Source organism: Sinohyriopsis cumingii, chromosome 2 (genome assembly GCF_028554795.1).
Source record: "Sinohyriopsis cumingii isolate HCF-2022 chromosome 2, ASM2855479v2, whole genome shotgun sequence".
NCBI classification, from domain to species: domain Eukaryota; kingdom Metazoa; phylum Mollusca; class Bivalvia; order Unionida; family Unionidae; genus Sinohyriopsis; species Sinohyriopsis cumingii.
Window position 1 is genome coordinate 107,458,222 of NC_142962.1, and position 72,089 is coordinate 107,530,310.

General features: G+C 36.0%; 1 protein-coding gene across 1 annotated transcript; it reads left to right on the forward strand.

Moving 5' to 3' along the window:
• The first annotated feature begins 2,220 nt into the window (after positions 1 to 2,220).
• Positions 2,221 to 58,607, forward strand: LOC149805583 (uncharacterized). The gene is made up of 20 exons (XM_089934398.1): positions 2,221 to 2,361; positions 3,701 to 3,830; positions 4,225 to 4,310; positions 18,325 to 18,465; positions 20,163 to 20,266; positions 20,757 to 20,842; positions 23,418 to 23,537; positions 24,591 to 24,673; positions 25,355 to 25,402; positions 25,937 to 26,074; positions 26,578 to 26,711; positions 27,459 to 27,546; positions 29,639 to 29,729; positions 36,054 to 36,142; positions 41,853 to 41,909; positions 45,407 to 47,333; positions 47,762 to 48,718; positions 51,869 to 51,960; positions 53,473 to 53,562; positions 54,173 to 58,607. Exons 1-20 carry the CDS (start codon positions 2,221 to 2,223, stop codon positions 54,530 to 54,532), a joined length of 4,962 nt encoding a protein of 1,653 aa, XP_089790524.1. The 3' UTR covers positions 54,533 to 58,607.
• Positions 58,608 to 72,089: the final 13,482 nt, after the last annotated feature.

A 72,089-nucleotide genomic window follows, 5' to 3' on the forward strand; every position in this document is an offset into this window, starting at 1 on the left:
TTTTAGAATACGAAATTGTAGATGGAGCTAAGAGACCGTTCAGTTGGAAAAAGACAAGTGCTTATATTTTTCATATATGTTGTTAAAATATAGAAAATACGTAAATATTGTTGACCAATCTTGGAAGGCATCTGCATTATACTTTCAAATAGGAATATCACAGCTAGACATACTGCTGTTTTTCGTTATTGATACATACACAAACGTTTACGAAATACAGCGTGAGTCTCCTAATGTATACATTTGCTAGTCTTCATGCTCTTGTTTGTTTTATTGCATGTTGTCTATGCACCTAATTTGTGAATAAAATGCTGCTTTTACTTCTAGTAACCATTGAATTTTAAACTACGTTGATAACTGTGTTTCGAAAATTAAGCTGGTTGTATGTAGGTGCGTTTTTGTTGTTGTTGTTGTCGTAGGTTTTAACGCCATTTTTCAGCACACGATAGGCTGTACATGGCGGCCAGTATTAATGGTGGAGGAAGAACCCGGGAAAAACCCCGGAAAGAACCACCGACCCACGAGAAGCTACTAGCAAACTTTCTCACATACCCACATTGGCCGAATCCGTGACTCGAATCCACGCAGACAGAGGTGAGATGGCAGTGATCCGTAACGGAGAGCGCTTTAGTCTACCCGGGGCCCCTCGTATGTAGGGGCGTAATGCTGTGGGAACGGTGTTCCTTACTTTTTGCGCGTTACGATTTTTGCAATCGCCATTGTGCCGCCCCCCCCCCCCCCCCCCGTCTGAGTAACCTGCATACCCCGACTTATTTACTGCGTTCTCTCACTTCTTTCTTTAACACTACACCACTGGCTGTATGTTAATCAAATAATTAAAACCATAATTATTTTAATTTTTACAGAACATCAACAATCTGACTTCTGTGTATCTTATTTATGTTTTAAAACCTATCACTGACACACTCTTAATGAACAAACCATCGCTGAAAAGCAATTTTAATACTTAATATACAGACCATCCACGAAATGCAATTATTATTACCTTAAGCTCGAACAAATACTGCTACGAATTCAACAGATATTCCTTGGAACTGTTTAACTTGTTATATATGTAATACTAAATACCGTTCTGTTTTAAAAACTGTTTTTACATATTATTCAGAGTATTCTATATTAAAGTCAAATATATTATCTTTATTTGTAGTGCTTACTCTTACTGTATTGCCCGACGTGTATGGGTGTGAGTGAAATGTCATTTAATGTGTGTGTGTGTGTGTGAGTGAATCTCTACTCACTTACCTGATTGTTCTGGTTATTCTGGATCTATCATAATCTAATTTTCACCTTTGAATAACCAATTTATATTGTGTGTTTTGTTAAACAGAAAATAATGGACAGATGTTAACGTTTCAATGAAAATTTGTTGTATTTTTTTAAAATCGGATTTAGTGAAAGCAATGTTTTGCTATAACTAGTCATTCCACAAATTAATAGGTAATGGATTTCTTTAAACGAAAGATACATTCTGTCGACAACGATATTTTATCTTCTGTCGATTAGAAAACGGATACCTTGCCACACACTGACTAATTTAACACAGCTAACATACAGTCTGGTATCGTGCTCTCAAATCAAGACAGATTTTACTAGGCGTCTTCAGTAAAATATTTGAATGTTTACAATGGAACAATATATTTAATAATCTCTCTCTCTCTCTCTCTCTCTCTCTCTCTCTCTCCAGTTTTTTATTACGCACAGGAGCCAATTTGTAAATAAAATACGAATTCCTACATTTAAACAATAGAATCACGAGTTATTTAAAGTACAAGACATGGATGCTTAAGTTGGCGTGTGTCATTTTTGTGTAAGCATTCAGAATAATTATTGGTTTTAAGGGCAGTTTCATCACGCTCTTGGCTATAGAAATTTATTTTGGATACTAAAACATGAAAAATATTTAAGTAATGTTTGCTTCGCAAAGTTTGGACAACATGCGGTTGACATAAGTATGAGAAAGTGAAACTTGTGAAATCCGTGAAGGATAATGTCACACACACACACGCAGTGACCAAACTTTAAGAATCATGTGACATCGACAATACATGTGTAGAGGTCACATTATTTTCGGCGTGACGTGATTGCTTTGATGTAATTGTTTCCATGACGTCACGTCATAGCTACCATCAAGAACACGCATACAGAAGATGCATTTACATTACATTTCATCGGAAATAGTCTTTATAAAGTTTTAATAAAATGGCCTTTCTTGGAAGGCTCAGATATACAGTGGCATCTGTCTCCCACTGCTGCTTTGAGGAGGCTGATGATGTTGATGATGAAGATAATTATGATGATGATATGAAATGGTATGGAACACCAGAACCGGCTATATTCCAGGTTTGTGCCAACTCAAGAATTGTTATATTGTTACATGTACTTGACGGGGTGGTTTGGTTGTTTGGTCGGAACAATTTGGCCTATATCGATGTTCAATGAAGGTCTTGAGTTTTTGCTTCCCTTCTTTGTCCTTGTAAGAGCGAACACAAACAACTTTAATATATCCTCTATAATCTTTTACTTTGGAGTTTTAAACAATAAACTGTGGCTTAATGTGGTGTAGTCAGAGACTTTCATATCGAAAAAATAAGAGTTTTAGCTTCCTCGCTAAAGTAAATGGTTATGGCGTATGTTAAAACACTAATGCTGCATGAAACTTTGTTTTATGTTGGATTTCACTTGTTTTAACATTCAACATTTGTTCCGACCTTAAATGCATTGTGACTGGTGTTCGTCACTTCAAAACAGCATTGCTTTGTAGTCTCTATATCTTTCAGTGACGTGTATATGATCTTTAGAACCCCTTCTGCGTTTCTGTTCAATATAGTAATTTGACGTTTGTGTGCCTCTTTCTTTTACCGTTAAGAGTCAAGGGCGTCAATATACAAATTATACATTTTAAAACCGATGGCTGTCCAACCATTTGATAAAGTCCACTTGGAGCTTATGTAGATACGTCCATGGCAAAAGTAGATTTTGGTCTGCTGCTCATGGAATTATGGTCCAGTGCATGTCTTTTTGCGTTCTAAAACTATACAAAGCCTATCTGTTTATATGACTTGCTGTTTGTACAATGCTTGTATTGCCTGTGCTTGCGTTATACTATGATTTTCCGTGAAATTGAGAGTTTCTTTTTTTATTCATATGGATGATCCTTGACAGTTGTGGATAGTACTCATATTTGTCATGATCTTTGTCTCATGTTACAGTCCCAACTTTACATCCTAGCATTATATAAGCAGTGTCTCCTCTTGTATGAAATAGCTTGGAGATCCACCCTGCCTTTGCTTACTGTGCACCGTGTTGACCTGGTAATGAAACCATTTTTTCAAGGTCAACCAATAAACTTTATGTTGATTTGCTTGAAACAAATTAACATTTAATTCATATAAATTAAACTGCTTTAAAAGTTGTCTGGGAGTCATGCATTTATTGTTGTTCTATGAAAATAAAGAAATACCAGTAACATTGTGTAACGATACAACAACTGTTCCCTGCAAAGTGCTTTTATCCCGCTTTAAGTGTACTTATCGAGACATTACACACTGCCCGTTTTTATTGTTAATAGACAACATGGACGAGGAACTGCGACACACACAGGATGCTTACATTGACGGAGAACTTTATTTTATCATCTGAAGTAACTCTGATGTTGTTTCTATTTATTTTTCTGTTGCAGTTGTTTGAACCCGTTGCCACATTCTCAGTGAGAGTGTTTGATGAAAGAGAATTTGCAAGTACCCATATACGCATGAGAAAGAAGTGTACGTACAAGTTTCTAAAGAGGAAGAAGAATGATGCAACTGCAGGTACTAGATTTATTCACAATCAGTGTCACTGTGTATTTGATTATTCTTCATTAAAAAAACAAAGACTAGGTATAGCAGTCATTAATCAGAATATGTCACATTTCTTAGAACAGGGAACATTGTATTTCTATCCTGTCATAGCTAAAAGTCATGTATGTGCCAAGATTGGTGACCTAGCATTATGGAGTGGGAACGAAATATCTGATCATAGACGACCAATGGACTCGTCCAAAACAAAATGTTGGTATGAATGAGGGATGCACAACAATTTAGTCAATTCATTCGCGATATTTAGTCGTTAAAGATATGTATCCTAAAAATATACAGGCTCATTGTATCACAATATATGTTGAAACCATTCTGTCTAGCAATATTTACCCATGTTCTGTTTTAGTTTCTGGATGTGCACATGCCAAAAAAGCCATTAATTACACTGCCATGAAGAAGGGCTTGCAGCAACAGGCGTTTGGACAATGCACAGTAAGTAGGTTCTACTGTGTTAATCAGTGGTTCTCAACCCCCCAGTCGCGACCCAAATCAGGGTCGCGAAGATTTCTGCAGGCTCGCCAGGATTTTTTTGAGGGTGGCAAAACTTATCGAACTGTGGAAACTGGATCGTGAGGCTACCAAAAAAAATGTTTCTTCTTTTAGAGTCGCGACCAAGAAAGGTTGGGAACCACTGGTGCAAGTGCTGTAGACCCAAAACATGGTTTTATAGTTCAATTTATTTTTTCCATCTAATTTATTCCTTGCCATTCCTATGCTTCCTGTTTATTAGCTTTATTTTCAGCTGTACTTTTTCTGTTTTTTACAATTTTTATTTGACTTGTTTAATGTAGCTTAGTTACGCTTTTGTCCGTTATCACAAATGACATGGATGTTTCTTACCACTTTGAACACATTCTTGATTAGGTGGGGGTTGCATTTAAAACAAAGTTTTTGTAAAACTTAAATTTTGTTTTAAAAATTTGTTGTTTTTTTTTTTCTGAGAGAATACAGGTTATCGAAACCGATTAAAATAAAGTAGTTTTAAATTCAAGAACATTTTGTTTATCTATTATGCAGAAATAGTGAATAAAATTAATGTCGCGCATTAGAAAGAAAATAACAAGAGAATCTCATCGCTAAACTTGTCTGCCAAGTTCTCGCTGTCTCGTGTGGGTATTGTGTAAATTCATAAATAACAAATCTGCATGGAGAACAATTGCTTGAGTTTACAGTTCAATTACAGCAGATCACTTGGTTTCAAATGAATTGGTAAACACATTAATGATTTTAAATGCATTGATATAATACTGAATTGAATTATTATGATAAACTGACTTTGTCAAGTCGACGTATACAGGCCCTCTCTGGGTGACCTTTTCTCACGGTCGGATCCAAGAATGTGGTTATGGGGAACGTAAACAAGTAGGCAAGGAGTACGTGGAGTGGAACCCTTGGTAGGAGCCCAGAGGGTGGAGCTCTCCAAAGTTCAGGGCATCATTCTATCCTCTAACTGTAAAGAAAACATTATCAAGGAAATATTGCTGCTGTTTCGCCCCCACTCCCACCCCCGCATCCAACCCTTGTTCTACGATTGGGCTCAAACACCCCACCACCACCGCCGCTAAAGAAAAAAAAAAAACAAACAAACAAATTGAAATCTATTCGGGCTACATCTACTGTTTCTATTATTAAATAAATGATATGATTGACCGATAAGATACCAATGAAAACAAAAAAGTTTGATGCATTCGCAACTTCTTGGTGAGCCTAAATTTCGTAAATATCCCAAGTGGCATCAAAGCAATCTGAGTAAAATCGGATCTTCCCTGCCTTCACGTAGGACAGTGGAGATCTGGATTAAGTGTTATTTTCAGCATTTAATGTTTTATAGATGTATTTTCTTCTCACATCTTGCCGGATATTCATCTACCAAAAATATAACTGGGAAATGTTATGAGTGAAGAGAAGAAAGAAGTACAAGTACCACACATCTGATTCGCGTCTTAATTGTGATTATCAAAGTTTCCTAACATATTAAATAAATCTGAGATAGAAAAGAAGTAAAGGAAGTGTGAAAAGTACAATGTGATCGCGATTCTTTCCTGATATCGGTACTACATCTGTGTAATCCTTAAAGGGCTTCTGTTTGCTATCTGTGCTTTATTTTATTCTTGGTGTTCATCATCACTGACCAGTGCTTCAATTTTTGCAGCTCAGTGTTTTAGCAATATATGTAAAAATGTCATTGACTTAGAAGCGAATAGATATGTTTATTGTAGAAAAGCTGTCTTCTTCTTCTTCTTCTTATTATTATTATTATCATTCATTTTTTTTAACGGTCCTTTTTAACCCGGGTCTTTTACGTCCAGGTCCTTGAGACCCGTTACTGGCCTTTCTGGCCTTTCTGGACCAGGCCTTTTTAACCCGATCCTTTTCCGTACCGGTCCTTTCTGACCCGTTACCATTTCGGCTAATAGTTATGCACCCTTTCAACTTGACCGAAATGGACTGCATGATTCACAAAGGCACGTGAACTTGCTGCAAAGTCAACAAATAAAGAAAGAAAATTAAATTAAGCACAGAGATTAAAAAAAGAAATGAACACATTGACTACGTATTATGCAGACTGAATAGTTAAGGGAATATAGATACAGGTAAAAATTAGCAAGCATACAACTGTCAAAATGTTCTTTATATACAAATTCAGACGACAGTAGAAAAACCCAAAACACAGAGGCAATATCGCAACATTTCCCCCTAGTCGTACAGTATAAGACGTCTACCCTAAGATGCATGTTTCTTGGTGGACCCAAAAACAAATATTAGGTTCGACGTCTTACATTGTAGGACTAATGTACGTTTCCCCCGATCTTTCAACTCGTTTTTGCCTTTAATTTTTTTTACTTCATCATTTTCAGGATAATTTAGACGATCGGAACAAATTCTATTTGATGTAAGAAAAACTATTTTGATGTGTTTTAATTTTTCCCACTTACAAGTAAATAATAGAAAAAAGCGTCCCCCCCCCCCCTTCATATGGGGCAATGGGCGGTTGGTCTAAAGACCCTAAGACTACCCCAAGACACCACAAAAGTTTCCCAAACACTCTCACCTACCCATTATATATATATATATATATATATATATATATATATATATATATATATATATATATATATATATACACACACACACATACAGTTAAATAAAAAGTGATCAGCATAATTATGTATTATATATTTATCGAGTTAACATAAGTAGTTTTTTTCTCTTGTTGGTCATCACCAAATGAAAAGCCCCCAAGTCACCCAAGACTCTTGAAAACACCCAAAGTCACCTAAATTTATTTTTTACAGCTGATATTCTTTTGTTACTTGACCCAGAAAGTTGTCTAATTTAATCATAAATACCCAAAATTTAAAATTAGCAATCCAAGAAGTGTTTTAAGTCGATTACCTAGTCAATCACAGTGGCAAAGAGTTATCGTGTATCCGATTCTAAATACTGAATAAAAGTGTTCAGTTACACATTACATATCAATGCATGAATAACAAATGCACTGCAAAGCAATGACTACTCTTTTTATTTTTATTTATCCATATGTATAGAGGCCAAACCATGAGAAGGCACTCATTTCTGGGTCCATTTTTATTGATATTAATGTTTTTTTCCATTTCTATTATAGACCCTTTGTTTCTTTTCCTTTTTGATATCATTTAAGATGAAGTTTCAAAAAACACAATCAGCATTTTTTTTCTCCTTTCATTGATGAGATTCTATCACTGTCCCGGTTTGCTTGCAGTTCCTTTTGTCTTATTAATGACTGAACATCTCCCATGTTTTGTTTTCAAAATTTTGAATTTTGCCTATGTTTTGATTCCACAAGAAATTTTTTAAATAATTTAGTTTTTCTTCTTCCAACTTGCAATGCCAGACTGCATCATATACATGGTAAATTTGTTCTTCATTAATCAGTTGATAATTTCTTCTCTCATATAAAGAACATTTATAAACCATACAGTGGAAGTCTGTAATGCTGTAAATTTTGTTTAAGCTTGCAGTCAACCAAAATTTGTTATTGGTCCAGTGTTTTTTTTCTCCATTGTATTGCTGATTCAGTTCAAATAAGAATTTGCTAAGTGTTGGTTGTAGATTATTTGCATAGTATTGTTAAAAGCTGTTGTACTTTTTCTTAATTGCTCAGATATTATGTATTAAGTTTTTCATTATGTATTAAGTTACCTTTGCTACAAAACATGCACCTCATGACTGTATCATGCTTGACCTTTTCAGTTCAGTGTTCCCCTTACCCTCATTTGCGCTTCAGAGACCCCAAATTTTTAATTGGACCCCAGTTTTGATACCAAAGTTTGTTCTGAACTCAGTCTGACCCCCAGTTTTGACACCAAGGTGATTTTTGACTCTCAGTCTTGCACCCTAGGGGATACACTGCAGTTCCTACTTTGTTTCATGATTAAAACTTAATATTGTCTTTATGTTTTGGGCACAAATATTGTCTTGTTCGATAGACTTGGTCACAACTTTCTCATCATCTGTACCAAATACCATATTCTCTGATATTCTCATTTCAATAGTTTCCACATCACTATCAAGTTCTGTTGCCACATGTTCAAGGAATGCTTGTAAATTTTATACAATACATCTTTGTGCAGAAGTAGAGGACCAAGAAAGATAGGATGGGGTCATTGGTATTTTTCCACTCAACTATCTGATAATTGTACACTAATGTCACATAAAAATTTCCAAAGCTAAATGTTCTGTCAATACAAATCAGTTGATTCTTTGCGTTTGTCAGGAAGTTTTTCATATCCTTTTTTTATTCTTTGTGTAATAAATAACTGATGGTGATTGTTATTTTTTGCAGTTTCTCAAAACATGACCTAGTCATGGGGTTTGGGAGTACAAAATCTTATTTTTAGCATATGTCATGTTACAATCTGATTAAAATCAGGTCTCCACTTCACATAGGACAGTGGTGACACATAGGACAGTGGTGATCTTATCTAATGTCATGTTACAATCTGATTAAAATCAGATCTGCACTTCACATAGGACTAGTGATTTTATCATATGTCATGTTACAGTCCGATTAAAATCAGGTCTCCACTTCACATAGGACAGTGGTGATCTTATGTTACAGTCTGATTAAAATCAGGTTAACACTTCACATAGGACAGTGGTGATCTTATCTTATGTCATGTTACAATCTGATTAAAATCAGGTTAACACTTCACATAGGACAGTGGTGATCTTATCTTATGTCATGTTACAATCTAATTAAAATCGGGTCTCCACTTCACATAGGACAGTGGTGATCTTATCTTATGTCATGTTACAATCTGATTAAAATCAGGTCTCCACTTCACATAGGACAGTGGTGATCTTATGTCATGTTGCAGTCTGATTAAAATCAGGTCTCCACTTCACATAGGACAGTGGTGATCTTATCTAATGTCATGTTACAGTCTGATTAAAATCAGGTCTCCACTTCACATAGGACAGTTGTTGTTGTTGTTGTTGTGGGGTTTAACACCATTTTTCAGCACACGATAGGCTATGCATGGTGGCCAGTATTAATGGTGGAGGAACAATCCGTGAAAACCCCGAGAAGAACCACCGACCCACGAGAAGCTACTGGAAAGCTTTCTCACAAACCCACATTGGCTGAATACTGGACTCAAACCCATGCAGACAGAGGTGAGATGGCAGTGATCCATAACAGAGAGTGCTTTAGACCACTAGGCAACTCAGGTCCCCCACATAGGACAGTGGTGATCTTATCTAATGTCATTTTACAATCTGATTAAAATCAGGTCTCCACTTCACATAGGACAGTGGTGATCTTATCTTAATTAGATTCTGCTGTGTTATGACAGGTATGTCAACATCTTGAAAATACATTTCCGCATTTCATCAGCTTGACCAAAGTTTTCTCTGGCAATTTTTTTTTTCCGACAAGCCCAAGAGGTACCTCTCTTAGAATACAGGACAGTCCCTAACTGAAATCATAGGGCCCCTGGCATCAGGTTATCAGATATTTTGAGCACTGATTGATGTAGTCTTGGGGTCTTTCCTTTGGTCATTATCAACAAGGGAAAAAAAAACTCTATTGATGTTATTCGATAATTATACATTGCATAATTATACTAATCACTTTTTCTATTTTAATTTATTTAATTCTATAAATGTATCTTGGGTTGGTGAGATTATTTTGGCACAGTCTTGGGGTGATTAGTTGCTCCAGAGTAATGGATTGACAATCATGAAGTTTATTATGTTAAAGAAAAACTACTTTTATTCAATTCATACATTTCGTGCCATGCATATTTTATTAGGCATAAATACTTTTTAATTTTTATCTTATTTCCAGTATGGCTTTCAGGGCATGTTATTTGCCAAGTGTTTATCTGATAGAGATCAAGACTGGATTAAATTTCTCCCATGGGGCAAATTTATCAATATTGCCAACATAGAAATAGAGTGTGGACTAACACTGAATAATGTTTGTTTTTGGGTCTGGTTTTGTTGCTTTACAGCACACAAGTCATTATTTAATGCTGGGTCAGTTGGAGTAAAGTGAATAAAGTTCCTTGCCCAAGGTTACATCATGTTAGTTGAACCACTCCGGTCCGACTAATGTAAGAATTTGTTATTTTAATGATTGGAAAAAGAAAATATGAATGGTACTCATGGCATGTGTACATGCACTTGTATTGGTGCTTAGAATTTACCTGAAAATAATATGCATACCATATGTTATGCTACATTAAGTGAAATTTGAAATATGTGTCAGTTTATAATTGGGTCACAGGAAAAGTATGTTGCAAATGCAAAACTGCAAAACTAGAGGTTATTACATTATTGTCAGTACCTAAAAGGAGAAAAACTCCTTAAATAGTTTTAAAGTCCTTGGGGACAAGAAAACATACTGAGGGCTGTGTAAACCATGAGGATAAGTGGTCCAGCTCCCAAGAGAGGTTATAAACAGGTTAAGGGTGAGTCACAACCTCTTGAGAGGGAAGAGCAGTACTGTCCCTATTCCATGAGGCCAGAGAGTAAGTCACACTCTCCCAAGAGGGAGGAGCAGCACCCTCTCTTTACCAGTAGGATAAAGTGCAAGGCAAGCCCTCCCCTCCATGAGGAACATCACTCTTTCATGTCCAACAAGGGCAGAGAGCATGTCTGATGAAATTGCAAAAGGGACCAGTACTCTATCATACTGACCCACAGCTCATTAGGGGCTGATTGTGAATTGGGCCCCTACTGTAAGGATTGAGAAGCTCACTTTCAACCTGTCAGTCCCAGAGGCCCATATTTTGATGACACAATCAAGCCCAGTGACAAAGGGATGGCTCAAATCTAAATCTGTCAGATCTGGGGATGAACCTTTCTACAGATCCGAGTCACCTGTCAAGGCGTTGCGCAGTGACTGGGTCCTGAGCACCAGTCACCTGGCAGTGGACACCAGGTACCCAGCACTGGATATCAGGTACTAGGTGTTGGATAGTTTTCCTTGGAGCCCCTATAATACATGTACGGGGAAAGGGATTGACTCAGCCATTCTCTCCAGACTACTGTTTCATCCTATGAGAGAATGGGAAACAACTTATAGTTGCCAGATTAGGGCAGTGGATCCAATTGGAATATCCCTCTTCCTCTGTATCCTTCTAAATCCCAAAGGTATATAGGGCCCTCTGTCAGAGGGTAATGATTGAAAATCTCCCTATATACAGCCCTAAACCAGAGCTGCATAGTGATGAGGTGATGCTTGCAGGCCATAAACCTACATTGTCTTTTGAGGTTGGGACTAAAAAGATGGAGGGGGATAGACCTTCTACCACAGAATGCTCCAGGTGGGTGACCCTAAACCACCTGCAGATGTCATTGCTATAACATCTGTGGGAGGAGTTACATATTCAAATTTCTCCTCTCCCCAAGTCTCACCCAGAACAGAGCAACACTGGGTCACATAGTCTAGCCACATAGTTGAGAGTGCAGGATAAAGATGTTCTTTCTGTCCAAGAAATTATACACAGAAGAGGTCGATATGGTACCCCCTCCATTTTAGGTCCCCTGCCTCTTCTCACTGTTTGGTTAAAGAGCTACTGGAGGTGGCTAACTCTTGACCAGGCCTTTTGCTCATTTGTCACTTGGTTACAATCAAGGAGCTCTCTGAAAGGTTTAGCAAGGGCAAGCTTTTACTCAACAACATATGTGTGTTCTGTCATTCCTGTTTAAATTGTGACCCTTGATAGTTGTTTATAGTGTTACAAGTCTATGCTCTTCAAATAAGGAACAGAAAAGAGTAAAAGAAAAACAAGATTTATAAAATTTAACAAATAATATATTTCCATTGAATATAAAGTGCAAATGATAGAAAAGAACTTATGTTATTGCAAATTAAATCACAGAATAATCCATAAATTACAGACATAAGTCCTAATAATTTAAAGTCCTGAATAAAACTCAGTATTAGTCCAGAGTAAATCCAAAAACTGACAGCAATGATGTGTCTGTTATAACTCCTAGTGTGTTGGTGTGCCAACGGTCTTTTGTTATATCACAGAAATATAATTCCAGGTTTGAATACACTATAAATTCCAGTGAATGTCTCTATCCAAGAATTTAATCAGAGCACTTTTATATTTCCAGAGAAAATAATACTTGAATTCAGTAATTTGAAGAAATAAAATCCATCCCAACTGTACACAACATAATACAACTTGAAAGTGCTAGATGTTAAAGCATGAATGATAAAATCCTCTCAGTAGGTCTATACTTGACCTCATGTCACAATTAGCATTTTCTATTAAAAAATTTACCTAATGGAAATAACTTCATAGAATGAACCTGATGTTTACAAAACAATAATCTGGATAATGTATATTTCACTTAGGAAATTCCAAAACCTTGACCCAAATAAACATATTGACTTCTTTTATTAATAATAATGCTTATTATAAACCCATAAATATAGAAAATAATTAAGCTTTGTATTAGTTGTTTACAATAATTAAAATAAAAAAGTCAGTTTGTGTCATGTAGAAATGAACTCTATTTTGGACAAGGTTAAGTCCAACATACAATGTTACATTATAATAGATTGTAATGCAATAAAATAAAATAAAGCTAACTAAAAGACAAAGCAAAGTTAATATACCTAACAATGGCAACAAAGTTTTTACCCTTCTTGGCTCATAAACCTCCCACCTGAAGTGTCTTAAGTGGGTATTTCTATGGGGACTAGATTTTGCCTTGCAATGAAAACACTAAATCCTTGGAACAATAGGCTATTTTCAGCAACTTCATTCAACCTGTTGAAGGAGGAATCACTGTTGCCATTGGCTTTCCATTGTTTGCTGAAAGCAGTAGCAAAAACTTATAGGAATGCATTGTCCTTGTCCATGGCCTTATTGGTGGAGTTTCTCCACCTCTGTAGGGATATTTTTCTGGGTACATTGAAGGTTTTACTATAGCACAATAAGACCTTTTCAAGGACTGTCCACTGAAGTCAGAGACTCCCTCCAGAGGGCTCATCCTATCTGTAGTTTCTTAGGATTTGAGAGACCCATCAAGACTAAGTTTTGCTTAAAATGGAGGTCTTGCAATTTTGAGCTCGGCCTTTGCACTATGAGCTTTTACCAGTGTCATGGGAGTAGCATCAGCCAATTTTAGATCATTAAGTATCCTAGTCCTCAAATATTTTGACATTGGTTGGTCCAAAGTGGCCATCCAGAGTCCATCACAGTGGACATGTCTCCCTTTTGTTCCACAGTGACCAGGCTGGGTCTTTTATCAAACTTAGAGAAATCAGAGCTCAATCCATCTTGAGAATTTTTATGTGTGGGGATGAATTTTCTCACCAAGAGCTGGTTAGTAAATGTCTTGCTTGATAGAGTAGAGTGTCCCTAATGGAGATGCTGAAAGTAAAAATTGCATTGTACACTTGTCTTTTTCTTTCCCTGAAGAGGACTTTGAACTCTGCAGTGGATTAGGTTCCCTTAGGCAAACTACACATGTGTACTCCACAGTTGCTCCTATTTGCTGCTTTGAAACTGCACATGAACCTCTTAAATGTTCAATTTTCTTCTCGATTGGGATTCCCACCCTCATCTGAATTGGTGGACAAATTGGGACTGGTTTCTGGCTCAAGTCCCCATGCACTTGTCAAACCCCACTCTTACCTGTTCACAAGTGCATCAAATTCAGGGCAAGATGCTTATTCAGATGCAGAGTGACTGATTCTTCATGGTCCATGGTCTCAGGAAGAATTTATCAACAATTTTGGAAATGAGGGCAGTACTCTTAGACCTTTAAGGATGTGTCCACCAAATAAGAGGTTGCTAAGGATGGTCTCCTTCCATGTGTCAGTGGTAGTATACTACAGGAGATGAGGAGGCATGCATGCACCTTCTCACTGCATGAAGGTTTGTAACCTCCATCACCTGGCAAATTCCGGAGGAATATTCCTCTGAGACTGTCATAATTTTGGCAAGAAGAACAGTTTGGCAGACCATCTGTCAAGGAAAGGGAAGACAGTTTTTACAGAATGATCATTCCACAAATCTGTAGCAGACTCCTTGCTGCTACTTTAATGAACTTCTTATGGTGGACTTGTTCACCACGTAGCTGAACAACGAGTTCCCTTTTCACATTTCACCACTCCCCGACCAGATGGTCCAGGCATTAGATGCTTTCTGTCTGAAGTGTGATTGTCTGTTCACTTACTCCTTCCAACCCTTCAGGATGATCCCACAGGTCCTACATGACCAACATAGGTCAGGCACTCCATGCCTTAGGTCATTCTGATAGCGCTTCTGTGGCATCAGCAATCATGGTTCAGTGATCTCCTTGATCTATTGGTTGACCATCCGGGACCTTACCTCAGAGGAATGACCTCTTAACATGGTGTCTCTACTACCCAACAGTCCACAGGTTCTCCACCTTCATGCTTGGCTCATCTCAGACAATCACTCTGCAAAGAAAAGTTGTCAGTCAGAGTTGCCAAGTGCATCATTCAGTACAGTAGAATGTCAACATCTAAGGAGTGTGATGCCATATGGAGAATTTTTTGTGATTGACTTAGTAGAAATCAATGATCAGTTTCTACTTTTATGGGCTGTTGAGCATTCCTTTTTAATACTCTATAGTTTTCAAAATTCCCTGCCAGCAGTACGGATTCTCCCCTAATAGTAAAGGCCTTATCAGGTATTTTGAATGGCAAAGACCACTGTCTTGCCTAAATGGAATCTCTCTTATGTCTTGTGGTTTTTAAATATCACTTCTCCCATATGTACATTTGGGTGAATCTTCCTTTGAGAACCTTATCCTGATCATGCTTGGCACCTTAGTGTTTTCGAGACAAATGGGCAAGATTCTTGCCCTATCCATAGAGAAGGGCTGTGTCAGGTTCCATGGGTATTTTATGTCAGTTTTTCTTCTTTGCCAACCAGTTTATTTAGGAAAAACCCAGCTTCCTTCAGTTGTACTACTCCTGATTGAGATCCCCAGTCTCAACCATATAACAAATTCACCTATGCAATAACAACAGTTATTTTATTACCAATATTAAAATGTATTTTTTGGTGATAAAACTGACTTTATTGATATAACATTTACCTGCTGATATTGCCAGATTTCCTCTTTTCATCCTGCACTGATGTACCACTAAGTTAGGCTTCTCCCTCAAAATAATAAATATACACCATAATACATGCTTAGTATGTGTGGGATTCACAGGCAGGGGTGGTCCAGTGTTCTGGAAGCTGCTGGTTTACTGTAATGGGAGGACAACATTTTCATCATTTGGGTTGGGTATTTGCCACCTGGAAAAGTACTAGTTGTGCAATAGCAACAGTTAAGTATTACATAATTAAAATTAGTTGCATGCCTCCAGAAACTACATTTCAAGTGTTGAAGCATTCCAGTCATTTCTTTCATTTCTTAGATCTTTCCTTTCAGTCAGTGGAGAAATCATGCTACCTGAATTAAAGGGTGCTAGCTGTGTAGCTGATCCTCTTAGGAAAAAATAGGACTGGCCAAATTCTGGTTAATTTGCATTCTTTTTATGGTGGTGTGTCCATTTTATTGAATGAGTGCTAAGGATTTTACATTCTTGAAAAGTAATGCGTGACACTTATTGAACTGGTATCACACACTACACTTATCATAACGTCGATATATTGTTGATAATATCTGAAGGTACAGAGGCGTAGCTATGATATTTTGCACCCGGGGACGAAATACAAAATTGGCGCCCCAGCCCCCTCCCTGTTTAATCACATTTTTGAATATTACCCTTGTTTACTTATTATAATGTAACGTTGTAAGCCTCATTTTGGCGCCCCTGTACCTTGGCTCCCGGGGACATATGTACCCCCCTGCCCCCCCCCCAGCTACGCCTCTGCACTACCAAGTAGTCTCCATCATCAGAGATCTAGTATGAGATTATGTCATTGCAAAGACTGAATCTGCATCATCAAAGATTGAATACCAGCATTTGAGCCAAGCAAAGTACAAAAGATAGGATTTATGTATGTGGGTAATTATTGTAGATTATCTTAATTACATACTGAAATAACTGAGAAGAGTTGTCACTTGAGTGATAACACAAATTTTAGTTAGCTTATTTACTTGATAAGGATAATGGGCTCATCAGAATGGTGTTTAGCATATTGTTGTGTTAAAAAAGATAGGGGGCTAAAATGATGGTGTGCTGTGACTGTAAATATCACTGGAGAGAACAGTGGTTTTAGGATCCTAAATCAAGAGACAGAAGTAAAAGATAAAGTACACTTGAGCTGGAACTTGATTGTAAGAGGATTCTTTAAGTAGACATAAAATCATTGTGCAATGTTCCATATGGTAAATTCTTTATTACGGCTGCAATGTTTACACATTATACAATAACCAAAATGATACCATTTAATTGAACTAATTGTAAAGTTTGTACTTTTTACTTATCTGCATGTTATACTTACACCAGATACCTATTTATGTCAGCCCTGTAACATAAGATACCACATGTAGATGTGAATATATTTTGTCTGATATTTACTTTTCACATTAATGGAATGTGTGATCACTTTCATCCCAAAAAATACATGTATGAGCAGAAGAATGTGTGTGTGTGTGATTTGGATTTTCAACACAGCATTAACTCTTTTTCAGTCATATTGTTATGATGTCTGTAGTGTGGCAGTTAATGGTGATGTCTAGCACTGTGACATCATGCTGCAGACATGTAGCATTATGTCCCACCTAGTCACATTATCCTGACACCAGGCCAACTAGTCCTAACACTAACCTCTTAAAGCTGATCACCTAGCAAGGCAGCTGTAAGTACCATTTATGTAAGTCTTTGGTATGACTTGGCTGGGTTTAAACCTGCGACCTCCCACATCTGAGGCAGATGCTCAAACCACTAGGCCACTGAAGTGGTCTGTCAGTATAAGAGATAAGAGAGGTAAATACTGAAAGTTTGAAATGTGAAATCTAATGTAATTAGGCTCTTTATATGTAAGCTGTTAATAATGTGTAGTACTCACTCAGCATACATTTGTAACATTTGTCTTTTATGTTGTTTACCTGTTATTATGATACGATTCAGTTAGTATCATTGCTGCATGGAATATATACATGATGAAAGAATAATGCAGCAGGACTGCACTATGTACTTTTTGTAAACAATATCAGTCTGATTTTCCAATGAGCAGTACAGGTAATTCTCATGATCTTTAGCCTTTTTTATAGCAGTGCCACATTCAGCACCAAATACAATCATGCGTTGAGAAAACAATTCACATAGAATTTGTGTTAAACTGTGTGCTTAAGCAGAGACATGGATATATATCTCTTAATTGGAATGGGTTGTTCCAGAGTCACTTAGCCATCTTCTGATTTGATAACACAGTTATTGATTTTGTAAACATTCACATTCAGTAAATTAAACTAAGCTGTTTCCATGTATAAACATTAAAGTCTTACTCAGTATTTAAGATCACAGAGTACGAACTTTCTTTGTTGGTAACACATGTTTTTGCCTATGTTGAATGGTAAACTTAACTTACTTGGCATTAACCCTGCCTATATTGATTGGTAGCTGCATGTAGAAAGCATTAACAATGCTTATTTTGATTGGTGGCTCCATATAGAAGGCATCAACTCTGCTCTGAAGGGTTTAATTATCGAGCCAGTATCTGAATTCATGTGTCTGAAGTCTTTCGAAAGGCAAATTGTACAGTATACATAAAGTTCCGTGCATTGGGGAGTACAATACGCTAGCCTGGGCAGTTATAATTCATTTTTTGAGCAAGTGAAATTTCATTCTTTTAGCCAAAGATTTTGGTAGCATTGTTTAACAGTTTTCTTTACATCATTCATACAGCACTAATTGATTGAAATTGGAATGGTTTCCCCCAGTTGCATAGTTATGTAAATGCTTTTGCAGTGTACAAATCAGATACACTTTCATTTGCTATTACAGGGATGTGCCAATGAAGTATTAAGCTCCTTGAAGACTGGCCTGGTCTGTAATGACATCACAGAAGAGGACACTGGGTCTGACAATTTGCTTTTTATGTCAGAGACCACCACCATATATGTCTGTCTGCAGTGTGGATTGCAGGTAATTACATGTACTGCAAAATGATGCTAAACTATTCTGATCTAATGTAGTGTATATCAGGTAATCATGATAAATTGATACTAAGTTATTATAACCTAGTGGAGTGGATATCTGTAATTACTACAAAATGATGCTAAATTATTATGATCTAATGGAATGGATATCAGGTAATTACTACAAAATGATACTAACTTATTATGACCTAGTCGAGTGGATATCAGGTAATTGCTATAAAAATGATACCAAATTATTATAACCTAGTGAAGTAATTGCAGTATATATCATTTTCAGATACTATTTTTAGCTGGCCAAACCTATCCCATAGCTGCATCCGGTACGGTCATGTGCATTTGACGTAGAGCAACTCGAATGACCTACACTTCTTACATGAATAGAACATTTGTCATTATAGATTGCCGCAGATAGTAGTAAACAATAATATGCCAGCACAAGTATAAGAGTTGAAATGTATGTTTTCATCAAGTATTATTAACAATAAATGAGTATGTATTGCTTTATGTTACCACATCGTGACTCTCATCTAAACTGCACCCCACCCCTCCCTACCCCCGCCTAATGACTACATGGTAATGAATAATCTGAAAATAAACAAGTCAACTTGTCTAATTAGAAGCAAACAATGAACACCTTAGAAATAGGGAAATAAATTATTTGTTCAATTTGAATGCTATCTAATCCTAATAGCTCCCCTGAAGCAAGGAAAGTCATGGATCACTTGACTATTGAAGTTAGCATTCAGAGATTCCCAGAAGATCCTGTTTTCTCCTCACCAGATCAGGCAGTTGTGAATACAGTTTTTCTATCCAATCCAAGAGATGCTGGACCTGTATGGCTCCCATCAAGCAAACTCTCAGAAAGAAATTCTTCTTAGAACTAGAGGTGAACAGACTTGGTCAGGCAAGAATGCCTAGCACACTGAAAACCTGTAAAAAGAAATGGAGAGTTTTCTAATAGTGTTTGGAATAGAAACACATCTGTAGTTACAAGCCTCAGTACCAGAGATAACTTGCTTCTTGATATGGCTGTAGGTAGCTCCCATTGCTGTTCAGAGGTACTGTTCTATAATTTCAGACATAGACATCATGTGAACTTTCACATGGCTTGTTATGTGGCTGCAAGACATCCTTCATTCCACTGCCTGTAGCTGAAGTGACCCCTCTCTGGTACCAAAATTGGTTCCTAGCTATTTTAGCTGGCTGATACATTGAGATAATACACCAAGTTGGTTCTTCCACACTATGGGCATTTTGACTAGAGTGGTTTCATTTCACTTGTGATTAATCTTGCATTGATTTTCAAGAACAGGTTCCCATTCATTGGGAATCAGTCCTTCAACTTTCTTCTTTACACTTTTGACCTTAGGCATCAACAGAACCCAATCTTGGCTTTGAAGTGCAGCTTACAGTAAACAGTGGCTTCAGTAGTAATTGACAGTTTATTGTGTTTGGGCACTAGTCCCTCTATCTAAACTCTTGTTTGAACTTACCTTAGAAATAGGGTTATTTTTTATCACTTCTGATGGTAAAATGAGCCAAAGACATGACTGACATTTTGTTTTAACTTGGGATGGAGGGATTTGTGAGATTGTGGATAAACTCTTAACATACCTGTGAATGGGTAATTATTATTGAAGAATATATTTCACTCTAATGATCATTTTATGTTATCTGTAACAGGGTTGTGACAGTAGCTCCCCAGGAAGTCATGCATTGAGACATATTGCTTCTGCAGGCTCCACCTCTCATGCTCTGGTCATCAATACTACTACATGGATGGTTTTGTAAGAAATTTATTTGTGTTTCAAAAACATTTTATGCATGTCAGAAGTTGCAATAAATGCTTAAATTACCTTACCTAACCAGTATATCATTAGCTGACATTTAACAATAAAATAATTTTTGGACTCTTTACTTTGGCAATAAAATGTTTTTAACTGAGTTTTTTAAAACTAATTTTACAGAAATATGTCAAGAATACAAGAAAGTTGGATTCACATATTTGGATTGTATTGTGGGGCCTGACTATAAAATTTGATTCTATGTCAGTCAAACTTGGTATTGGAATTTTTTAAAAAAATTTAAACCTGGACTAATAAAATCCGTAGAATAATGCCTATTTCTGAAGATCCTAACCTCAAAGGAAATAAATACCTATTAACCCACTTAAAAAAAACAGTTTGGGTCAGCAAATGTTACAGTTTATTTTTATTATGAAAATGTATACTGACTTTACTTCTGTCAGAATTTAAAAAAGGAAGCATAAACTTTCAGGTGTCTTGAATGCAAGAAAGAGATCCCAGATGTCCAAAGCAAGCGGCTGGAAAAATGCATCAAACATCTTCAGAAGTTAGCAAGAGGTAAAGAGGATTCATTACTATAAATTACTTCTTCCTAACACATGGCTTCATGCAATCCCTTACAGAGATAATCTAGTGTAAAGTATAGTGGGAACCAATCACTAATGTTCACTTTATTGATCTGTAAATTATAAGCACTATTGGCCTACCAGTTTAGGGTAGATCATCCTCAAAGATCTCAATTTCTCTTTTGAATACATTACCTGATTGCATTAACATTAGGAAGATGTCCTGTTAGCTATCCAATCCAGCAATCACAAGAAGAGAAGCAAAAACAAAATTGCCAAAGGCAAAGGGAAGAAATTCTTACCAACCCTTGCTTTTACCTCCCTTGACCACTGCTTGGTGGCTATGATTGTTTACCAGTGTCTTTGCTTTTGCTGATACAAATTACATCATCTCTAATACCTCGTAGTGATTCTAAGTCAGTCTTGTTGATTATTACACCATCCATCAACATATCTGGTAAACTATTATATGTAAAGGTCTGTACTATGTATTGATACTATTGTATGTAAATGTCTGTACTGTATATTGATATTACTGAGGAAAGGTCTGCACTATGTATTGTTACTTTTACATGTAAATGTTTGCACTATGTATTGATGAGTCCCAACTGGAAAGTAGCATTAGTTTTCAGACTAGCTTGTATGGTTGGGTAGTCCACATAAAGTCACACCGTTGATAGGGTCATTAGTGATTGGAGGCCACATGAATTACCTTTCCACATTAATTCATTTTTATCTTGTGTTTTGGCTTAACATAAATTGTAATTTTTCACATGATATTCATTTGTGAGCCCATTGTTTCATCTGGGTTTATTTGCCTCATGTTTTCTGGTAGAAGTCCAGGCCAGTAAACATATACTTATTAACCGATTCAGCCCCAATCCCGTCTGTAGACGTGATGAGGCTGTACCCAACTTCCAAGCTCTGCAGCAACAAGGTCATTTAAGATACTCCAGCATGGGTGGTATTAAAAAAAAGCAGAAAGATATAGCTCTAAAATGATACCAAATAATCTGGAAGTTCTAGTTGCACTACAAAATACAGAGGGAAAAACCTCATTTTTTGGACCCGTTTTTTTTTTCCACCCAAAATTCGCTTGAGATTGGAATGCAATTTTGTGTCCGGATTTTAGACCTTTTGGCCTCAGATCTAAGACATACCGGTCTTAACTGCACACAGAAAGGTTAACCTTTGCAAAAACTAGGATACGGTGGTCATTTGGAATAAATTGTAGTCTCCATATGAAAATGATGGGTCCATTAAGGAAAAAAAAAAAAGAACTCCAACTTTTATGCGCAAGCAAAATAACCAATGGAAAATGATGTTTATAATACAACTAGGCATTAGTCTCATGGAAAATCTGTTGAAAGCCAATGTATTATGATGTATTCAGAAATAGCCCCCCAAATGTCTTTCCTATGCACATTTCAGGCAAAAACGTCAAAAACCTCTGGGGCCGAATGAGTTAAGGGCTGCTTACATAAATGCAGACTACCATATAACTGCTATAATTTATTGTCCAAATTTTTATAGGTAATAAAATATTACTTTTGAAAATAATTGAGGGTATCCCAAGACATATAGTGTCCTTGTGTGTATACATGTACCACAAGTGAATGTGCATTTTCACTTGCAAATGAACTGATGTGGTGTTATAAACTACCAAACATACTGTAAAAAGTAAGTAATTGTAACTATAAATTTGAGCTTGACTTCAAACATAAAACTTGATTGCTAATGGTCTTGCCCTCAAACACAAAAAACCTTGAATATTAATTGAACATCGATGGCACTGTCTGCAAAGGGCATATGAGGAGATATGTTAACCATGTCAGATGACATGTTCTGTCCTTGATCAGTTTATTGATGGTGTTTGCTGATTGTTTTCCTTCTCACACTTGCTATTAAAAGAAAAAGAAAAATAACACTAATAGTATTTGTATACTATTCATGTATAGATGTCCTTTTTACATTTTTTTAGCAGTTGTTGAAGTTTAAAACATTTTGATTTAGAAAGACCCATCTTTTATGGATTATTTATCAATTATTTATGAAGAATTTACAACGATTGATAAAAATGACAAATTTGTATGCATACAGTGTTGCTATCTTTCTTAATATCATGTGCCATAAGTTTGTAAATGCAAAATTAAAGAAGCAGTTTGTGGAGTGTGACTTGAATAAAATTATTTTCATCCCAACCATTATCTCCAGCAAGATGTGCCAGTATGAGATCCCCAGAAGAGGAAGGGACTTCATTTGCTTCATCTTGGAGCACATAGAAGGAAAACCAACACGATATGGTCCAGTGAAAGTTAAATTTTAAGCTGATATCATCATGATGCAGTTTGCCACAACATTGGGTATTCATACAGTAGTGCAGAATTTATTGAGGATTAATAAAATGATAACAAATATGAAGGCGGGATTTTCACGCTGATTAATTTTAGTTTCACATATTAAGCCATCAAGCTTACTAGGTATATTGAAGAATTAATAGAAGAAAAATCTTTAAAGGTTCAATCAGTAAGCAGCCTTTTACTTTTTTACTGTCTTCTTTTTTGCAGTCCCCAGTGTTGATTCCTTAAAGGGCAGAAATGGCTCATTAACTCGGAAAGTTATGGCATGGATTGGTGATGTCTATACTGCATGCTCCTGCATGGCCTCAGTTGTTGTGGCAAATCAAGGTAATTATTGATGCGTGAACTTTGTTCTGAATGGCTGTTGCTCAAAGGGTATTCTATGAACCTCATCCAATAAAATATGGCTTCTAGGGGTGTTTGTAGCTTTTTCAAACAGATTATTAGAAGAACGATTTAAAAAAAAATATTATGTAACAGCAAAAAAAACACCATTAATTTCAGGGTTTTTTCCAAGTCCATTTAGCACCTACACTTTTATTTGAAAAATATTTCCTTTTTTTTTGCTTTCTTTTGTTTTAAATGGTCTTTTGGAGTAGGTAGGTAGGTGAGTATGTAGGGGAGGTAAATATGTAGGTAGTTTATGGTGCATCAGCACAATACATGTTATATAGTGCTGATTAAAATTCAAATTTTAAATTTTTACATGGTTCAAAGTTCAAATATAAATATAAAAGATTACAAACAAATCTTTAGTTAGAATAGGGGCAAGATTGTTTTGGTCTATATTATTTTCTGCATCATAATTTTTATAATGACTGTTTGAGACTTGTAAAAGCAAAGATTGGCTATATAATTACTGATTCCTTGTTTCATGATGCAATAAACGTTGTTGGAGTGGGAAATATGAAAGTTTTAAATGAATATGAAAGGGCAGTTATGTAGCAGAGGTAACTAATGACCTGCCATTGTATTTTATATTTTGAATTGATATAGAAATCCTTTCCACAAGAACTTCTTCCCAAGACATGCCTTCATGTATTCACTTTATTTGTTACATCTAAAAAATTTGAGCACAACTGAACCCCCAAGTTTAAGAGACTCATAGAGATGGTATATCTGTGATGCACATCCAACACTTCCAATTATGGCCATGTTAGCACTGTCAGGTAAAAAAAAAAAAAAAAAATATATATATATATATATATATATATATATATATATATATATATATATATATATATATATATATATATATATATATACACACACACATACACATACACACACACAGATAAAGAGAAAGAGAGATGTATACTAGTTGTACAGTTGATCAGTAACCAGCCTTTTATATTCCTTTTTCTGTTTTCCCTGTTACAGCCCATACTGCATCGGTTCCAACTGCATCCTTCGATGTTTATTCGTCACAGGAGAGCAAGGGCCCATCAGGCCAGAAAGTAATGGTATGGAACCAAATTTGTTTCATTAAAGAACCTCTTTTTTAACAAGAACATTGTTTATCAACATGTTTATTATGTCTTCTGCTGATTACCACTCCCATGGCCTAGTGGTTAGAGCATCTGCCATGGATGTGGGAGGTCATGGATTCGATCTCCGCCGAGTCATACCAAAGACTTACAAAAATGGTACTAACAGCTGTCTTGCTTGGCACTCAGCATTAAGAGGTTAATGTTAGGGCTGGTCGGCCTGGTGTCAGGATAATGTGACTGGGTGGGACATCATGCTACATGTCTGTGGCATGATGCCCCAGTGCTAGACATCACTATAAAACTGTCACACTGCAGACATCGTATTGATATGACTGAAAAATTGTTAATGCTACGTTAAGAATCCAAATCACACACACACACACATCTTCTGCTGATTGGATGTTTTTTTATATAATAAAAAAGTTTGTTCAAATTCAATGAGTGTGAAGAGCAGATGTAAACATATTTGTTAAGTTGCAAAAGTAATTAAAAACTTTTTATACACCCCTAAAACTAACAAGTGATGGGTAGTAATTATCAGATATGTTATTTAAGAGCTCAGTACTAAAATTACTTTGTTAGGCCAAACTTTGAAATTGTCTGATGAAACACTACAAACTGTTCACTGAAATCTATTAACTTGAATACTTGCAGGGTTTGCGTAATGTGGGGAACACATGTTACTTCAATGCAGCCATGCAGGTGAGTAATATATATATAAGAACAAAAAAGAAACAACTTTACTACTGTTGATTAATGCATTTTTGAGTAAAACGGGTTTTGCCTTGATCCATTAGATCATTATCTCTCCTTTTTTTTCTCACACACCCCCTACTGTTATAAATTCTGTCCATATTAATCTGTGTTGAAGTGTGTCCTAATTCAGAAGGAATTATTCTGTTTGACATAATCTCTATAGATTTAGTTTGAGTGGTAACATAAAATCTTAGACTCAATGTATAAGCTTTAGTATTATTTTATTGATTATGTACCACCATCTTTTAGGTATGGTGTCTTTATCAGAATTCATTAATTAAATTTCTTCTGATACAATTTGTAAGTATTCAACAGCAAAGTAGGCTGTAGTGACATGCAGATGACTTATCTAAGGAGATGGTTGTTACTTTTTGTTCATACTGGCTCATTTGCATATTTCTAATCTATTCTAAAGAGAGAAGCATGAAATCCATTAAATTATTTGTTGATGAATAAATAAGGCTGACATTTTGTTTTCAGAATTTGATTCAGACAAACAGTCTGCAGAACCTCTTGATGGAAAGGAACATAGAAGGGGGACCACTCTTTCTGCCTGGCAAGAAATACATCAGTGACAACTCCAGCAGTAGTGATGAGGATGATTATATTATGGATTTGGTATGGATTTAAAGATTGTCTTTTTAATGCATGAATTATTCTACATATCCTCATTTTGTCTTCTATGTAGGATTTCTACTAGGTTGACAGTTTTTATTGTCTCACATGTGAAAGTATGATACGACATGGGTGTCATACTGTCATGGTCTCATCATCAACTTAATTTGTATAAGTCAGATAAACATCTACAGAGGGATGAAGGTGAGACACTGGGTTGGAAAGAACTCTTTTTACTATTTGAATATATAATCAGCTTGACCTCATTTAATATTTCTGACATGGGATGCTATTTGTCATGTTAGTTATTCCATCATCTGTACAAGTAGATATTATTATTATTATTGTTTATCTTAAAGTGCCTTATTCTTTCATATTCCATTATTTAAATACGTTTTGGTTCAAATCTGCTGACAATTATGACTTTATGCATGTATATTTTGTAGGAATTAGGTATTGAAGGTTGTGTAATGTATGATTTAATCATGTCTTTTCTGTTGTTGCAGCCAAGCATTAGGATCTGCCTTAGTAAAGCCAGACCAGTTACTATGACACTAGCAAACTTCCTTCAGGAGATCAACTCTATGACTCGAACCAGTGTTGTCAACCCTAGTGCCCTCTTTGGACAAGTCTGCAAAGAGTAATCCAAGTTTCACATCAGTGTTACCTTGCAATAATGAAGTCTAAGATATCAATAAAAGTTTCTTTAAAGTTCTTATGTGATGAGAGACTCTGTAATTATGAGAGCTTCAGTGTCTGTGTGTATGGCATTACATTTTAATTTTTTAAATGTTTAAAATGATGAATTAGCTGTCAGAACAAATCATGTCAGTCACATCAATAAATACAAATGCTCCACATAAAAACGCTGACCTCATCACAAGAAACTTCTGAGGAATGAGGAACGTTTTACCTGTGCTATAAGTACATTACCTTTACTATAAGCCCATTACCTTTACTACAAGTCCATTACCTTTACTACAAGTCTGTTACAATTATGCATGATAGTCCACAGTGTTGAAATACTCTGTATACAATTATGCATGATATTCCACAGTGTTGAAATACTCTGTGGGTAATGTTCACAGTCCAAGAGCCTGACATGAAGGCATGGAGTAGTTTCTATTTTTTCTTACATTTTTCTGCAAGTACTGTGGCTTGTATTTCTTTTCTCTTGTCTGAAATTGAAATGATGGATACATTATTTTCTTGAAGATTTGCTTGTGTAGTGAATTTATAGAAAAAAATGGGTTATGGTTAGGTTCAGTTAATTTGAATTTCTTTGTCTTGCCCTAGAGTATGTAACATTTGCTTTTTTTGCAGGAGGGAAGACTACTACTTGCAAATCTTGACCAAGTTACTTTAATGTGCTTTCCTTTTCCCTCAGGGCTCCGATGTTCAGAGGCAACCAGCAACATGATAGCCATGAGCTTCTAAGTCACATGCTGGACATCATGCGATCTGAAGAAATCAAGGTAAATACACATTCCTTTGATAATTGGTTTCAGACCAGAATTAATTTTTTCCTGCCTGTGAAGCACACACAAGACAGGTACACTTTTCCAACAGCAATGTTGTTGTTTGTATAGAAAAGTCAGGTGTACTTTTCCAACAGCAATGTTGTTGTTTGCATAGAAAAGTTAGGTTTACTTTTCCAACAGCAATGCTGCTGTTTGCACAGGCAAGACAGGTATACTTTTCCAACAGCAATGATGTGTTTGAATAGGCAAGGCAGGTACACTTTTCCAACAGCAGTGTTGTTGTTTGCATAGAAAAGTCAGGTATACTTTTCCAACAGCACTGCTTTGTTTGAATAGGCAAGGCAGGTACACTTTTTCAACAGCAATGTTGTTGTTTGCATAGATAAGACAGGTATACTTTTCCTACAGGAATGTTGTTGTTTGCATACACAAGACATTGTTGTATTTTTCCAACAGCAATGTTGTTGTTTGAATAGGCAACATAGGTATATTTTTCCAAGATCAGTTCCTGTTGTGTCATACAGCTAGGATTAGGCTGAGTAAGTGCAGTACTTATTGTACCATACAGCTAGGATTAGGTTTAGCAAGTGCACTACATTTTGTGCCTTACAGCTAGGATTAGGTTGAGTAAGTGCAGTACTTATTGTACCATACAGCTATGATTAGGTTGAGCAAGTGCTCTACATTTTGTGCCTTACAGCTAGGATTAGGTTGAGTAAGTGCAGTACTTATTGTACCATACAGACTGAAATATCGTCACAGTTTGCCCATTTTCCCATGTTGTTAAAAACTGAAATATTGTCTGTTTTCCCATTTTCCTTTCGTGCAAGCCAAAATATTGTCACAGCTTGCCCATATTTCCTAGTTGGTGCATAATGAAATATGGTCACAGCTTGCCTATGTTCCCTTATTGTTGAAATGCTGGTGGTGTTATATGATATGTACTTTGGGTAGTAGAATAAACCCAACAGATTATGGGGTTTAAAGATCAAAGGTCATGATTATGATAAGTCTGATATGAAAATGATGGCTTTTGTTCATTAAGTTTAATTCAAGCCAGCATACCTTGACCAAAGGCTGAGATAATTATGACTCTTTGGTAACGTAGAGAGTCAACCATACCCTAAGAATGCCTACACAGAGGAGTATTAAACATGAGGCATATATATAATGTTACAGTGCAGATCAACATTCATTGAGACAACCCTTGTTTCATCAATCAGATTCATTGCACCCTTTATGCCAAAATATGCCCTTTGTTTGTTTTTGTTTTTTTGTTAAACTTTAATGTCATGGACATGAAACAGTTGCTTTCTGCAGATTTGGGCTTGGTAAGATTCCATTATAATAACAGTTACAAACTTAAGTTTATGGATGTTTTAAACTTACTGAGAAATTATTGATGCACTGAACTGTCATGTCAGTTATGTGGCAAGGGAGACAACTCAAATGAAGATACCCAGTGATACTTATCTCCCTTGTATATTGTTCCACTGTCTTAATAGTAATAATAATAAAAATAATAATGAGGACTTTGTATAGCACCTGATCTTTAGAAGCTCTAAGTGCTTTATAACATTGGACAACACCTATAAGATAAGAAACATATATAATGGTATGATTACAAACACAAACACCATAAAATTAGAAAACATACAAAAAACATGCTGAGAATATTAAAGGTAGGAAACATTATTAGGTCTTTAAGTTTGTTTTTGCAGTCGAAATAAGTGAGTTTTGAGAGAACTCTTGAATGTGATCACTGTGTCTTTGTGTTTAAGTTCAGTGGGCAATTCATTCCAATAGTAGAAAATGGTTTTAAAGGAAGATAACATTAATTTATCAACAAATGTTGTACATATTAATATAAATTCTATGTTATAAAGGAAAGAAAATTAAAAAAATAGAAAGATTTTTTTCATGCATTAGGTTTTTGATTGTGAAAAAGACCATTAATAGCAATTTCTCTGGAGTTATGTTCTTCGTTGTGGTCTTATGTAAAATAGTATCTCTTGATCAAAATTAGATGATTGATACTGCTCATTCCAATCAAATTTGATTTTGAAATGCAAATTACATCTTCCAGAGAGGTCAGGTTGCAGTATTGAAATATTTTGATCTGGTAGTAAACTCCAATCCCCAAACAGTGGATCATGATGTCAGGATGAAAGTCAGGAGTAAGTATCTCCCTCTCTCTCTTTTTATATATATATATATATATATATATATATATATATATATATATATATATATATATATATATATATATATAGTGTACTTATATGTGTGAATCATTTTTGTGGTTGATTTTCAAGTTTTCTAGGTTACTCAGATATTTCATGCACATCTGTTTCTTGCACATTGCATCCTCCCATGTTTGTTTTAGCAGTAGAAATGATAACATCTCGTACATCCAACCGTCTCAGGCTTGATTTAGCAGAAGTGATAACAACTTGGCTTGACCAAGTTCATGTCAGATGAGAATGATCATGAATACTTTCATTTACAAAGTAGCACACTGTCTCTTGAGGCCTATCACAAATACATAATCTATTTTTTATTATTATTAATTCATCAATTCTCTGGTGTTACTTTCGTGCCAGAGAATTATATTCTAGCTATATTTCTGTGTACTGTAGTATCATCAGTGTTCGTGGGGGACCAATTTTCATGATTTCATTGTTGCCCCGAACCACGAATTTAAATCCCCAACAAAAAATGAGCCACGTAGGATGATGCCCCCCCACTTTTCTTACAGTGCTAATTCCTAGAAATTATCACAGCTACTAGTATTTGATAAATCAAGTTCAATACTGTGACCTTGTGATTGAATATTAGCTTTTAACATTCACAGGTGTTTGTTTTATTTTTTGTTTTAACCTTATGAAACAAGATATATAAATCATTTTATATTGTTTCATAGCATATGTTCAGTACGGTATCTGATAGCTGTAATTTTACACCCACATCCTTAAATTGATATGTGAGGTAAGTAAGGATAGAGAGAAAATAGAGAAAAAGCTTAAGGTATTCAAGTAATAGTAATACTAAAAATTAAAGAAAAAATAATACAAATTAATAGTTTATGAAAATTAAATTTAAAACTTATTCCAATTGAGCCTTCATTCAAGTACAACCTTTGTGAAACATTAAAATCCTTCTGAAAGCACATTTCATTTTATCCCTTTATTTTTAAACCAAAAGAACAACAATCTTGTAAAATACTTTAACTATTTCTTGAACACTATTATTAATGAAACACTATGTATACACACTAATTACAGCAGAGTATTAAAGCTCACGCTTCACAGATTTTTAGACAAAGCCACTGTATCAACATCTTGGCAGTCAAGTCTCATGGTACATTAAAGTGACCACTGTTTGTGTCTGCATAGTTTTATTATTTTGTTAATCTTTATTTTGGGGATTTGTAGTGATTAATCAATGAAATTAAATACTTACTAATATGCAAACTTTGACAGGCAAAACCTCGAATTTAAGTACACATGAAAATGCCCATTTTTACAAAGCCACAAAAATTGAGCCCAATGAAAATAAATGATACTACGGTATTTCTCATTCTATCTTCATCATTGATGAATATTTTATACTTCATTTGACTTGCTTCATTGTAAGATAAGCCTGCCAGGACCATTGTAATTACCTGCCCGAGGAAATGAGAGGATATTTCTGGGTTGGGCCCTTGAGGTTGACTTTTTTGTTGGCTTGTTGTGGTTTTCCCAGGATGGGGAGAGAATTGCATCTTTTTCTTCCAGGTGAAGATTAATGGATGACACTGGGTGAGTAAGTGTTGACCTGTTCTCTCAGCCTATAAGCCACATGAGAGACTGACTTCCTAGCATGAGTGTTAATGGGGTTCTGGACAATAAGGGTTTGGGCTATGTTCACATGAGTGACTTACTTGCAGGTGTGAGTGTGTCATTGGGGTTCTGGACAATAAGGGTTTGGGCTATGTTCACATGAGTGACTTACTTGCAGGTGTGAGTGTCAGTGGTGTTCTGGACAATAAGGGTTTGGGCTATGTTCACATGAGTGACTTACTTGCAGGTGTGAGTGTCAGTGGTGTTCTGGACAATAAGGGTTTGGGCTATGTTCACATGACTGACTGACTTCTAGGTGTGAGTGTCAGTGGGGTTCTGGACAATAAGTGTTTGGGCTATGTTCACATGAGTGACTTACTTCCAAGTGTTAGTGTCAGTGGGGTTCTGGACAATAAGGGTTTGGGCTATGTTCACATTTGTGACTTACTACCAGATGTGAGTGTCAGTGTGAGTTTGGCAGTTCCAGGCCTTCGTTGTTTCTGTTGACAGCAGTGTTATGTATATCTGATTTAATATATATTTATTTCAATTTAATTGTTTGTCAGATTTTTAAAAAATTATTTTTCATTACATGATATTTTAATGTTAACTTATTCACTAGAGATGATACTTTTTTCAGAAAATAATTTGATCTTGACTGTTAGTTTATAAACACCAGGTGCTGATCTAAATTCTGACCTTGTTTCAAAGTTTGTAGCAACCATCATAAACAAGTTCTGTTTTATTTTAAAATGATTGGTTGTTGTTGAGGTCATGATGGGATTTTGGGTTTAATATGTAAACAATATTTTTATTTTTTTATTTCTTAGAGCAAAATGATTTGTTTTCATAAGAGTCACACTGGGTAAACATGATCTGTAACAAGTACTTGCCTTCTATAACCTTTGAGAAAATGACCATGTGACCCCTTGTTTACGTTTTTGGAAACGATATTATCTCTGTTTTGGAGAATTAATCTCAGTAGAAGCTGGGCTGTTAAACTGTTAGTTGTATGTTCTGCTGTTTGGAGTTATTTCAAATTACTTGGATTCAAAAGGATTAATTCTGTTATTTTTCTTGAAAATACATGTACTCATGTAATATTGTGGAACAAGAACAGTTTTTTATAAAAAAATTTTCAGCTATCAGAAACCGGAGTGATAATTCTTGTTTCTACAAGGAACTGTAGACTTCAATACTACAGATTGCAGCATACATTATCGTCTTCCATCTTGGATTCTTCGTCAGGATTCGAACATGAAATTATTAGAACATTTTCTTATTGGGACTACAAAATTTTATTCTTGGATTATTCTTGTATTATTTTTAGAGTTGATTCTATAAAACCATCAGTTCATATTTTTTTCATTTTTAAAGAATTTTTCCAGGGAAATAAATTATTGTATTTTTTTCAAAGCTTGTTGTTTTCACTCCTTCTTGTGTTACTGTTTATTTGAGCCTAAACAAGTGACATAAGAGCAGGGAATACAGATCAACAGGTCAGGATATCAGTGAGTCTCCTCAAATTATTCCCCATGCACCTCTAAACACTTTCTGTGTCTGATTATCTAATTATTATAAATGCCATTTACTTATTAGTATGCTATTCATACATTAGAAAACTGTACTTACAACCACATGACAGCATTCAAATTATCTGCTCCTTAGCAAATCTTTCATAACAGAATTCAGCTAAATTAGGGCTGTATAAAAGATGTGGCAAAATTTGAATGCTGTACTCCTTTAGGAAGCCTGTTATGTTGGCTTGCTTGTGTTGTCATGGAGTAGATGGATACATTGTGTACTGTTGCATGGACAGGTTGTACAGTAGTGTTCCACAACTTCTGGCATCATTTTGGAGACACAAAATTGTCCTGTGATGCTAGCAAAGTCTAGCACTGGTACTTGTATGACCGGGCCTTTTGCATAAAAAATATTGTTTATGAAACTTTCTTGACAGTCCAAGTATGTGAAGCAGTTTGTGGTCACTGTTGATTTTCTTCAACCCAGACTTTATTTATTTTCTCTTAAATCAGGTACAGAAATGTTATCCCAAGTTACATAACTTGTGACATTCTCATTCTAATGTCTGTTGTCACTCTTTTATCTTTGATGAATAGTTGTTTGGCAATTTTAGCCTGAGGCTATTTCGATGAGCCATCAACAAATACTGGACCCATCTTGTGCAAACCTCATGAAGCTTCAACTGATTCTTCAGTATATTAAAGATAACTTGTGAAAATTGTAAAGTCTTCCACCTTGTATTCAGGCTCTTTCTCAGTTGCCCCTTTGACAACTGCCATTTCTCTCACCAGTCACTGACAGTGATCTTCCTGAATGTGGGTCATCTTCTACCTCAGAATTGTAGAATATAAGGGAGAGAACTGCATTCATAAACTTTATCCAAGTTGCCCTTGTTTTCAGAGATGAGTAGGCTAAGAACACCCAGATTTTAATGTATGCACTTTGTTCAGTAGAAAAATTGTTTTCTTTCTCTGACATTTTAATGTTACTGTTAAATATGTTTCATATCATGCATGCAACAGCAGATGATTTTAAAGAACATTATTTTGTCTATTGATCTGCGTCAAATGTATTGATGGTTTTTTTTAAACTAAAAAGGTTTTAATGAAACTGTCAGAACTTTTTAAATACCCTCTTTATCTCAGCAGCATTTTTAGTGGTGACAAATCAAATACTGTATAGGGGGCATTTTTAGTGGTTATATCTTCATATACTGTATAAGGGGCATTTTTAGTGGTTATATAGTCATATACTGTATACGGCATTTTTCGTGGTGATAAATCATATATTGTATAGGGGTAATTTTTAATGGTGATAATTTACTGCATAGGGGCATTTTTAATGGTTATAAAATCACACACTATGGGGGCATTTGTAATGGTTATAAAATCATACACTGTATGGGGGCATTTGTATTGGTTATAAAATCACATACTGTATAGGGGGCATTTTATTGGTTATAAAATCACATACTGTATAAGGGGCATTTGTAATGGTTATAACATCACATACTGTATAGGGGGCATTTTAGTGGTTATAAAATCACATACTGTATAGGGGGCATTTGTATTGGTTATAAAATCACACACTCTATGGGGGCAATTTAGTGGTTATAAAATCACATACTGTATAAGGGGCATTTGTATTGGTTATAAAATCACATACTGTATAGGGGCATTTTAGTGGTTATAAAATCATACACTGTATGGGGGTATGTATAATGGTTATAAAATCATATACTGTATAGGATGCATTTTTAGTGGGTACAAAATCATACACTATAGGGGCATTTGTAATGGTTATAAAATCATATACTGTATAGGGGGCATTTTAGTGGTTATAAAATGATACACTCTATGGGGGCATTTGTATTGGTTATAAAATAACATACTGTATAAGGGGCATTTTAGTGGTTATAAAATCATACACAGTATGGGGGCATTTGTATTGGTTATAAAATCACATACTGTATAGGGGGCATTTTAGTGGTTATAAAATCATACACTGTATGGGGGCATTTGTATTGGTTATAAAATCATACTGTATAGGGGGCATTTTAGTGGTTATAAAATCATACACTGTATGGGGGCATTTGTATTGGTTATAAAATCACATACTGTATAGGGGCATTTTAGTGGTTATAAAATCTTACACTGTATGGGGGCATTTGTATTGGTTATAAAATCACATACTGTATAAGAGGCATTTTAGTGGTTATAAAATCATACACTGTATGGGGGCATTTGTATTGGTTATAAAATCATATACTGTATAGGGGGCATTTTAGTGGTTATAAAATGATACACTCTATGGGGGCATTTGTATTGGTTATAAAATAACATACTGTATAAGGGGCATTTTAGTGGTTATAAAATCATACACTGTATGGGGGCATTTGTATTGGTTATAAAATCACATACTGTATAGGGGGCATTTTAGTGGTTATAAAATCATACACTGTATGGGGACATTTGTATTGGTTATAAAATCACATACTGTATAAGGGGCATTTTAGTGGTTATAAAATCATACACTGTATGGGGGCATTTGTATTGGTTATAAAATCACATACTGTATAGGGGGCATTTTAGTGGTTATAAAATCATACACTGTATGGGGGCATTTGTATTGGTTATAAAATCATATACTGTATAGGGAGCATTTTTAGGGATATATGAAATTATATACTGTATAGGGGTAGTTTTTAGTGGTCATAAAATCATGAACTGTACTGGGGACATTTTTACTGGATATAAAATTGTATACTCTAAGGGGACATTTTTAGTGGGTATAAAATCATATACTGTATAGGGGTAATTTTTAGTGGATATAAAATCATATACTGTATAGGGGTAATTTTTAGTGGGTATAAAGTCATATACTGTATAGGGGTAATTTTTAGTGGATATAAAATCATATACTGTATAAGCAGGGCTTTTAGTGGTTGAGAGATGTTTGTGATGAATGAGAATGTAAAAATAAATTACATAAATTTTTTTGACCTTACATAATTTACTCTGGTTTTCTAACTGCTAAAATAATTTTAGCCAACACTTAAAAGTTACATTACTGGTCTAAGTTGCATACCTGTATATTCCAGACAAAATTGATTCTATACAGTATATAAATATATCCAGTATGTTTTTTCCATTGCAGAATATGGTCGTCAGGTTAATTACACATTTGTGGATGCTTTGTTTGGAGGCTGTCTTGTTAGCACTGTAATGTGTGAAGAATGCCACTATGTAAGTATATATATATAGCTTTACTGGTCATAGACTAGAAAAGCTTATGAGATGGTTATCCATGGCCATTTGTCTGACCTTCTGTTAGCACAAGTTTGTTAAGGTAACTCCTGAACCACATGGAGGGTTGCCATAAAACATTACACACACATTCATCCCAAGGTATAAATTGGTCCTAACTTAAAATGGTACCACTCTGACACCGCAATATTGACCATCTTGAATATGTTGTTATTGTTACTTATCCTTGATACGGTTTTCATTGACCAAATACTTTGTATAATGTCTAGTTCTTTCCAAATGAAGATGGGACTGATCTAAGATTGAATATAGCTACCATAGCAACAGTCTATCAAAAACTCTTGTTATCACTACACCTTCAGTTTGAAGTTTTCACCCAAGGACTTAGGGGGCGCTCACCAGTTATTATGTACTTTTGAGAGAGTGACATATGTAGGTGAAGTTGTTTGCATTTAAAACATGCACAATGGAGAGAATGTTGGCATATCTCTATGCTACATTAATGTAATGTGGATGATATTTCTTTGGATAATGTACTTTGGAAATTGTATATGATTTAAACACACTGTTGACTAAAATGAATGCTCCTTTGTGCTAAAAAAATGAGCCTGAATTAACCTAAAGTACACTCTCCATATCAGCTATTAAAATAGGGACAATGAATTTTGTGATACTAGACAATACCAGCTTCTGAAAGTGCAACGAATGAATTACCAGATATATAAAATGTTAAAAAACGTTATCAGCTCTTTTTTGATACAATTTACCTCTGAAGATCAGGAAGTGAAAATGACCCAGGGGAGCTAGCACTTTTTTGAAAGGTGCATGTCTGGAGTAAGGCCAAGCTGTATACTCTAAAACCCATAATGCACCCATCAATCATATACCAAAATAAAGGGAATGACAGGTTCTTTGAATTATACCTAAGATATGCAAGGTCTTTTTTAAATAGCCAGTATAACCAGTGAGGAAAGCCGGGGAAATTCTTTTTCTTTAAATCCTAACCCTATGCAAAATATGAAACTGAAGAGTGCCACCTTAAAGCTAATATAAAAATGTATGCAATTATTTGTTTTATTTTATCTAATTATGTATGATGTTCTGAAGAAAATGGTACATTCATATTGATGTTAAGCATGAAAATAAGCTAATTATGCTCATTTTGCGCTTGCTTACATAATTTGCCATGAGGCATGTTTGTGTGAGTAGTGACCTTAATTATGGGAAATTAGAAGTCGTAGAATATAGGAATAGAGTTAACTTAAATTTAAAACTGTTGTAATAAGTATAAGAAATATATAGTGAAAAAGTTTCTTTCCATTTATTTGCAATGAAATTTTTTAAAAAAATATGATGAGAAAGTGAATTCGCTTCTTCCATATTAAACAATAGACAAATATTTTACACTTTGACCTTTGACCTTTATGAACCTGATGTGTTCCATGCCTTTTCAAAATGTAAAATTCATTGTTGATATCTCAGAAATAATTCTGGATAGTTTCATGTTTCTGTCATTCAGCATAACATTGGTTGCAGTGTTTACAAAATGTAATGTGCATTCTTAAAATAGCTCACTTTTTATCATAAGTGGGGGCTGGACTTGTTAGAGACTCTGACACTCATAAATACTGTTCTGTGGGGGGAAATGCAGGAGAATTTTTCAAAAGGACTGTTTTGATGCTTGCGACTTAAATGTTTCAGCCATAAAATCATAATTAAATCATACAATAATAATACCTATATTCTCATTATGGCGGTGCTCACCAGTTATTATGTACTTTTGAGAGAGTCTGACGTATGTAAGGTGAAGTTGTTTGCATTTAAAACATGCACATTGGAGAGAATGGTGGCATACCTCTATACTACATTAATGTAATGTGGATGATATTTCTTTGGATATTGTACTTTTGGAAATTGTACATTATTTAAACACACTGCTAACTAAAATGAATGCTCCCTTGTGCTAAAAAAATGAGGCTGAATTAGTCTAAAGTACACTATCCATATCAGCTATTAAAATAGGGAAAATGAATTTTGCCAGACTAGACAATACCAGCTTCTAAAAGTGCAGTGAATGAATTACCAAATATATAAAATGTAAAAAAAGTTATCTTCTTTTTTTAAATACAATTTACCTCAGAAGTTCAGGAAGTGAAAATGACCAAGTGGAGCTAGCACTTTTTTGAAACATGCACATCTGGAGTAAGGCCAAGCTGTATTCTCTGCCCATGTTACGCCTATCAATCATATACCAAAAAAAGGGAATTAAAGGTTCTTTGAATTATACCTAAGATATACAAGGTCTTTTTTAAATAGCCAGTATAACCAGTGAGGAAAGCTGGGGAAATTCTTTTTCTTTAAAATCCTAGCCCTATGCAAAATACAAAACTGTAGAGCACCACCTAAAGTATCTATCTAGTTGTAAAGTGTTGATCTGATCTCCACCATGGCTGCATTTGTGGCCATCTTGAAAAATGTGTTATTGCTACACCTGCAATAATGATTACATCAACTTTATGTTTTCATTAAAATGTGTGTTTTTTTTAGGTCTTGAGGTCCTTAATAAAAAATATCTTGATTTGACTTCTTATAAGGCCACATTAGTGGCCATCATGAAAATTTTGTTATTGCAATTTCAGGTGTCTTGATGCAGGTCATATTAACAAGGGTTTTTCACTTCATATGAATTCTGGTTAGTCCTAAATGATCTGATTATTAATTAAGCCACACTTCAGTCATGCTGATACATGTAGTGCTAAAAAGAAAGTTATCTAAACATGGTGTTTTTACTAGTTGATCATTAATGAAAATTATGTTCACATGACATCCAATATGACCATAGTGACCATGTTGAAAATCTTGTTGTCGTTTCTTTCCCAGACTGGATGATCATATTGACATTTAACTCTTAAGATGTCTAGATTTTTCTCAGTGAACATGGTTCCAGTCTTACATCCAAAATGGCTGCCACAATGAAAATCTTGGTATTGCTAGTCCTCATAAATGAATGGTCATACTGACATGGAGTTTACACCAAAAACTTCTTATGATGACCAGTTGGTCCTAAATGAAAATGGGGCCAGTTTTACATCTCATGTGGCCACCACAGTGACCATCTTGTAAATCTTGTTTTCACTGAAGAATATCAGGGATCTTTTCAGCACTTTGCAGTTAAACAGAAGAAGCAGTTTCATCTTGGATACATGGACATTCGTTTCATATAGGAAAGCATTAGCCCCTTCATTGGACTCTTGTTTGGTTAATATAACAACTTTTAGGGGTAGAAACTACTACTGGTTGTGACCATTGGAAAAAAATGTCTTTGTTTTGGTTCATGGCATACATTGTATCAGCTTTAAAGTAAACTAAATTGATTTATGGTATTTTCATATTTCTGGCACTAGCTTACATGCCAACCATTACGCTTTTGGCAATAAAAAGTTGTTTTTGTCATTTTTATTATCATCTCTTTAACTGAACTAATATAAATTTGAGAATATTCTTAAAAAGGTGACTGCTGCATGAGAATAGCATAAAAGTACTTTCCTTATTGCCGAGTGGTCTAAAGCGCTCTTCGTTACGGATCACTGCCATCTCACCTCTGTCTGCGGCGGTTCGAGTCTAAGATTCAGCCAATGTGGGCATGTGAGAAAGCTTGCCAGTAGCTTCTCGTGGGTCGGTGGTTCTTTCCGGGGTTTTCCGGGTTCTTCCTCCACCATTAATACTGGCCGCCATGTATAGCCTATCGTGCTGAAAAATGGCGTTAAACCCCACAACAACAACAACAACAACAACTTTCCTTATTTGCTATTTATAGCAACTGTATATGACTATTTCCAAGAAAACAGACGGGTTTCTTCAAATATGAACTTTGTTTCACAGATTCATTTTATTGATAAGCTAAAGTTGTTGTTAACCAGTCTGTACTTTTAAAGAAAATGGTGACAGATGTTAAGTGAAATGTTTACAATGTGAGTTGTGGATGTTATTTGACAGGAAATGTTTGAGCAGATGAATCATATCAAACTTCAGAATAGGTCCGATTAGAAAATAACGATATATTGACACTACTTTACAAACCTTAGTTTGAGTTCAGTACAGAGAATGATAACAGAGGGATTGCTGAAAGGGCTGGTTAAATGTCATAAACACAGTGCCCTCTGCAAGAGAATGGCAGAACTGTTTTGTTTTGAAAATTGAGATATTAAAAGTTTTCTCCTAAACTGGTGGACCAACTGTACTGAGATAGTTATATGTAATACAGCCTTACTGTGGTTCAAGTCCTACTTGATCAACAGGACACAAATTGTGTCTGCAAATGGAATACATTCCAGCCCAGTTAATCTATGTTGTGGTGTTCCACAGGGGTCTGTTCTTGGACCTGTTCTCTTCATTCTATACAGTTAGCCACTCTCAAGTGTCATAGATCATCACCCAGTGTCTCACCAATTGTACGCTGATGACACCCAAATATACAAATCTAGCCACCCAGCTGAAGCTGATGCTACCATACCAGGTGTAGAGAAGTGCATTTCTGATGTGAAATCATGGGTGACTTGAAACAAATTGCAGATGAATGATGATAAAACTGAGGCCATTCTGATCACAACACAAAGACTTTCTCATTCACATCCTTTACCTCAAACAATAAATATCAGCAACACCAACATTAAATTCACACAATCAGTATGAAACCTAGGTGTTACTCTGGACAGTACTCTCACATTGCACCAACATGTCATAAACATATGCAAGGCTGCATATCTTGAGCTGAGACACATCAGCTCCATTCGCAATTGTCTTTTAGTTGATGCCACTAAAACACTTGTGTGTTCATTAGTACTTTCGAGACTGGACTGTTGTAACTCAATTTTGTCTGGTTCATCTCAATATCTACTCCAGAAACTTCAAAAAGTTCAAAGCACAGCTGCTCGGATAATACTTAGAGTACCACGATCAGAGCACACCTACCCGCTGCTCTGTACCCTACACTGGCTATCCATTCGATCCAGAATCAAACACAAAATTTGTTCTCCGTGCTACGTTTCACTGACAGACTCCAGTCCAACATACCTCTCTGACCTCACCCATGTGTACACACCAGCAAGATACTTACGCTCCTCTTTTGACAATCATATACTCATTATTTCCACTATGAATAACAAAGTCATATGGATAGCGTTCTTTTTGCATACCAGGGCCCAGCAACATGGAATGAATTGCCCACTGAACTTAGACACAAAGACATAGTGATCCCATTCAAGAGTGCTCTAAAAACTCTTCTATTTCGACTGCAAGAACAAACTTAAAGAGATAATGTTTCCTACCTTAAATATTCTCATCAGTTTTTTTATGTTTTCTAATTTCATGGTATTTGTTTTTGTAATCATATCATTATATATGTTTTTATGTTATAGGTATTGTCAAATGTTGTAAAGCGCTTAGAGATTCTAAAGATTAGGCACTATACAAAGTCCTCATTATTATTATTATTATTATTATTATTAGAATGTGAACTCTATCCAATGAATGTTTTTTTATACATTCTTACCATGGATTTTCTCTTTAATTAATTTTATCATGTTTACCAATGGAGTCCCAATTCTTTAGGCAGCTGCATATAAATGTAGTTTTATTTCTTCTGAAGTTGAAATTGTTTAAATCTTTGTAACTTTGTTTTGTTTTCTAGATCTCCCAGACTTTAGAACCATTTCTGAATTTGTCTTTACCTGTTCAGGAAGAAAAGGTGAGATTTTTTACAGTGAAAACTGCAGTTAATTCATTATATTTAATGGAGAACCATTTTTCTTGTAATTCACTACTTTTCATAAAGTACAGTTTTTCTTGTAATTTACTGTTTTCATGGAGATCCAATTTTTATTTGTAATTTATAGTTGCTAGAAAATATGAATTTGAGGACTCAGCAAACAATGATCTGTCTTTCAGAACAATATGAATCTATGCCAAATCCACAAATTTATAATGTAATAATCATTGACATAATTTGGGATAAATGTGAAGAAGATTGATACAAAATATTAAATGAATTCACAGTATTGAATTTGACTTGGATAATCAAATTTTGTAATTCCTTTTCAAGAAACTTCAAGTTTTAAAAAAAATATTTTTTTTTATTAAACTCAAGAGTAATCTTATTATTGAGATCTTCATATTTGTCTCGCCTGTGCAAGCATAATGAGACACAAGTGTCTCTTCTTTCATGGCCATAATGGGGATGGTGTCAACAATGTTAAAATTTGGTGTTCAAGTATTTGTAAGTCCTGCACATGGTAAATAAGTCAACAATCAATGTGTGTGAGACACCAGAGTCTCATTAGCTTTGCTGATTGACATTTATTTAGTTAAAGGTCCAATGTATTCAATATGTTAAAAAGATCCTTTACAGTTAAATGAATTATGTAAAATCTAGATGGTAGCTACTTGGCTTTGAAATCCAATGTCCCTCATTTTACTTTCTGTATCCATAGACCAAATTCGGCCAACAGCTGAGCTGTTGCAAGTGTAATTACACAGTTGCAAGTATAATCAAACAGCTAGCAAGAACTTGCTGTCCAGTCAGCTTCAATTAACTTGGATAGAATTTGAAAATCATTTGCCAGTGGATGTAATTGGACAGGAGAAAGAGGAGGCAAGCAAAAAGATGGTGAAGGTATCAGATGGCTCTCCTGTGCAGTGCTTGCTTAGCTTCACCTATCTTTCATCCTTCTCTTACCTTGGTACCATCTATTTTACTTAAAATAGTCACTCTACACAGTTTGCACTTTTTCTTGCCTTCCTCCTTCTTTAACATAATGATTTTGAATAATTTAACAACTGTATATGACTTACACAACATCTTTCTCTTTGTTTACACCTGTTATATATTCATTTTGCATAATGCATCAACTTTACACATATGTTATATCATTCAAGTAGAACTATTATGTATTTAAATGTGAAAGCTACTCTCGCTGCATTGTAAGCTGTTTTTGACTGCTGTTTTGCCTTAATTCAGTAAACACTGTTTATAATTCAGCCAGATTTCATAAGTATTGAAGATATTACTAAGTGCATTATTTTGGCCTATCAGTGTTGAATATAACATTCTGCCTGATTATAACAAATCAATGTTTACTGCATACCAGTAGTGATATTTCTCCACTGAATACATTCCAAATGACATCATTGTTAGGAAATAAGCTCTGCCATCTATCAAATCTAGCAGTCCTAGAAAAACAAAACTTTTGTCTTCCCCATCCATGTGTCGTGTACAGAAAGGAAATGATCTCTTACCTAATCCCTCAGCTTACAACCATGAGGTGATTACTCATCAACATTGTCCATAAAATTGTCCTACATTGCCTATAAGGTTCCTAAAAGATCTTCATTTTAATCTATTCATCAATAACTGTGGTATAAAATTGTGTTTTAAAGTTTCTGTAAAAGGAATGGTAACCTTTGTTTTTTATTCAGTGAATAGTTTTTTAAATTTTTCAAAGTTTGTGAGCTACGTTTTTTTTTTTAAATGTTAAGCTATACCGTACTCTGTGGGTATGGAATTACAGACCCTTCTAAATGTCATTTGTATCCCTCAGATATGAATTGCATGGATTATAGAGCTTTTAATGCTGATCTCAAGACAGGAAGTGGGTTTCTGTGAGATATTTTCCGTAGTACCTTGGTTTACTAAATGCAGTGGCAGATGTGATTTCTGTAAGCTACGTTTTTTGTGCCCTCTCCCAATAGCAATGCTGGCCTAGTAGTGCTCCTTTTCTGGACTTCTAGATAAGCATATTATGATCTTGACCAAACGTTTTGCTGTTGTTGTTTTGGATTTAATGCCATTTCTCTGCACAAATTAGGCTATACATGGTGGCCACTATAACTGGTGGTGGAGGAACCTGATGTAGTAGCCAAATTTACCCCTTGTAGCAGGGAAAGGATTGGATGTTACACCTGGAAAACCTTGGTAACAGCCAACAACCAAATGGATTCTACTGGCAAGATTTGTCACATCCCCACATTGGCCAAACCTGAGACTCTATTCCACATTTATATAGGTGAGATATCAGCAATTGATAAAGGCTAGCACTTTAGATGACTCGACCATCCAGGACCTGACCAAAAATAAAATCATTCCAGCGACAGTGGCAAGACATCTAATGCCATATCATTGGAATTCTTCTGGAGATGCCTAAATCTGGTGGTATGGTTTGTATGAACTTTAGTTCATTCAGCTGGCAGAAGTGGAGGGGGGTACACCTGTTGCTTCACTTGACAATGGTAAGTGACAACTGGAGCCCAGAGGAGAAAGCACTTCATATAGACCTTTTAAAATTGAAGGCTGTAATGAAAGCCATTCATTGCTGCAGTGATCACCTGTGTGGGAAAGTGATCCTGGTAATGTTGAATAATTCTGTAGTAGTTGCTGACCACCTCAGTTGTGGGTGGAGGGTAGAAGGATGACCAAATCACCCACTATAAGTATCTTGGTCAAGGAGGTTTTTATGCTGGTATTTCTAGCACAGAATCTAGTCTAGATAAGACACATTCTGGGCAAACTGAATGTTTTGGTCAATTCTTTGTAAGGAAAAGGTCAGATGTTGCCAATCAAGAGGTCACTTTAGCTGTAGATTCTTCATTTTATTTATGTAATTTGGGGACAAGCTGCTAACCTTTTTCTCTCCAGTCCTATATCCAGAGGCTTGAGCCATGGATTCTCTTGCAATCAGCTGCAGTGGCATTAGGGCCTACACTTTCCCTTCACCTGTTCTGATTCAGAGTCATTCAGAAAATCAGGAACTAGACTTGCAAAGTTTTTCTGGTAACCTCTGTCAGATGAACAAGTCATGGACAACTTATGGGGAATGATATTTTCAATCTTATGATAGATCTCCTCAGAGAAATCCCATTACAGTTCAGAGATTTAATAGAAACCACTGGCTGTTATGCATGGTCAAGCTTTAGATCTATCATGCAGAGATCTCATTAGTGTGATCAGGTAAGCATTCTTGGAGAAACATAGTTAACTAAAATAAAATGATCTTTCTGTTGTCACACATTACATGTATGTTGGTTCTGGAAGCCGTGCAATATGACTACATTAGTATTGATTCTATTCATTTGAATGTTCTCTTGATAAATTCTGTGTAAAGCAGAGAAAATACTGAGGTTATGATCTGCATTTTTCTTAGTCCCACTGACAGTACATTAGTAGTAAGCTTTGCTTTTTTGTCATTTCAGAGATTTAGTATAGCATCTCTTTATAATATTGTCCTTGTGGAAGAGAAGAAGGAAGGTGAAGAGGAGGAAAGAGACAGGGAGGAAGATATGAAGGAGGATATTATCCCTGTAGAAAGGGAGGAGGAAGGAGACAGAGAGGCAGATGTAAAACAGGATATTGCTGCTGTGGAAGGGGAGATGGATGGCAAGGAAGGGAAAGGAGACAGGGAGGCAGATGTGAAGGAGAATATCCTCCCAGTGGAATGGGAGATGGATGGCAAGGAAGACAAAGAAGACAGGGAGGCAGATGTGAAAGAGGATATTAACCCATTGGAAGTGGAAAAGGAAGGTGAGGAGGAAGGAGACAGGGAGGAGGATGTGAAGATTGATATGGTCCCAGTAAAAGGGGATAAAGAAGCCAGAGAGAAGGCAGAAAAGGAATCAGATGTGGAGGAGGATATGGTCCCTTTGGAGGTGGAGAAAGAAAGCAAGGAGGATGAAGGAGATAGAGAGGAGGATGTGAAGGAGAATATGACCCCTGTTGAAGGAGAGAAACAAGTGAGGGAGGAGGAAGGATACAAGGATGAGGATGTTAAGCAGGATATGGCCCCTGTGGATGGAGAGAAGGAAGGCAAGGAGATCGAAGGAGACATGGAGGCAGATGTGATGGAGGAGATGGTCCCTGTGGAATGGGAGAAGGAAGATGAGAAGGAAAGAGACAACGTGGAGGATTTAATTGAAGATGTGGCCCCAGTGGAAGGGGAGAAGGAAGGCATAGAGGAAGGAGACAGGGAAGAGGATGTGAAGGAAAATGTGATTCCTGTGGAATGGGAAATGGAAGGCAAGGAAGAGGAAGGAGACAGGGAGGAAGGTGTGAAGGAAGATATTCTCCCTGTGGAATGGGAAAAGGAAGATGAGAATGAGGATGGGGACAAAGTGGAGTATCAAAATAAGGATATGGTCCCTAAAGAAGAGCAGACAGAAGGCATAGAGGAAGGAGACAGGGAAGAGAATGTGAAAAATGGCATTGTCCCTGTGGAAGAGGAGAAGAATGGCAAGGAGGAGGAAAGAGACAGGGAGGAAGTTATGAGGGAGGATATTGTATCTGTGGAAGGGGACTATGTAGGTGATAAGGAGAAAGGAGACAAGGTGGATTGTCTGAATGAAGATATAGTCCATGTGGAAGGGGAGAAGGAAGGCAAGAAGGAGGAAGGAGACAGGCAGGAGGATGTGATGGAGGTTATGGTCCTTGTGGAAAGGGAGAAGGAAGATGAGGAGGAAGAAGGTGACAAAATAGATGATCCGAATGAGGATGTGGAAGGCAAAGATGAAGGAGACAGAGAGGAGAATGTGAAAGTGGATATTGTCCCTTTGGAAGGGAAGTATGAAAGCAAGGAGGGGGAAGGAGACATGGATGAGGACATGATGGAGGATATGGTCCCTGTGGAATGGGAGAAGGAAGGTGAGGAGGAGAAAGGAGACACAGAAGAAGATATGAGGGAGGATATTGTCCCATTTGTACTGGAGTATGTAGGCGAGGAGGAGAAAGGAGATAGGGAGGAAGATATGGGGGAGGATCTGGTTCCTGTGGAAGGTGAGAGGGAAGTTGAGGAGGAGGGAGACATGGAGGAGGATGTGAAGAAGGAAATGGTCCATGCAGAAGGGGAGAAGGAAGGAGATGGGGATGAGGATGTGAAAGAGAATATTGTCCCTATGGAAGTTGAGAGGGAAGGTGAGGAGGAGGAAGTAGACTGGGAATATATGAGGGAGGATATTGTCCATGTGGATGGGGAGTATGACGGCAAGGAGGAGCAAGGAGACATGGATGAGGATGTGAAGGAGGATATGGTCCCTCGGGAATGGGAGAAGTTAGGCAAGGAGGAGGAAGGAGACATGAAGAAAGATATGGAGGATACCAAAGATATGAAGGAAGACAAATCATCATCTAGTGAGTAGAGAATGCCATAGAGTGCCAGATAACTTGGAAATGCTTTTATTTGTGGGTAGAGAATATCATAGAGTGCCAAGTAACTTGTAAATGCTATTATCTGTGGGTAGAGAATGTCACAGAGTGCCAAGTAACTTGGCAATGCTTTTATCTGTGTGTAGAGAATGTCATAGAATGCAGATAACTTGGGAATGCTTTTATATGTGAGTAGAAATTGTCATAGAGTGCCAAGTAACTTGGAAATGATTTTATTTTTTATCTAATTTTAGTACATTCTCCCTTTCTTTTCAGTAATGCTATCATGTTTTGTCATCATAAAAACTTTGTAATTTTCATGTTCAATACTTGTTTTACTGTTGTATGACACATCATTTCATTTTTAGCAGGCAAGATTTGTATCATGTTTTCTTCATTCTGTATCTGAACAGATGCTGATATAGAAGAGAACTTGGAGAGGGACATAATCAAGTATAGCCATTCTCTCAAGGCTTCCATGACCAGTGATTCTGGATCAGTTGGCAGTGCAGAAAATGGTGTGGAACCATCTCAAAGTCCTGTCCACATTTCCCCTCACATCAGCTTATCTGCATTAGCTGAAAATACACTAACAAAAGATGCAAGTGTAATCTACAACTTGATTCCCAATGGTGTTGCAGTATGGGAGACAGAAGATACTGATGGGTCCAGCAAGGAGAGTCATATTGCTAATGGAGAGATGCATAAATCAAAAGTCACTGAACATGTAGAATATATGAATGGACCAATTGCCAGTGGTTATCTTGGAAGTGGGGATACAAGCGCCAAGGAGCCAATGGAACTGGAGGCAGCTGCCAGCAGCATTCTGTTGTCTTCTTCTAGTTACAAACATTTAGGTACTGGGGAACAGGTCATTTCAGATGTCAGTGAGACTGGTTCTTCAGGTTTTTCACAAGATTTGTCTCAGAATATGCTGTACCCATCCAGTGAAGAGTCTGAGAAAGTTAAAGATTTAGATGTACCAGTCAACTCTAGTCAGTCCAATGTTTCAGATGATACAGGAATATCTACACAAGGAACTGGAAGTATGGACTCAGCCACTGTAGGAAACCATGAAATTCCACTTAAAGCTGGAAATGATGAAGATATATCAACTTCATTCAATGTGCAGTACATGAAAACATCAGAGTTTGAGGATCCACAGCCAGTGAGGTCACGTAAAGAGATCTGGAGAGAGGGGCAGAGAAAATCTGTCTTGACTTTAGCACCAAGATATCACTCAACTTCCAGTGAATGCTCACTTGAGTCTTGTCTCAATCTGTTCACTTCTCCAGAACTTTTGACTGGAAACAATAAGTTTGGCTGCAAGAATTGCACGAAGCTTAAGAAGAAGCTAAATCCTAATACAGGTAAGCGTTTTTCTCCCACCTACCACCAGTTTATTTTTCTTTTCTTTTATTATTTCCCATCCCCCATTTTTATACATGTTTTTCTTTAATCCTTACCCCATCCCCAGTTATTGTATATGTAATTCTTTTATTGTTACCCCATCCCCATTTGATATATATATACTTCTTTTATCCTTACCCCATCCCCTGTTTTTATTTGTACTTCATTAATCCATATCCCATCCCCAGTTATTATATATGTACTTCTTGTATCCTTATCCCATCACCAGTGTTTCATATTCTGTTATAACACATGTTATATGGATATCCATATGAGTGTCCATTACTCTCTTCTCCATATAACTGAACCCTTCCACACCAATTGAGGAAGAATTGGTAGAATGCTTTGGAATTCTTTGTGAGTAGGGGACAGTGATGGTATGAGATCCTGGATGCAACCTTCTAAGAGAGGTGGGGATGGTGTCAAAGGTTACATTTTCAGAGGCAGTATTGGCTTTGCCTTGTAACCTAAACACCATGTACACCAATTCAGTGAGAGGGATATATTTTGGTATGAAGTTTCAGGGTGATCATTAAATGACAATGAAGGATTAAAATCTTGAATGTTGCACAGGGAGATGGGGTAAGAGTGGGTGGTAGTTGGAAGGTTGGGTAAAAATGTTTAGAAATCTGGACATTTTTTATAGCTTTCATCTTTATTGTAGTTTTTCATAAACACCATGGGACTTTGCGGTCTTGACCTGCTGTGCATGTATGAATTGGGTCCATGTACATATACATTGGGGTCCATATACATATACATTGGGGTCCATATACATGCATAAAGTCACTTTATTTGATCTTAACTCAGTAACTTAGATGCTTGATGCTTGTCAGATATAGGGATCTGATACTTACAGAATATGGAGACTTGATAAATATGGGATATAGAAACTTGATATCAGTGGGTTATAGAGACTTGTTACCCATGGGCTATAATGACCTGACACCAACGGGTTATAATGACCTGATATCCATGAGATATGGACACCTGATGCTCATGGGGTATTTAGACCTGATACCGATGGGATTTATAAATCCAATAAACATGGGGTATAGATAACTAATACCTATGAGATACAGAGACTTGATACCCATGGTCTTGAGAGACTTGATACCATGATATTTAGAGACTTGGTACCTATGGGATATAGAGACCTGATGCCCATGGGATATAGAGACTTGATGCCCATGGGATATAGAGACTTGATACCCATGGGATATAGAGACCTGATGCCCATGGGATATAAAGACCTTATTATGCCCATGGGATATAGAGACTTGATACCCATGGGATATAGAGACCTTATGCCCATGGGATATAGAGACTTGATACCCATGGGATATAGAGACTTGATGCCCATGGGATATAGAGACCTGATGCCCATGGGATATAGAGACCTGATACCTGTGGGATATAGAGACCTGATGCCCATGGGATATAGAGACTTGATACCCATGCAGTGTATGAAACTTACCAAAAGATCTTGCTATCCCACAGAACCAGTAGCCTGAAAATTATAATGGTCCATTCTATAAGTAACTGGACCTCATTTCATCAGACAGTTTAGTCAGTGACTCAATGGTAAATTCAGGTAGACATGAATATTAGCCTTTAGTAAGGACCTTTATATAATGAAACTTGGAGTATGATGAAAAACAGAGAATATTAATATCATATGTAAAATGTATTACATTTTATTAAATTCAGCACAACATGGCCACTATTTACTGTCCAGGACAATGATACTCACTGTCCATTTGATGTAGGTCAATTCACAAGTTAATTAGAGTCATCATAATTTGGCCATTATGGCCAGTCTGAATATAGTCCGAATTAAAAAGCAGGATCCTCTTCCATTGACTTGAGGACAGTTACGAGAACTAGACCCAGCCTTTTAATGTACAGCTGCTCATGAAATTGGGTCTGTGGAAAGCTACACTTCAGCAGTGTATTGCAGAAAGAGGAACCGTATTAAAGGCATTCACATCTGTAGATTGCAGCTTATAGTTTTTTCAACTCAGCATCTTGAATGATATCTGTGTTTGTAGTTAACATCATTGCCTTGAAATGTGGATAAATTTACCTATTTCAAACATCATCTGCATCATCTAATTTTCTTGAAACTAATTTTCATTGTTATATCATTTATGTTTTTGATGTAGTTGTCTGATGATTACACCAGGTTTGTTTACCTTGGCATGTGATGGCTCCCATAACTTTTTAGTCCTGCATAAAAAATGAACATTTCTGTAATTCCAGCAGCAACATGGCTGATTACATGTACACAGACCACTCTGTTTCAGGATATATTAAACAAAATAGTGTTTCTCTGTATATTGATACTAATGGTGTTGAAAGAAATTGGTAGTTTCAGCTTCATTTAGAGAAGCTCACAGGATAATTCATTGAGCTACAGTCTCAAATATCATTCATGATCTTGAGGTGAACAAACTATAATATTATTCTGGTCAAGTCATGCATTCTGTTTACATATTTTAAGTGAATTATGCAACTCAACTATCAATTTTGTTTCACAGTATTCTATTACTTTTTAATAGGTTTTTTTCCTTTGGTTTTTTTTTTTTTTTTGGTCTTTTAGCCTCTGTTGGCATCAAGGCATTGCTCAACATGTTCATCTTGGGAACTGGAAGTAGCTGATGTCATGAAGCATCACATAGATGCATAAGAGACTTTATTTGGAGTTATAAGCATCTAGTGAACATAGATTAAACACGAGTTATTTATCTTCTCATGTCACCAAGACTTATGAGTGATCCTCAGAAAGAATTTTTTTCTCACTTTTTTAAAAAATATTTTTTTCAATATAATGAAAAGATAAATATATGCCTAAAAATTTCAACAGACAGACTGGCTGCTCATTTTTTGCACCAATATGCAGTGAAATTGGCTGGCATTAGACCAGCGGGCAGGCAACAATTTTGTGTGTTGTATCCATGGGATTTATTTGGAAATGTTTGTAGATGTGCAGACATGCTAACTTTTTAAGAGAAAAAAAAATCCAAAACTGTATGTCATTTTTTAAAAGAATTCATTTAATTAGGTTATTCCAAATTGGATCACAGATGTTCTTAATTTTTTTCATACAGAGATAAAAACAGTCTACTCCAATGCCAGCAAGAAGTACCTAATAATCCAGCCACCAGCTGTACTAACCCTGCATTTGAAACGCTTTGAACAGGTAGGTTGCTGACTCTAAAAGACAGTGGAGATATTTTAAAATCCTTTGTCTGTCCATTCATCATTCTATCACCTTATCTCCACTTAAACTCCTAAATGGAAATTCACCAGACTTGGTATCCATTTCTTAGGTTTCTTGGAGAGGCTCAAAAAATCCATGATTGTACACATGCTTTTGGCAGACCCTGAATGTCAGTGCATCTGTCCATTAACTTGGAGAGGCTTAAAAACTCCAGGATTGTACACATGCTTTTGGCAGACCCTGAATGTCAGTGCATCTGTCCATTAACTTGGAGAGGCTCAAAAAGTCCAGGATTGTACACATGCTTTTGGCAGGCCCTGAATGTCCATGCATCTGTCCATTAACTTTTTTTTTCTCACATGATAGCTTAAGTTACGCAACACCTACCTGTGTAAGTTAACAGGAAAGTTTTTCTTGATGAAGAAATAAAAAAATATTATTTTTGGGGTCAAAAGGTCAACAATGCAGGTCACAGACTGAAAGAAAAGAAATCGTTTCTTGATAAATAACAGTTCTATATCAAGACCTGGTGCAAACTTTGTGGATGACTTGCAATTGGGATATGGAAAAAGCCTATTCATCTTGAGATGAAAAGGCTACAAAAGAAGAAAAACTATTTATGCATAATACATGAGTTTTCTGAACTGCATATGAAGTGATTAAAACTGGTAAACCTTACTCTGATTTTGAGGTAGCTTGTAACATTCCTGTTGTGTGGTGGGGCCTATTATGTGTAAATCCATTATATATGAATCGTGTTGTGTGAATTTCACTTGAGACTCAGACAATAGTGTATCACACTTAAGACTCAGACATTAGTGTATCACACTTAAGACTCAGACATTAGTGTACCACATGTGAGACTCATACATAAGTGTATCACATGTGAGTTGGACAATAGTGTATCACATGAGACTTGGACAATAGTGTATCACATGTGAGATTCAGACAATAGTTTATCACACTTAAGACTCAGACATTAGTGTATCACACTTAAGACTCAGACAATAGTGTATCACTTGAGACTCGGACAATAGTGTATCACATGTGAGATTCAGACAATAGTGTATCACATTTGAGACTCAGACAATAGTGTATCACATTTGAGATTTAGACAATAGTGTATCACATTTGAGATTCAAATTATTGATACAGCTTAGTATTAAGAGAAGGGGTGTTTTTTGCTGACTTGGCAATATCTAAGTAGGTTGAATATCTCTTCTATTTCTTCTTCAGTTAGTGTATTGCCAGTGAGAAAATGACAAAAATTATCAGCTTAAAGCTGTACAGTTTAATGAAATACCACAAATTTATTGGTGCTAAAATATTTTTGTTTAACAAAATATATACATTAGTGCTTGGCTGGTGGATCTGGCAGCATCACCTCAAAGTTACAAATTAAACAAAATTAAAGGCAAGACATTGTCCTCAGCAGAGGTCTTGTTTATTTGGCAGTTTCTAAGCAATACCTCTATCATTTTGTGATTGTAGCTTGAAATCAAGAACATCAACAAGCTGGACTGCCATGTGGATTTTCCTTTTGTCCTGGATCTGTCTCCATATTGCAGTGCTCTTTGCCAGGTAAGTAGGGGGTTGTGGCTTTTTATGTCCTCATTGCAAGTACAGCAGAGGCATTTTGAAATGTTCATTTATATACATTCCCGCACATTCCTTTTGTGCTAGTAACCTGTTAGCATGTTTAAAGACAAACCAATTTATGTGGGTTTCTTATGCATATTTAGATGAGATGTTTAAATATTTGGGCCACTTAAGTAATTGTTCCATTTTTATGATCAATCATTTGTATTTGGTACATAGACATTTTGGTCAAAACCTTTGCCTGAGTTTACCAATATGACTTGACCTAGGCAAATGCTGTACATTTTTGTCTTATATGACATATAAGTATGGCAAGACTATTGGAATCTCTGTTAGAGTTGGCACTGAGACAAGAAAATCCCAATTTAGGGTTTATATTATTTGTCTTTTGAGAGGTTTTGCTAGGTGGAATACAGATGATGCAACTCAGCAGAATTTTTTTTTTCTGAAAGATGTCACTCATACAAAACGCATATAAACTTAGAAAACAATCTTTTCACTTTCCTTGACTTGTTCATTTTTAGTTTCATAAATTCTTCCATCCTTCAATTTTAAAAGTAGGATTATCAACTCTGGCTGTTTCTTCTTGCAGAATGTAAAACCAGGCCAGAAGAAAATATTGTATTCTCTTTACGGAGTGGTTGAGCACAAAGGAGGTTTGAAGGGTGGCCACTATACAGCGTATGTTAAAGTCCGGCCCAGTATCAACTCTCTGACCAACTTCCTCAGTACTAATCAGGTTTCTGTTAAGGAATACCTTGACCAGTACACAGAGAATGTCCTCCAAATGGGTGATAAGATGGTAGAAGAGATGGAAGAAGATAATGTTAGTGAGATCATGGTACCACCAGGCCAGTGGTTCCACATCAGTGATGACCATGTTAGCAAAGTAACAGAAACTGCTGTCAAACATGCACAGGCATATATGTTATTTTATGAAAGAATATATTAGAGATTCAATTAAATTTGGTTGATTGTTGATGATATAATTTTTAGTTTAGTTTAATAATGAAGTATTATAATTGTGCTTATTTTATTCATGTGATTTCATGGTATAAAGAAAATTATAGTTGTTAAGAAAGAATTTTCTGTGCATATGCTGTATTGTTTATAACGATCTCGTTTTATCCCAGGAACAAAGAAATTACAGTAAAATTTGGATAACGGGTACCTATGTAAAAATAAAATGTACATATATGCCTTCCTATTTCTGTAGTCAATATAAGCATCTATATAATATATGAAAAGTAAAGTACATCTCTTGTGTTTGAAATTCTTCTTGTCTAATAGAGAGAAAATGTGTCAATTTCATATCTATTTATAGCTGGATAGTGTGCTTATTGAAATATTTCATAAAAGGGACCCAAAGTTCACTTTTTATGTTTAAAGCATATGTTCTTCATATCTTCTTATTCTGGAGATTTGCCCTGTTAGTGTAATTGGCCTTCATTAATGCAAAATCCTTGTATTTACCTTTATTGTTTTGATTGTACAGTTTTTCATTTATTTACCACCAAGGATGGAATATTCTTTACAGCACATCTTTATATTGGGTCTTGCGTATATATATATATATATATATATATATATATATATATATATATATATATATATATATTTGATCTATAAACTTGTTTACTCACCCAACCAGTCCATTCAGTATTTGATCTACAAAGTGAGTCTTCATTTACTCAACCAATATAGTATACCCATTCTCAGTTTAAAATCCAGCTTAACTTGAAATTGTCAAGTCGATGCATTTTGCATTAGAAAATAGACTTATGCTTCTATAAGATGGTTTCATTTATATTGCAGTAATATGTTAAAAATGCAAGTAAAACAAAACCAGATAATATCAATATGTTAAAATTAATTGCTAAGTGTAAATATCAAAACTTTCGAAAGTATTTTGTCCCCACAAAATTCCCTAACAATAAATACCTAATGGAAATAAACATATAACTTTCACAGATCTTTGAAATAAACATACAACCTTCACAAATTTTAAAGATAAGTACCTATAACCTTCCATGATTCTCTCTATTTAAAAGTCTGTGCTTTCAATAATTCTGTGTATTTAAAAGTCTATGCTTTCAATAATTCTGTGTATTTAAAAGTCTGTGCTTTCAATAATTCTGTGTATTTAAAAGTCTGTGCTTTCAATAATTCAGTGTATTTAAAAGTCTGTGCTTTCAATAATTCTGTGTATTTAAAAGTCTGTGCTTTCAATAATTCAGTGTATTTAAAAGTCTATGCTTTCAATAATTCTGTGTATTTAAAAGTCTGTGCTTTCAATAATTCAGTGTATTTAAAAGTCTATGCTTTCAATAATTCTGTGTATTTAAAAGTATATGCTTCATTTGTAAACATGTGGTAAGCATGAGTAGGATTTATTGTAAAAATATTGTTTTTTGCAGTTTCATTTAGGTAAGGATGACATGTCAGTAAAATTTGTACATATTTTATCAATTTAGAACCAAATGTGGACATTCCTGAAAAGAAAAAAATGTAAATATTGGAAATACATCATCAACATGAAACAATTACTGCAGACATTAGAATTTCATCTTCACTTCACTACCCTTCATAATTACCCAAAAATCAAGTCATATAGCAAGCAACATAGATCCTGATCTTCCATGCATAATGTGCCATCAAGTCAGGGTCTGTTTTGTTTGTTTTGCTGATTGCTACTAACAAACTGCACGGAGGTGGATATGCTGGCTCATTATGCATTGGCAGGTCTGGGTCTATGCAGTTAGCAGTTGGACTCAACTTATAAGCATGTATATAGGGTATATTTTGCAATTTCAAAAGGCAATGAGAATAAAAGTGCATTCTCCCAGTTCATTTGCAGGCCAATAAAGAGAGAAATAAAGGTAAAATAAGCATAGCAACATTTTATTAAAGAATATATATATATATTGGTCAACCAATGAATACTGTCATTAAAGTTCTTTTTGATATAGATTACTCCATTTCATATTGCAAAAACTTTAAAACCTTGTATTAAAAGTTTGCTTCATATCACCTGTATTTTCATTGATCTCTTATGACACCAGTTCCATTGGGTGAGTATTGATTTTTCAAAGCATGTTTGACCAATACTGTCATATATGAATAATCTGTGGTTTCCACAGGTATGTTTGAAATTAGGTCAGTCACATTCTGATTGGATCATTCAGGCAAATGTATAATTTGTAAATCTTTATTGAGTCAAACTAGCTGAAATTTGGTACAAGGCTTTGCATAACGAAGTTCAGTCATATTTGATTTTATTCATTTTCTGCCAAAGTTATATGGAGATATGGCCTTGTTTGATTTAAAACTACACCCCTATATTGCATTATATTGGTTGGGACATCAGTATCAATTGAACACATTTATAGTTGTTTCCTCCTTTGATCTTTTCTCTTTCCCTTCTCTTCCATGCATTCATATTTCCATCTTCTGCCTATTTCTCTTTGTCTCCTTGAATTTCTCTCTCTCACTCATTTCTTGTTCATTTCTCCTTACCCTATCCTGTGTTTCTTTTTCTCTTTCTTCTTTCCAATCTCTTACCTTCAGTTATTCATTCCTCATCTATCCCTTTTTTCACATCTCTTCATTTCTCCCCACATCAGTTGCTTATGGCTTAATTATGGAGAATTCTTTCTTTCACATTTTCATTTCACTCACATTATCTCTTTTTCTCTTGCTCTCTCTCTCTCTCTCTCTCTCTCAATTTATCTTGCTCTCTGACCCATTTGTTGTACATTTCGCCAAACTCTATGATGTCTTATTTCAGTTTTACATGTCTGCCACAAAGCTTGTTCTAAAACATCTGTTGTCAAAACATAACTTTTTTTGTCCAAACATGAAAACTAATGGTTAAAGAGAAAAGTTGAAAGAACATTAAGTTATTTGCTCTTTTTCTGTATGCATAAGCTCCATTCCAGGTATGGTCATCTGGAGACACTTTGTTTCCACCAAGGTTTACAAGAACTGTATGTGTGCTAGGGCATGCAGGCAATGTTTAAAAGAACTTCAGATTTTATAGGCTGTGTAGGTTAAATGCAACTTTGGAACAATTAAGTTCACTCAGTGGAAACAGGCATCAAAGAAAGTCAATCCAAATATATGAGATTGGGAAGAAATCTTTTTCTATTAAAGTCTTACAAATTCATAAATTTGTAATGGAGTTATGTGTGCAAAATGGACATTAAATGGATATCAGTACATCTTTGGATTACAAGAATGGACCGTTTTAAAAGATGAAAATATCAGGTCTCTTCTGGATCAGTTGGAATATACATCAGGTTCATTGTAACTGATGAAATTGTCCTCATCTGGAAAAAATACTATTCATGTGTTCATGAAATCATTATGGATTTTGAATTGTAACGTTGAAAGAGAATGCTTTGAAGTAGATGGCTAATTTCAACAAAATGTTCTTTTGTTAAAAATAATATAAAACAACTCTAATTTATTAAAAATTTTAGGGGCATTTTTATACAGTATCAAAAGTAAGACAATTTGGTGAATTTACTAGGTTTTTTTTAATGCATTAAAAAGTGAACAAAATGGAAATTTACTTTAAAAAACTGTAAATATCCACTAATTTTAGTCCTAGTTAAATTACTTGTGTGATGCCACAATGTCACTTAATTCAGTTCTCTTGTCTGCAGTAATTGTTTTCTCCATGAACCATTATTATCACTTTACCATTTAAACTTTACTATACTTTTGTAATATTAAATTAGGTATATATATTTATATTTATGTATATATTTTTATATTGTGAAGTTATATTTCATTTTACAAATAAACAATTGTGATATTGTGCAGTTATTTTCTAATGATGATTTGATAGAAATATATGGACAGTCCTCTTGAAAATACTGTCATACAAATGAATTATGATTTGTTTATGTTTTATGTACAAGTCTTTCACTGTGATACACAAAACCATTCTTTGGAGAGGTACCCTTCATGATAATTTTCAAGTGCAATTCTATGGTAATAAAAAATAAATGCTTTTGCTCTCATTGGACTATGTGAATGTTTTTATTCTTATTTTGAATTTAGTGCAGATTTTTTCAATTTATTTGCACAAACATGCACACAATTTACAGCATATGTATTTTTAGTTTTGTGTTGATTGCATGGATAGTGTAGACATTTTCATCATAAATATAAACCATTTGTATTGCCCAATTCCAAGTCAGCTTTGTCATCAAGTCAGTGTACAGTTTGTATTGCCAATTCCAAGACAGCTTTATCATCAATTCAGTATACAATTTGTTTTGCTCAATTCCAAGTCTGTTTTGCCATCAAGTCAATGTACAATTTGTATTGCCAATTCCAAGTCATCTTTATCATTAAGTCAGTGTACCATTTGTGTTCCCAATTCCAAGTCAGCTTTGTCATCAAGTCAGTGTACACTTTGTATTTCCAATTCCAAGACAGCTTTGTCACCAAGTCAGTGTACAATTTGTATTGCCAATTCCAAGACAATTGTATTATACAAGTTTAGTTTTCTCATTGGCAGAGATCAGTGTGATGTAGTTGTTAAGATGGAAGAAAGTGGTGAATTCAGAAGGAACATACTGGTGAGCAGCTACTCAATGTTGTACATGCCTTGTCCACCTGAGATTGAAATGGGACTTAAAGATGCTAATCACATGTGTTACTAGTGTGCCCTCCATCCCCCACCCCATTTTTCAAGCCAATGTTTTAACAATATAGCAGTCACTATTTTGACAGCAGTGGCAGCACCAGCAGTAATTAATGGTAAGAACAAATAGTGTAATGAAATATCAAGATGTAGAGGGCCAATAGACATCCATGCAACAGGTGTTTACAAAGTGTTAAGCCAGTATCTGTTTATAACAGGTGATTTCATGTGTATAGATGTAAATTGCCTGATATTTTGCACAATGCTTTTTTAACCATCTAATAGATTTTCAATACTTGAGATATCTAATTACAGGGCACTGACAACTCATTTAGCAAAATTAGTTCACCTCTTTGATCTTGGAATGTAGGTCACAGAAGAAGATTGTTTTGATACATAGGATGTTCCATAATGGGGTAGTGACAATTCAGTCTGTGATGCACTTGCTGATATTTTTTCATCTTTGGAGCCAAAATTGCAGACCAAATTGATAGAGGTTGAAATAAAGTGGATTTGTAATGCATCAGGTGTTGACTTCCAGACCATGGTCTTCTCTAAACACATTAATATATTTTACATATCCAGTATATAAAGATAGTAATCCCAGTGTGGTACATAAAACACCTTACTTTATGAAAATAGTTATCCCAGTGTGGTACATAAAACACATTCCTATATGAAGATAGTAGTCCCAGTATGGTACATAAAAACCTTTCTATATGAAGATAGAAGTCCCAATGTGGTACATAAAACACCTTCCTCTATAAAGACAGTAATCCCAGTGTGGTACATAAAACACCTTCCTATATGAAGATAGTAATCCCATTGTGGTACATAAAACACCTTCCTATATGAAGATAGTAATCCCATTGTGGTACATAAAACACCTTCCTATATGAAGATAGTAATCCCATTGTGGTACATAAAACACCTTCCTATATGAAGATAGTAATCCCAATGCTGTAAATACCTTTTAGTGATGATATACATGCATAAGAATACCAAGTTTCATGCCTTAATCACAAACTACTCTAAGGTTTGTGATGCATAAAGGGACTGATGAGATTATGTCCCCTGCTTTCCTTTAAAAGACCGGGACAATACATTATATTATAAAAGTAGTGTACAATGACTCCGTTTAATCTGATCATCAACACTTTTGCAGCATTTGTATAGGTGTAATCCTGGCTAAAAATTTACCTCAATGGAGTGAATAATGGAGAAGCTGTCTACTTACAGCATACAATTGTACTGCTATCCGTTACAGCTGTAATCCTAGCAAATACTGAACGGTGACTATTGGAGAAGATGGCCACCATAACTAACAATGGTACTGCTATTGGGTTATAGCTGATTCCTGTCATAGTATAGTGCTCACATTGGTCACTGTCTTCTATGAGAAGTTAACCAGTAAGGACCTCGGCAGCGGTTCAGCTGGTACCTTTTTCAGCCAGTTTGTCCAGATCCTGCTATTTTGGTGTGTGTAATCGAAATTAGAAGATTGGATAGGTCTTTGCTTTGTCCGACAAACTGTCTTCCATCACGATGAAGTGTGTTGGTGATCGTGGAGCCGTGGCTTCGTGATTTGTGCTGTTTTTCATCAAAGAGCACAATAGAAAGTTAGCTATTTTGAGGTACTGATGTCTGCAGTGGGGCAATGTGTTCTTGGGTGAAGATCTTCAGTTTTCTCCTTGTAAGCTTTTAAGTTTTAAAGTGGAGGGCTGTTTCGTTTGAGCAATAATCTCCACCATTGGTTGTGAAAATTGTTAGTTCTTTGAAACTTGTCCAATATGATCCAGATGTGCAGGTCTAGCAACTCTGGGTTGCGATAAAACGCCTGCCATCGTGACTGCTTGAACAGATGAGGGAATATTTTGATTTTCCTGTGGATTTTCTTTTGCAAGATCTGATGAGATCGTTGATCCACGATTTGTCCAGTATGATTGGAGCGATCAGGCTGAGGTGATGCTCCAATTATCTTGCTTTCTGTATCATCTTTAGAATTAGAGGTATTGGAGGGTAAGTGTATACGTCCAGGCCGTTCCAGTCTATGTAAAGAACATCGACTACCCAGACCTTAGAATCTGGGACAAGTGAGAGAAAAGTTGGGAGTTTGGCATTCCACCTTGTCGCACATAGGTTCACCATTGGTCGCTCCCATCGGGCACATATTTGAGTGAAAAACGAGGGATGAAGATAACATTCTGTTTGCATTAGTTGAATCTTTCGGGACATTGAGTCCGCTAAGACATGTAGTCAGCCTTGAATATGATGAACTGGACTTGGATTTCTTGTTGAAGACACAACTTTAAAACATTACAAACAAGAATAAAAGGTTTTGAGGCATGGGTTCTATCTTTGTTGTTTGATCTAAGTCACCACAGTAAAGTTGTCGGACAGAATGAGAACACTCTTTCCCATAAAGATCCCCCTGAAACGCTTTCACAATGGCTTTCATCTTGAGAATGTTGGTGTGTAAATGGCGATCCTAATGGGGCAACACTCCGCTATCTTCCTGGAATGATCGAAGATGTTCTCCCAGCCCTCTATGCTCACATCCAAACTGTGATTTCCGGAGACTGTATTGGCAAATGTATACCCAAACTGAGGCTGCCCCATCCTCTAAAATGGGACCTCATATTTGTGCTGATTCTGAGAAGTTGCTCCAAGGAGCAAAGTGTCAGCCTCCATTTGGACAACAGAATCATTTGTAATGGGCACATACCAATTGGGTTGCCACACATCCTCTTTTTACTGGGCATGTTCTCGTTTTGGGTCTTTACATCTACAGACACATATTACAGACACATCCACTCTCCTGTTCTCTTTCTTGAAAGTTCAAACATGGCACCCTAATAAAAAGACATTATGAGGACAACTAGGTCTGCTGTCGCATTGATCAAACTGAGCAGGCGAAGAAATTCTCGGGCGGAGGGAATGTCCTGTATCCTGAGGGAGACATGCGCTGTTTACCCGAGTGTTGAACTCCATACCTAGCTTGACAAAGTGAGGTCGGGTTTGTTCTTGTTGAGAAGGAAGCCAACGATGATGAGAGTAACAAGAGATATTATGTCTTGTTCAAATATATAACTCACCTGATGTTTTTTGTATAATGTTGTCCAAGTAGTTTGATGTTGTTACTATAGAGGTGGTCCTGACATTGTCCAATACCCGTTCCATCAGTCGTATGAAAACCAGGGACTGATGTTGAGCCCAAACGGGATTGCCATGAACTGGTAAACGGTGTTTGTGTATGAGAATTGCAGGACGTGAAGATACGCATCTTGTAAGTCCACATTGATTGCGTAGTCTCCCTTCTGAACGGCATTTTGAACCCGTTGTGGTGTTTACATTGTGAACACAGGGGCGTGAATGAACTGACTGAGGGCGCTTAGGTCGACAACAGATGAAGAGTACCATTTGCCTTTGAAACAGAAAATAACTTTGCATTAAAAATGCAAAGCAGATGACATACAATACAATCAGTAAAACGAGAAAAGTACAATATAAAATCTTTGATCATAATGGATGACTCTCCCCTTTCCGAGAAAAAGACAGCATACAGTAACAAAAAGGCCGGAGTGGGCTGTCATCGTCGGTGGTCTGTAAAACAAATCCTTGCGTGCAAATAGAAGAAGAAAAAAAAAAGAGAAGAAAAGAATAAAACTAATGAAATTTGAACCGACAAATTATATATGTAATTAAACTGTCTTTTTCGTTTGTAATCAGTTATAAATCTAAGACATTGCAGTGGCATTACAGCACGTCATCACAAAAGTGGATATAGGGTGCCAAGTAAAAAGTAGATGTTCAAAAAATATAATAATAAACTACATAAAATACCCCAGCAAAAGGCAGGAAGACAAGACCTTACATAAAAATGTAAACGTGAAATACGAAAAGTCAAAATATAAAGTACAAACATTGTTCAAATTATGCCAAGTGTACATAAAACAAAAGACAAAGGTAACAAATAAAATCCTTCACGAGGTTCAAAAACTTCAAATCGCATTACCAAAGTTGTCAGTGTTGTTAATTAACACATTTCAGTGGATAGACAAGTTTGTTTTAACGGCACATTAAAATAATACTGGCTATATCATGCCGAGGAAGTAGGAGTCGAGTGCCCTTCCCAAAGACACCGAGGCAGCCGACAAAAGGCTGGAATGGGCGGTGGGTATCGAACCTGCAACACGGGGAGCACGGTTCCATGCAATGCCAATTTGAGCTATATCTGTTCCCAAATAAGCAGTAAAATTTACAAATTAATAGGAATGGGAATATAAAACAAATTGTCATTTATCTCGGAATTCATTAAATTATCAAACTATTATAAATAAAACGCAAACCTACTCTTTAAAGTTGCTGCATATTGCATATACAAACTGGCCTATATTGATTCCAGTCAGCAGCTGGAAGCGAAATGACTTACACTAGTCTGATAAATCGACCAGGTCCTACCCCCAAACTGTGTTGATAATGATGGATGGTATCAGGTTGATTACCAGCAGGGAGGGCGAATCCTACAACTTTTCAGGCAAAGGGAGGGTGAAATAAGCCCTTTATAAAACCGCGAATCCTAAGGTTCCAAATGCCGAAATAAAATCGCGAGTAAACGCAATTGTCGCCGTCATTGCTGCCCTTTGTTGTCGTTGCCCTCCCTGCTGCTTCCTGTGTCCCTTTTCGAAAACCGATGTGCGAAAAATTATCCAAAGATCGTATCTAACCCAACTCGATACCGTGTTCGAGGATCATGTAAATTTATTGTTATAAATCCGTGAAGGTTGACTGAGCACGACTAAATAAATTTCTAAACTTATTTATATCCATATCACCGCTGCACCAAGTCTGATGAATATTTCGTAACGTGTGTGTATCAACTCCGTTAAACACAGCAAGAATATTACAATTATCCCTGATCACTTTAGGAATTTGTGTATATCGCTGGGTTACATAAATCACATCAGTGTTTTTGTGTCTGCCTCTGGAAAATATCCTGGCAGGATTTGATTGTTTATCCAACATCACGTCATCATACACGACTAAACTGTTAATAAATCTATCAGTATCATCTAAAGACGGTGCTTCATCAATGTCAGTGATAAATTCAACAACATCATCACCGTCGTTTAATGATTTTGCACTTTCATTAAAATCTTTTCACACTTCGTAGCATCGTTGATCATCCACAGATGGAGCTACCAAATACAACTTGTCCCACTTCTTCCACTTCATTATTAAATTAAGTAACAACTGTGTCTTACCACTCCCAGATATGCCAATTATAATCAGATGTTACGAAACACCCAAATCCATTCAAATCCACCCAAATCCACACCAAATCCACACCCTAGTGCATTCTTTCGATTTTAATCTCAAAATATCAATCCGTGTTGTTGAAAGGTTGAGCGTGACCTTAGAATAGATATTTTGTTGAACATGTGGCTCTGATTTTGTATAGAAATAGAACAGTGAAGAATTAAAGATTTAATTAAAACTATACAACAGTATATAATATGTGTATGTATCTTATTAAGTACGTCTTCATGCCTGCCTGTACGAACGTCTTCCATACTGGCAAATAAGTCATATCAATCTTAAACAACCACCGAATTTGACAAATATGATACCAATTTATAGGTTTCTCGTCAGTCTAAATAGACCTAACCCAATAGAACTGTGTAAAACTGCACAATAAAAAAATAATTCGATTTGTGGAGAAAGATTTGTTTTAAATTTGTTTTTAAAAAAATGGGGGGAGGGGAGGTACCGTTGCAATTTAGAGATGAGACGACAGACAAAATGTGATTTGTTGTGGATTTGGGTGGATTTGAGTGGACTTGGGTGGATTTGGGTGTTTCGTAACACCGATTATAATCATATGAACAGAATTTGGTAGCGCTGTGTGATGCTTAACTGGTTCTCATTTCCTTGTAGCAGAAAAGTCAGTTATCTCCATTAGAATAATATAATATAAATATGGATTTATATTGGTGAAGTGCAGGGCGCGCACACCAACAAGTGATCTAACAACCATTACAACAAAAATAATAGATCCGCGGTTTCTGGCAAGTGTGAGCGATGCGGTATAAAAAAGTTCAAATTTATCTCCCTGACTCTGTCAGGTGGTAAGTCAGCGCCAAAGCCAAAGTCAGCGCCAAAACCAAAGTCAAGTATAAAAAAAAACGAGGAGGTGATATAACCACCAAGTTAGGAAAATTACCAGGAGCTCCGTGGGCTAAATACCCAGGAGAAAAACATCTCCCAGGATATAATTATTGTGGTCCTGGAACCAGACTTGATATCAGACTTGATGGCCAGGATCAACCAAACCCGGAGAAGAACCAATAAATGCTATTGATAAAGCATGTCATGTTCATGATGTAGCTTACCGAAGTAAGGATCTGCAGCAGCGACATCTCGCGGATGTGAAATTAATTCACGCGCTAAATTCCATCACTGATAAATCTCTCAAAGAAAGGTTAGCCAGTTGGTTAATAAAGTCCGCGAAGAAATCTAAGCTTGTATTAGGCGCTGGTAATTAATTATAATGGAGTCGATTTATTATTCCCCAAGAGGATACTGGAGGGGTAGCGCAGCAATTAGTAAACTTGCCAGTGCAGCAAAAGTCACACGTGATACTGCAGCAGATTGGTTATCCAAACAGGCAATATGGCAAGTTTATCTACTGCGTCCTAGAAAAATTAATTTTGCACATTTTAATGTTAGTGTTCCTAATGAAGTTCATCAGGCTGATATATTATTTCTACCACATGATACCGTTCGTCGTCGAACATATAAATACGTGTCAACTGTAGCTGATGTTGCAAGTAAATACAAAGATGCAGAACCGTTAATGACTAAAACAGCATCTGAGGTTGCTTCTGCTTTTGAACGAATTTATCAACGAGGTGGTCTGCGATGGCCCAATCTATTACAAGTAGATCCTGGCAGAGAATTTCAGGGTGCAGTATCATCAACAATGAAGCAGCATAATGTCACCATTAGACGAGGGCATACTGCAATTCACCATGATCAGGCAATTGTTGAACGATTTAATCGAACACTTGCTGAGCGGTTATTTGGATATCAGTACGCGAAGGAATTCATTCAGGACAAGAGATCTCGCGAATGGGTTGCAAGATTACCAAGCATGATAACTGCATTAAATAATGAAATTACTCGAACAACCAACATGAAACCTATTAATGCAATTACCGAAAAAAATATACCACAACGACGTGATTTTTCAGCACAACCAATACTGGGTGATGTCACTGTAAGATATTTATATGAACCAGGTGAACTTGAAGGTGGTAAAAAAAGAGCGACTGATCCTATCTGGAGCATCACCACACACAAGATATCTAACATAACTAGATCCACTGGTAGACCAGCAATTTACAGGCTGGATTCAACTGCTCCTCAACGGGGATTCACACGTGAACAATTACAAGTAATTCCCAAAGACACACAATTACCGCCCAAATCACTTAACTAGCGCCTCTACGCCAGTTGCACTCGAGACAGGTCAGCATCACATTTTGTCGTGTATGACCGTGACTATTATCTTTTCTGTCTACGGTAAATTGTTTTGGATTATTAATCGAATACTGCCACAACATTATACAATTACAGCTCGCACAGTGATTATTCTGCTGTTGCTTCAGTGTCATGATAAATTCAACATCGAGGTCAAAATCGCGATTATTTTTTTTGTCACTCTGTAACCGGTTAATTTTTTTTAAATATTATTTCGACTTTGACATTTATTGTTATCATCAGCCATTGACTCATCCAAGACAATTCTCCGCAATTGAGAAAATCTTCTGACTCTGGACACTGCTAAGTAAACTAAGTTTGACCACTCGATTCGATCATCAACGATCCAAACAACTGTATCAGAAATAGTCAGTCCTTGAGATGAATGAATCGTCATTGCGTATCCTAGCGTCCACGGGGATTTGTTCATTTTTAGTGCATCTTCAACAACATTGACATCAACTGTGGCAATATCATTTAATACGAGATTTTGTTTTCTTCTCTGTCCTGGTATATCAACATCAATATTTTGTAGTCGTGTATCAGCTGGTCTATAACACAATGGCACTGGCGACACTGGAAATTTCTCCCGTTGTAATTGAAATAACTGCTGTTGAAGTGTGTCTCTGACTATCTTTCTACTTGCCACTATCAAATCGTTTGGTTTCCACGTTTTCCAAAAGTCGCTCATTGAAGTCTCTGAAATTATTTTACGCATAATTTCACATTGAATTTTATTCGGTTGTAATCTGATTAATGTTTTAAATTCCTTCAACGTTGCATCAAGAGATCTATAATCATCAGACACTTCTTCATAATAATCTACAAAAATCTTTTAACCACAAATGCGGAGATGGACCAACAAAAGGTGGTGGCTGACCGTGATCGCCGCACATTATCACAGCTGTATTTTTTGTTAATAACCAATCGAGAAATGTTTTTAATATATCTAACGGTACCGTACATATTTCATCCCAAATTATAACTTTTGGAATATATTTTGTTCCCATTCGATCTGAGGTCCACACACCACCGCTGTATTTGAAAAAGCTGTGATAAGTACAAGAATTGACTCCTCGTTGTTTCATCTCCCTGGCAAGTCTGTGTGTAGGTGTTAGCACAATCATATCTGAATTTCGAAATAATTCAATCGCTCGAGTTGTCTTACCAGAGCCCCCCGAACCGTTCAAATAAACGGTTTTGTGTCTAATGATTGAATCATTCACAGACGGCGCCGACGACATTTCTGATAATTCTGATTTGCAATAATTATCCTTAATTTCAACATCAGCGGATTCACAATAACAATGTAGCATTTCCTTTTTTATTCTCCACGAACTCCATGATTCATCATTGCTTGTGAAACGAGCCAGTAATTTTGAATATCTTTTATCGATATAAAATTAATCCGTTGCAACTCTAACTGCAGTGTCAGGGAATCTATTTACTTGCGATAGCAAATTTATAGAAATATAAGCCACCATCGAAGATCTTAAATGTGTGTATTGAGGTGATTCTCCATTACTGTAACTTACAATTGTGCCCAACCGTGTTTTGTCGGACAAGAAAGCGTCCTCCCGATTACAAAATATATTTCTCGCAGCGGCATCAGCGATTATAAAATTTAATTCAGCATCATCCATAATCAGTCGTGAGTGATGTCGTTTATGATCATATGCACCACTTTGAGTGGATTTACCGATTATTCTTCTACCGAGATCTTTTGCTATTTTTTCACTATTGCTGAGTTTAATCTTAAGAATATTAGGAGCGTTATTGTTAATGACATCAACAGGAGTATTTGGACACTCTTGTGCATATTCTTCAATGACTTCATCGAGACTGATACGCTCCGGTGTTGGTAACCAAACCGAAGTCTGCGGTCGATATGATATAATTGCTTCACTGACCGTCAACGATACCAGTATTCGGCTGTCAAGCATATATCGCAACAACACTATTGGTGTCCAATGTTTTTCACTAAGATGTCTGCCAAACCAAACATAACAAATTGGATGAAGATTTTCAGCTAGCGCAAACGACATTACTCGAGCAAATCCTGTCAGGTCAAAATCGGGTAAAGGACCATTTATAGCAACTGGCGTCATCGAGTTCGTGGGATGTCCAAATCTTTTAAAATATCCGCTACACTCGCCCATCCCAAGAAAGCTTCCCGGATAGCACGCAACCATGTCTACGGAAATGATATCCCTGTGGTCATACTTGGTATTCCACAAATCGCCATGTCCATACTCGACACAACTCAATTGTATATCTTCGAGAAACTCACTTCGGGTTGGCTTCCATGAATTTCTTTCTCTGGCGGCGTGAGCGGCAACAATCGGAACTGTAAAACAATTAGTTAATAACTGCTCAGTGTTTTCTGAATATCTCTGTGCGAGGTTTTTCATTTCCTGTTGCAGAGATTCTGTCTGGTATAATTCACCGTTAGATCTTACAAATTGATCATACTCGCCATCTTCGGAACTTTTAAACAACCACACCGACACAGGGTCGTTTTTGCTTATCTGTTTAATAAAATCAAAAATATTTTTACCGGAAAACTCCGGGGGGTAATATTTCACAACACGATCCCGCGGAAATATCGTAACTGCGTTAGTCCAAGCGTGAGCGTTATGATCAATGATATTTATTGGAGCTCCGTTCCGATTATATTTCGATTTGTATAATACTTCCTGTTATCGTTGTTACGGTTATGGGAAATCTTAATGTTTTTCTAGCTCAGCAACATCGTTTATTGATGCTCCTATATCCTTGACTTTTTCAGCCCACGCTGCTATCTTGGAACGTCTTAGATCAGTTAGACTGTTTCCGCGCATCGCATTTTTTAAATGTTCCATTACTCGCTCGGCTACACAATTTAGCTTTGAGAATCTCATTGGGGCAAGTTTATTGATTTTTGATGTTTTTATCGGATATATTCCATAAATGACCGCGGTCACAGGATACGCTTGAGCGTAATATGGTTTATCAATCCCAGTCAACATTCCTGGTTTGGAATCTTTACTTAACAGAAAGGTTTTTCCATTAGCAAGGACAGGGTAATTTTTTATCACGGATAATCCATGTATCGGACTCATCTTGCACAATAAACTTTATTCTGAAAAAATATTTCTGATTATTAAGGTAATCGATAATTGTTTTCGCTCGTGCATCATTCATTGTAGAGTCCTTGACTTCGTCGACATTGACAGAGTCAGTGTTGCGTATAATTTTAAATGTAGACCATTCGTGAGCTGCTCCATCATTACGAAATTCTTTTTTGACGTTCCTGATAATATCAAACAGATCAGTCAGGGCTCGTCTCCGCGAGTCAGGGGTTAGTCTGTCAAGATCGAATCTAGAAGCTTTCCAGGACTTGATTGCAGATAATCTTTCAAGCTCCTTCATATTATATTTAAGACAAACATTTAAATAAGAAATATTATATATATAATGAATCAGTGCAAGTGGCTTAAAGTTGGATCGGTAACTGTTTGTAACAAATTCTACAGGAAAGAATTCTGCAGGAAACATTCCCAAAGCATCCGAAGGGGGAGTTTAGGACCACTACCGTGTCTGCGTTGTGGCGTTGGGGTCAGGGGTAAAACACAGTTATGTGCAAGTTGCGCGGGAAAGAGATACCGTGAACTTAAAAGATATTATACCAAAAAACAAAAAAATAATGTCGCGCTAAAATGTGAGCGCGATTATATAACTAAGTTTCCAGACAAATTATAAATTAGACAAATATATTATTATATAAATGAGCCAAGAATTTGTCCCACATCCTGTTATTAAGAATTATGAAGCGAATCGTGAGGGAATAGTCAGAAATTGTAGGCTGAAAAAAACAGTTGGTGTTGTTAATAATTCTGGTTATCTTAAATTTACTGTTGCTGGAAATAAACGTTATCTCTGTCATCGCTTCGTGTTTGAGGTATTTAACGGAGAGATCGAAGACAGTCTTGTAATTGATCACATTGATGGACAAACACTTAATAATAAATTATCTAACCTACAATCTATCACGCAGAGTGAGAATTCTGCACGAGGAGGTACCGGTAAGTTTAAGAGCGTTACAAGGAAAGCTGTCAGATCTTTCAATATCAGTACCCGTGAAGAGAAAATATTTCAGTCAATGGCCGCGGCTGGCAAGTATTTCCATATTAACCCACGTTCGGTACAACGTGTTGCAGAAAGAAATATACAAATCATCGTTTTCATACAAGTTTGATAACTGGATTTTATTTCGTTATGTAGATGGAGATAACTCTACAGTGACTGTGTAAAAGTCAATGATACAATTATCTCCCCCTTGTCAAGGTGATTTCATCAGGGAGATTGCGCAACACTCCTTGTGATGTCATTACAGGTAAATTTATCCAGCGCGGTAGAAATCCAAAAGCAAAATCCAGTTCAGAATTTAAATTCAGTTCAGAACTTGTTAACTATCTATCAATAGTTACCTATATGATAATTTTTAAACCCTGTATTATCAGATGAGACCGTGGAACAGTGGTAAAGCTTTTGATTCTCGTCCCGACTTTATCAAATGCCAGCGGCTCGAATCTCGTCACGGACACACTGTCGACGGTGCCCATTTGGAATTTTATAATAAAATGGGGGCCTTGTGTACATATCTCCTCCACGTCGAATCGTGGTGGTGTGTTTTTCACCCCTGGGAATTTGATCTTGGGGGGGTATGTACACAGAACGCTTTGGAGCCCCAAAAATAAACAGTAGCCTTGGATGTAGAAAGCTCTACGTCACATGGGTCTCACAATAACAAAACATTTGGCCAAAAGAACCGATCACGAGGATTGCCGCGAAGCCATCAGAAAGGCTCTGTAAGACTGAGATAAAATCACCTTGACAAAGTCAAGGAAGTAAAAAAAGACAAAAGTCTCAAGTCTGAAAGGACCTCATGGAGACCCATAGGCCAGTGCAAGACCCATGATTGATAACCGCTCATCATGGTTGCTGTTTGTTTTTTTCTTTTATATATATATATATATATATATATATATATATATATATATATATATATATATATATATATATATATATATATATATATATATATATATATATGAATTACGAAAATATCAATGATGTGATTGTTGCTATTAAAAAATTAGAAGAGCGCGGATTTAATATATCCGATGAACTAAATCCTGAAACAATCATGTCTGATTTTGAAACACTACATGAAGCTAAATGCGCAGGGCGTTATATTTTACCTGCGCAGTACAGATTTATAAAAAAAAAAACAGACGTATTTATATAAATCACAGTAGAAGAAGCACAA

Bases quoted from the DNA above. Each gene is read 5' to 3' on its own strand.
- LOC149805583 (XM_089934398.1), top strand. From the start codon at position 2,221: ATGGCCTTTCTTGGAAGGCTCAGATATACAGTGGCATCTGTCTCCCAC. The intron at 29,730-36,053 runs GTAAGTATCTCC...TTTCCATTGCAG, and splicing joins TGTCAGGATGAAAGTCAGGA to AATATGGTCGTCAGGTTAAT. The intron at 53,563-54,172 runs GTAAGTAGGGGG...TTCTTCTTGCAG, and splicing joins ATTGCAGTGCTCTTTGCCAG to AATGTAAAACCAGGCCAGAA.